The following is a 72089-nucleotide window of genomic DNA, read 5'->3' as shown; positions in this document are numbered from 1 at the left end:
CTCAGTTTGTTCTCAGTATTTAAGAGTCTCTTACATTTTGCCTCCCTCCCTCTCTGTAACTTTTTTTCCCCCTTCCCCTCCTCCAATGGTCTTCTGTTAAGTTTCTCAGGATCCACATTAGTGAAAACATACGGTATCTGTCCCTCTGCCTGACTTATTTCACTTAGCATAATACCCACCTGTTCCATCCACGTTGAAATGGCCAGATTTCATTCTTTCTCATTGCCAGGTAGTATACCATTGTATATATAAACCACATCTTCTTTATCCATTCGTCAGTTGATGGACATTTAGGTTCTTTCTATAATTTGGCTATTGTTGAAAGCACTGCTATAAACATTGGGGTACAAGTGGCCCTATGCATCAGCACTCTTGTATTCCTTGGGTAAATTCCTAGCAGTGCTATTGCTGGGTCATAGGGTAGACCTATTTTTAATTTTTTGAGGAACCTCCACACTGTTCTCCAGAGCAGCTACACCAGTTTGTATTCCCACCAACAGTGCAGGAGGGTTCCCATTTCTCCACATCCTCTCCAGCATCTATAGTAGGAGTAGGGTTTTTAAAGGAGCAATTCAGGGTAGAAGATTACATATGTATTGATGAAAAGGCAGGGAAACTTATAACTGTTCATGAGGAAAGATGAAGCATGTGCATTAAGCAAACATATATGTAACATACATCCCATGTTCATTGGGGGGTGGAGACTTAATACTGAAATGAGGCAAAATTCAGCCCCTGCTGTCAGGAGGTTATCTTAGGAGAAGAAGAAGAGGCTATGGGTCTGCTCCAATAACTGGTATAAACTGGATGGGGTCTTGGGCTCTTGTTATCTCTGGTAAGGAAAGGAATGCAGGGCCTTGCTTGTTCATAGGCTGGAACCATATCAGTTGACCTTGAGTCCAGGCTTATGCAGAGACAGCTAGTGAATTTGTTAGTAAGGTCTGAAAAGACACAGTAGCTGATTAGGGAGAAATAATTCTCTGAAAAACAAGTTTTAAATTTCTGTTAGTTTCAACTTCATTAACCCTGTGGGGCATGGTTTCATGTCAACACACAAATATATGTGTGTGTATAACTTTTTATTTGCATTTTTAACTTTAAATTACCAAAAGAGTCTCATTTACATGTAATCTTTTGGGACGTCCCTTAACCTAATAACATGTTAGGATTCATCTGTACCACCAGTCCACAACTTAAGCAACAATAGATGTTGGCGAGGATGCGGAGAAAGAGGATCTCTTTTGCACTGGTGGTGGGAATCCAAACTGGTGCAGCCATTCTGGAAAACAGTATGGAGGTTCCTCAAAAAATTAAAAATAGAACTACCCTATGACTCAACAATTATACTACTAGGTATTTATCCAAGGGATATAGGTATGCTGTTTCAAAGGGACACATGCACCCCAATGTTTATAGCAGCATTATCAACAATAGCCAAAGTATGGAAAGAGCCCAAATGTCCACTGATGGATGAGTGGATAAAGAAGATGTGGTATATATATATATATATATATATATATATATATATATATATAGTGGAGTATTACTTGGCAATCAAAAAGAATGAAATCTTGCCATTTGCAACTATGTGGATGGAACTGGTATTATGCCAGGTGAAACTAGTCAGTCAGAAAAAGACAAATATCATATGACTTCACTCATATGAGGACTTTAAGGCACAGAACAGATGAATACAGGGAAGGGAAGCAAACGTAACATAAAAACAGGGAGGGAGACCAAACATGAGACTCTTAAACACAGAGAACAAACATAGGGTTACTGGAGGGGATGTGGGAGGGGGGATGGGCTAAATGGGTAAGGGGCATTAAGGAATCTACTTCTGAAATCATTGTTGCACTATATGCTAACTAATTTGGATGTAAATTTTAAAAATAAAATTAAAAAATAAATTAAATAAATAAATAAATAAATAAATACCCTACTCCTCAGCCCAGAATCTCGGAGGTGGTCTTTGGACATCAGCCCACCATCTCTCCAGGAGCCAGCCTACTGAACAAAGCAAACCTTCCTTTTCAACCAATACTTGTCTCTGGAGTATTGGCTTTCCAGGGGTGAGCAGCTGAACTTGGGTTTCAGTAGCATACAGATATTGCTCTAATGGCTATCCCTGCCCACGTTCAATCCACTGATCACAGGGACAGAACCATTTTATTGCGAGTCACAAAGAGCTCAGGCTACAGGTTACATAAGAGCAATGAAATGACTCTGCATATGTGTACTCACTAGGAATATTTACCACATGAAAAGGACATAATGAACACAGGATTTTCTCAGGTGAAAGGAAGGAGAGAGATGGAATGGGAAGACCATGGATGTGCGTTATTATCAGGGCCCTGGCTCTCATTTGTAATGGTGGACTTGCAAGTGCTTATTGCATCAAAAATAGCTAACTGTATAAAAGTGAGCTGTGCATAGTGACAGTATGTGATGGAACAAAGATTATAATTAACCCAATTCTATGTACGTGAGACCCACCCAAAGAAAAATATAAGAATTAGGTAGACACAGGGAAAGGGTGTGTGGAGAGGTGTAGGAAAAGTGGTACAGGTAGATGGAATCAGATGTGTAAGAGCTTTGAGGAAGGGTCCTGGGAACCAGAAGAAGGTGGCACAATTGCCTCTGTAAGAGTGGTACAGAAAAGGGATGCAGAGTTGGACAGGGGCCAGGTGACAGAGGCCTTGGAAGCATTTGGGTTTAGGTCTTAAGAGTGATAGGAAGCCACTGAAGGGTCAGAAGCAAAGGGGTAAAATGAGCAGATCTACACTTGATAATGATCACTATGGCTACAGGGGGAGAACCAGTCCCAGGAGCCAGGGAGTGGCCTCTGGGGACCACAAAGTTGATAGTGAGGTCAAGGCTTGTGGTCTTCCTTATCGCTGACAATCCCTGTAGCCTACTAGATGTTCATGGGATTTTCCTCTGCTCAGGCCTCTCTTGACTTCAAGGGCAAAAGAAATGACTTTCACTAAACCCAAGGGTTGGAAATGATAGGCCCAGGGAGCAGATGGTGCATGGTACTTCACTTCTAGTTTTGTCTTTCTCCATCAACAATGGCAATTGATGGCAAGCTCTCTCAATTATTTAGGAGCACCCTATTGTACTAATATGTGGGTTAATTGTCTTTCAAAGGCCACACCATCTCACAGTCTAGCTTTCTATGGAGTATGAGGAAAACATGTCCTTTTCATTCAAATGACATGGACTTCTTGCCAAACCTACCACTGTTGTACTGAAGGCACTTGGTGCTCCTTCCTGGCCTGTTTTCTCTACTCAGAGCCCACTCCGGGGTTGCTAAGCATGAAAGCCTTTGTTGTGTCAGAGCTACCCTCAGACAGTTCTCTCTGACTGCCAAATTTCTCTCTTGTAGATGGAGAGTAGAGGGAAGCCATTTTTGTTCATCCCATTATAGATGAAAGTTCTTTTCTAGGAGAACTTTAGGCTCAGCAGAGAATGAGGAGTGATAGGGTAAGGAGGAATAAGGATGCTGAGCTGACTTGGATACACAGAATACTGATTATATAAGCAGATGTATCTGAAACAGGGAAAGCAAAAGCTTGCCACATCTCCATGGCAATCAGCATGGAAACCCAATGGCACGCTTTGTCTTTTTGGTGGAATTTTCATTCCATAACAGGTAAAATTGTTTCTCACAAACACATCAGTTAAGATGGGAGTTAATTGATCTGCAGTGAGTATTGGTGGTCAAAACTCATCAATACATGGGTGCTTGGGTGGCTTAGTCAGTTGGGCATCCGACTTCGGCTCAGGTCATGATCTCACAGTTCATGAGTTCAAGCTCCGTGTCAGGCTCTGTGCTTGGGCTCAGAGCCTGGAGCCTGCTTCAGATTCTGTGTCTCCCTCTCTCTCTCTCTTCCCCTTTCCCACTCACGCTCTTTCTCTGTCTCAAAAATAAATAAACATTTAAAAAAGTCATCAATACTGATGTCTGGGGACTTGGTGAAGACTTCAGTGGACCCTTGCCTAAGGGAGACTGCATGTCATGGGAAAGAGGCTATAGTAATGGCTGGCGGATGAGTGTAGGGGGAGTTTCATAACTGAATGCCTGAATGACATTTACAAAGATGCCCTGAAAGATTAAGAAAGTGATAAAAACCAATCTGTAGACTTAGGGAATAGAGAGTTTTCTTCCAAACTCTCTCCATTATCCCCAAATAGAATTATTTGCAGGCCACATACAAATGTTCCGATCTTTAAGGCACGGTGAAATGTGTCTTCTTGGGCACCATGTCCCCAGCCTCTCTCCCCTTACAGGAGAGAATCAATAATGTGAGTCTTCAACTTGCTTCCTACAGAAGTCTATACTAGTATACCCATCTTCACCCTGATACCAGCCATGTGGACGAGGGAGATCACCATGAAGAATTACACCTGGTTAAGGAAGACTGTGCCCTCCCTCTCTCTAGGGCACTGCATCTTCCAATCCAGGTAGGACTCTGACCACAAAAGTGGTTGACCATACAGGTGGTCAGGGCTGATGCCAGGCAATAACTAGTTACCTGATATTAAAATATCTTGTCTGATGACTCCCTGTTCACATTCGATCCGCTGATTGCCGACAGAGAACTATTTTATTACCAGCTACAAAGATCTCAGGTTACAACTTATACAAAGGTAATAAATTGTCCAACTAATTCTTATTGCTTTTGCTAGTTTATTTCCTTATCAAGCTAGGGATAGTCTTGTTCATGATGGTTTTCTCTTGGCCCGCATAAATCCCCAACATTACAGCCCTGGCTCCCAGGGACACTCTGCACCCTTGTGCGGGCCCCAATCCACCTTCAAGCCCAATCCAGATCTCAGCTGTCTCTCTGCAGAACCCCAAGCCCTGACCTAGCTGCTGTCTCTTTCACAAGTATCCATCCAAGACCATCTTTCCCAAGCACTGCATCCCCAGGATCTTACTCCATGTCTAGACATGCCTCTCTTCCCTTCTCGCAAGTCTTCTCCAGATGTCTTACCTCTGGTCAATTAAAGTATTAAAACTATGCTTGCTTGGAGAAGTCCAGTTTGACTCAATTCATCCTCTTATCTGATTTTGCTTCTTCTCCAGATTCCTTTATTTCTTCATTCACACTCCCACACTCTACTGAGTGACTGGGCCTCTGGGCCCCGTGGTCACTCAATACACTGAGTATGCTGAAGAGAAGTGTCACCCACTTTGGGTCCCTAACCAGTCCTCATCTCCATTTTGAAGGAAACTTCCTCTGTTCCCTAACTCAAGTCTGTGCCCAGAGAAACATCCCTGGGTGGATCTCTTGCCTGCTCTTTGGTTCTGTGTAATTCCTTCTTCTCTGGGTGGGACCTGACCTCAAGGCAGACAACCTGAGAAAGCTCTGACCAAAAACGGCTGTGAAGGAACAGCACAATTAATCAAGACCTGTCTCATGAGCAGTTTTGTTGAGTTGTATAGTCCATTCTCATCATTTGTGGTAGTTATGTGCTATAAAGTTACTGTAAATGTTGAATTAGCCAATACTGAACCATTGTTCCAAGGGGAAATACAGGGTTAGGTTTCTATGAGCCTTTGATCATAATTTCATGAACACATAACCTCATTGTATGTATATTTCTGTTTAAAAACACCTTATTTAATATATATTGTTGGTTAACATTGAATCCACAGCCAACAGCACTATAATGCATTCCTGAACGAAGCTTATCTAATACACATATTTTCTCCATAAGACACATCACAGCCTTCTTGCCCTAAGAACTATACAGCACTTTAGAAATATCTTTGAAGGTCATTTTAAACAGTGAAATTACCAACAAAAAACACAGAAATGCCAGAAAAAAAAACATGGCACTATACTGCAAAAAGAACATGTTTGCAGTATGAGAATTCAGATGGGAACATGCACATTAAGCTAGTCTAATTTGTCATTGTTCCGTACATGTCCACAGATGACTTCAAAAGCAACAGAGTATTGAGTTGGGGTGTTACAAATAAATTTTAGTGAACAGAAGATTTTGCAGATAGAGAATCCTTAAATTATGAGGTTTGACTGCTGTTGGTTGGTTGATTGGTTGGTTGGTTAACAGTCAGAACAAATACTGAGAGATCCAAAAAGAGACGCCACTGCATATTCTAAGAGGCTGTGGGAACCACAAGGCAGAAGAAACCTTGTGGGAACATCCTGCTACATGAGGTCTACTAAAAAGTCTCTGTTCCTTGCTATCAAAAAGCTAATCAGACCGCATATATATACCCATATTTTACTCTTGCTTTCCCCTGGCAAGGAGATAATGAGAGTTTTGGTAAGTGATGGTTTGTTTCAAAAAGTCCTATCAGAACTGAATTTGCACTTGAAGTCAATGAGACTGGTTATACCACTTCTAGATCACATGGCTTTGAATTCCCTAACTCAGTTGTTTCATCCTTATGGGACAGATACCTGTCCATAACCTGCCCATGAACCTCCAAGTTCAGAGGGTTATCATGAAGGCCATGTGGATCATGTTATGGACTTAGGTCCTTGTTATCTTCTGATCCAGCTTTTCATACTTCTAGAGGAGGACTACAAGGCTCAGCAGGAGGAAATGCAAAGATGGCCAACAAAGGAAATTCGGCAAGTTGACACAACACTACAGCAACTCTAAAGCTGCCAACCTCACTCTTCCCCAAAGACAGAACAATGCATTCCACGGTGGTTTGGGCAAATCTGTCCTGTTGCTCTTATGGGACAGGTAGGCTGCAGGCAACTCAGTGAGAAAATCAAGTTATTTGGTTTCCTTGCCCAGTGAAACAATATCCTTACTTTCCTGAATGAGCACAAATGGTCAGGACATAGGGATTAGTGGCCTCACTGTCCACAGGAATGGGGAGCGCTCAGACTTTCTCTCTTCCCCTGCAACTGTAATTTTCCTGAAAAAGTCAGAGCAAGTTCTGTATTAAAATAAGCAGTCTGAACCTGGAGGGTCCCCTGAGGATGACAGATAGATACTTAGAGTACTTACTTCCCCAAGCAATAACTCCTGGGGGCTGCAGACCCCTTGTTTACCCTTTCCCCCCACCCCCCACCTCTGGCATGGGAAATCAGTGTTTTTTTACATTACATCCAGAGGTTCAGATCCTCTGTCAAATGGATTATTTCAAACAACTCTCATCTCTGTCTCTTCACTGAATTCCTTCTACCCACTTCAGGGCAGACTGTTGGAGACATAACCGCAAGAGTACAAGAAGATATTTTGGGGGAAGGAGAGAGAAGCAGACCTTTATTAGACACCTATTCTATTAGTTCACCATGGCCACTCAGTGCCCCAAATATTATGACCACCATTTAATAAGTGAACAACAGTACTTGTCCATGGTCAAACTGCTTGGCAGTGATAAGGTTAGAAGGCCAGCCCATTTGTCAAAGCCTGGCTTGTCTCCACAGCTTATTAAACTTTCTCAGGACTAAATACCACTAATGAGAAAGATAAATGAATCATACTCCTGGGTGATCTTGGGCTCAGTGGACACAATCCATGGTATTTAGACTGTATGAAATATTCTTCCTGACCATTCACTGGGCAAACTCCCTCTCATGCTTCCAAGCTCAGTCAATCATCACTTCCAAGAAACCATTGCTAAGCTCCAGGTCTGGGTTCAGTAGCCCTCCCATGTGTCCCAGTGTTGTTCTACCCTATGAGGGCATATTGTGCTGCTTGCTTATTTGTCTGTATGGCCCCAAGAGATCAAGGACCATATCTGTCTCTGCATCTCCAGCTCCCAATACACTGCTCAACATCATATAGCTGCCCAATGAATACTTGCTGAGTAAATGTTGACTCTAGCTAAACTTTCTCGTGTGTGAATTGCCTCTAGAACAGCTCTATTAGTGACAATCCAACCTCTGCAAGCGTAACATCAATAACAGAAAGCAAAGAGACAAACCCTTCCATGTTAATCCCACACCACATCCATTGTACCCCATGTTCTTTGTACTCCAGCTACACTGGCCTTCCTTGAGATCGTTAAACATGCTATGTTCCCAATACCACAGGGCTTTTGCACATACTGTGCCCTTTAAGTGCACCACCCATTTTTTCTCCAGATGTCTGCTTAGTCATAGTTCATGTTCTTACAGCAACATATGCCTATTCCTCATGTCATTTAGTACATGATCTAGGTCTGATTGCCTATCTCTTGAAGGAGACACAGAATCCGAAGCAGTCCCCAGGCTTGAGCTGTCAGCACAGAGCCCCATGAGGGGCTCAAACCCATGAACCGTGAGACCATGACCTGAGCTGAAGTTGGAAACTTAATCGACTGAGCCACCTAGGCACCCCCAAAGGCAGCCAAGTTCTTATAAGTCTTCCCTCCATAGCACAAACCCAGCTTCTGTAGTATTATAAATTCCATCCTTAGGTTTCAAGGAATCTGACCATATCCTGTCATAGACACAAGTTAACCAGCCTCAGTTCTTTGTGTGCTATAAGTTCATATATTTGTCTTTTTATTTATTTATTTTTTTAATTTCCCTTTCTGATCTTCTAGTTTTCCTGAATTCTAGTTTTATGGAAAAATATTTTAGGATAAGTGTGTTCAGTAAAGAAGGTGAGGAAAAAAAATCCCTCCTGACTTCAAGTATATAAATTAGATTTCTTTTTCCCCAAAGGAATGTGTTTTGTTTTCTTCCTGCTATCTGACATGGTTCAAAAAATGAAATAAGCTTGATTAATGTTTACATACATTCCAAAAAAAAAGTCAAGAAATCCAAGATTTGATAAGCATTTTGAACCTAAGAAAAACCCCAGTTGCTGATTCTTTGTGAGTGACAACGTCCTGGTTTGAAGCAATTATCACTGGGAAGTGAGTTCTGCTTGTCTCCAACACGATTACAGCAGGATGAACCACACTGATAGCTTTTTGTTATGTGTTATGTGTGTGTGTTTTATTTTATTTTTGGTTTTTGAGTGTTTTCTTTTTCCCTTGACATCAGATCACATGTACAGAAATAATTCCAAAATCTCCACTTTACCATTATCTGTTGTGAGCTATGAGATGCATTACACACATCTAGAACCCAGCTTTTGAAATGATTTCCCCAAATTTGTGGATTTTAAAAAATCAAAGTGAAGAGTTGTCAGATATTTTTCCATCTTTAGTTTACATCTGTAAGAAAACCAACACAAAGAGGGGAAGAAGGATGAGGGGGAGAAAAGCAGTGGAGAAAAATGATTGTGCCCTCTCTCCAGCTCTCATTCCAATCTTGAAACACTAGGAGAGGGCAGCTGGGTGGCTCAGTGGGTTAAGCATCTGACTCTTGATTTTGGCTCAGGTCATGATCTCACGATTCATGATGTGAGCCTGGCATCTAGGTCCTCACTGACAGCGCAGAGCCTGCTTGGGATTCTCACTCTCTCCCTCTCTCTCACTCTCTCTCTGTCCCTCCCTTGTGTTCTCTCTCATTCTCTCTCAAAATAAATAAACTTGAAAGAAAGAAAGAAAGAAAGACTAGTCGAAAAAGAAACCGAAAATTACAGATTTGCTTTATGAAATTGAGACTAAAAGAAAAAGATGACTGCTCCAAAATAACGAACCTGACAGTGGAAGAAGTCATCGCCAAGGACAGAGCCCGAGGCCCCAGCCAAATGCTCAAGGGCTCTCTGCAGAGTCGCACTGGCCTGTCAGGTGCTTCAGCTGATTGCCTGCTCTTGAGGGGCCCTCATGTCTCCATTTTACCTACCAAGAGATAGAGAGCACTGGTCAAAGATTGTGCTGAAACCCAGAGATACCAAACCAGGCCACTTCATGCCCCACACGTTATCCATAACACCAGCCTTCAGAACAGGAAGAAGGCAAACCTGTGCCAACTTCTCAATAAATCTACCAGCTTCTGGTCATCCTGCTTCTTTTTCCGGCTGCTTATACATACCATTCATTTAAGGCAAAGGTGGGTTCCCAGTGCACTGCTCTGCCACAGGTGGAATGGAACATGCGTCACCCTTCTCAAATTTGTGACTGATTGCCCCATCTACAGCAGTCATGCATGCAGGCAGAGCCAGGCACGTGCTGGCCAACGTGGCCAGTCCTTTATTAGATCAGAGCCTGTGACCTCACTTCAGGAATTTAATGAAGGAGCAGGCATCCAAATGCAAAAATTCTTCATTTGGAAGGAAACGCATTCTTCCTGCAACATTTTTTAAGCCCAAAGAAAGTGCCAGAATGTTTTTAGATTGAAGGTTAAATGTGATTCATAAAATGTATTCCACTGACCAACAGGAACTTGAAGCTAGAGTAACACATGCCAAGGGCTACGGGCCCCGACTCAACAGCCCCCTCCCTCTAAGGTCCCACAGCGTTCTAGAGAAGAGTCCAAGAATACCACAAAGAGGCCCCAGGGCCAAAGTCGGCTCCGAGTGCTCATTCATAACGAGTCCTTAGGGAAGTACATTGTCCAGGACTCTCCACCCGGCTTACTGCGCCACCTCACAGCCCATACCTAGGGGTGGGGACTTCCACGGGGGACTGGAAGCCTGATTCTGTTACCATCCCACTGATTAAATCCAGGTGTTCTGTTTATTTCAGAGTGCAAAAAAACACACCAAGAGCTTAAAACTTACGTTACAGACAGGAAACAGCACTCCAGAGACACCTATGTCTGAAACTTAAAGACCACTCTGGGCCTTCTCTCAAACAGGGGCTGTTTCTTCCCCGGCTGGGGCCCTTGCCTGTGCCTCTGGAGAGAGAGGGCACTTCTGTCTCCTCACCCTGGGCGGTTCAAGGCTCCGCTGGCTATAAATTACCTATTTTAAATGTACTTAGTCGTCCTTTCTCCTTACTTTTAAAAGCAGATGGTTTAAACTTGATCCCAGCCACTCTGTCTCAAAAGAGACAGTCCTTATAAACTGGCCATTAAAATCTCCCTCAAAATGTATTTTTAATGCACAGCAAGAACAAGAGTCCTTATTCTTCTATTTGGGCAGCCAAAGCGAGGATCTGGGGAGGGAAAGGAGGGTTTTGAGAACAATAACAGCCTCATTAAATCTAATTACTTTCCAGTGCTTACTGAGACCCAGAGATGGAGAGGGAGTTTGTGGATGGGATTTCTGAGTCCTTTGCATTAAAGTGACCCCCCCTCCCTCCATCTCTCACGGGCAGGCATCACATGCCTGCCTCCTCACTTTCTGTCTCTCACATCAACAGCTTTGAGGAGATTTTTAAAAAACCAACCAACAAGACAAGAAAATTCATTTTCTTCCTTGTCACGTTAGAAGTCACTGCCTCTTCTGTATTTTCATGGGGGATATGGATCAGCAAGAAAATATAAAATCCCATCATGTCCTTTGAAAGCCCCAAGGCCCGATGTCCACCTGCTGGCTTGCAGACTGGGATCCCTTCAGCTGTGTGCTCTGGAGAGCTCTGGTATTAGCAACCATTGGCCCCACTGTGAAACCAACAGGCAGTGTGTCCCTAAACCAAGCCCCTCCCTGGGGCCTTCAGTCTCCTTGGCTGCCCAACCTGGGGAGAGCCCAGGAGGACCCCTCAAGTTAATTCCAGCTCCAGAGCCAAAGTTGTCATGTGCTCTCCATTTCACGGAGGCTGCATGCCTCTGGAGCCTCTGCTGCAAGCCCTCTCTGCTATCCCACCGAAGCACGCAAACAACGGAGAAAAGACTAGAAGGCAGTTGGCCGAAATGTAACAGTGGTGTGTCCACTTCAGAGCCTTTGGTTGTGAGCTGGAACAATCTACTTTAACAGTTTGAGCAAGAGGGGTTGATGGACTGACTGGGAAAACATGCTGACCAACCAGGAAGGGCAAGTGCAAGGAAAGATTTGGAGGATTTCTGGAGATGAAACTGTGAATAGTCCCATTTTGTTGCTGACATCAGAATGAGTCATCTCCAGCTGACTTTTATTCCTGAACTCTTTACTAACCATCCCAGTTCCTGGCAGAGTCCTGGCAGGAGTAGGAGTATATATCTACGGCTATGGACATGGTCCAGGGACTGACAGCCTAACCAGGACCACGATGGGAGGTGGGGGGAGGTGTCCTCCCCAAGAAGGGAATGCAGCACAGGCAGAAGCAACAGATGCCCGTGATCAGTGATCACCTCTGGGAGGTCATGATTTCCCTGCTTTTGATGCTTTTCTGGGGTATGTAATTGTTTAGACATTAAGCTCCTACTGTTTTGCAATTTATATATATATATATATATATATATATATATATATATATATATATATATATATCTAAGAGACTGCTCCAGCCTAGAGAGGTTCCATCCAGCACTGAAACACTGAAAGCAAAGCCCTGGTAGTAGAAAAAGCCTTACAGGTAATCGGTGCTCCATCAGTTCCATTCAATAAAAATGGAATAAGGATATGCTACAGAAAGTGAAGATAAAAGCCACCAACTTCACATGGAGAGCAGTCCTGTCCACCTGCAGTGACCCACGTTGCTTGACAATATACTGCCCCCCTCCCGCCACACACACATATATACCAACTCTATTGCTTTGCACCCTGTCTTCAGAGAGCGGCCAATAGATCCACTTGGAGAAGAATTTTTCTGTCTTTAATTTGTGCCTACAAATAAAGCAGAGGCTAAGTCTCTTCTTCAGTCCACACCACCGCCTGCCCCTTAGAACAAATTACAGCCTCATATTTGAAGGGCTGGAATGTTGAACAAGACAACTACTGGAATATGGAAAAGCATACCTCCCTAGTTTTTGACTCCCACTAGCCCATTAAAGTTTATTTAGCAGAGGAGCCTTTCCCTCCGCCTCTCGATGGCAACTCAGCAAGTTAATGGCTTGCCTCTCTTCACTGTTAGCTTAAAAGAGTCGCTTTGGAGAGAAACAGCTTGTACTCGTCCATGAGCGCAGGTTCAGGCCACCCTTTGGACAACCTGCTGTGTGGAAAACCAGCACAAGACAGCCTGAAATTCCAGAGAGTGGTGTTAGAATTCCTTTCCTGGGGAATTGCCAAAACAGAGTCAAAAGCCTGGCTAGTTTTTAAAGAACTTGAACTTGATTTTGTCCTCCAGTCAAAGATTTGCTCAAGACAGGGATTATATACAGAAAGCAGAAAGACATGAAGAAGGGGCAGGTGGTGCCTGGGTGGCTCAGTCAGTTCAGCATCTGGCTCTTGATTTTGGTTCAGGTCATGATTTCATGGTTCTTAAGATCAAGCCCCAAGTCAGGCTCCATGCTGACAGTGTGGAGCCTGCTTAGGATTCTCTCTCTCCCTCTGTCTCTACCTCTCCCCCCTAAAAATAAATTAATAAACTTTAAAAATAAAAAAAAGGAAAGACGTGATGAAGGACACCAAAAATAGGGAGGAAGAGAGAAAGGAGATGGGGCTTCAGATAAGGAAAGAAAATCCTCCAGCTACCTAGGGACTGCCACTCTCTGTTCCCACACCACCATGTACCTGTGCCCCATTTGTGGCTGCTGATGCTCTATCATCACTGACTCCTGGGAACCAGAGCTGTGTGGAATTTATTCAGCTTTAAAAAGAGCTGCCCTTCGGGTGCTCTGACCTGGAGCCCCATCGGCCAAGCCCCCCTCCCTGCCATCTATGAAGACCTTGTTTGGGCTCAAAGGCTGCTTAGTAACCCCAGCCATGGAAAGGGACACTGGGAGCAGTTGCATCTGCTGAGAACATCCCTCAAAGTCATCACATTGAAGGTGACAAGATGGTCTTCTTCTCATCTAGGCAGAAGAAAACACGTTTGAGAAAGCAAAACTGTAAGGCACAGGGAAGAGGTATTCCAACATGGCTGTCTTTGTTAGGGTGCTGCTCCCCACCCCTCCCCCCACTGGTGCAGGTTCCAACCCTTCTCCCCCCAGGCGGCCCTGCCCAGGGGGGCTCAGGTCTGCTCTCAGTACCACCCTTGCCTCCCCCCCAGCTCCCTCCCTCTACAGGAAACAGCCACTGGGCAGAAAGACACACCTTCATTCACCTACATCATCTTGATGTCATTTTCTTGGGCTTGGTTGTGAATCCTCATCTGAAGTATAGACTCACTGAGGTTAAGGGTTCTTTCCTGTTTTTTGATTACCCTCCACACACACCCCCCCATCCCTCCAACCCTACCCAACTAAGCCCATGGTGGGTCCCCTCCAAATTTGCCCCACGCTGTAGCCTGTGGGCCTCAGCCCTGCAGCCGACAGCTTTGGTCAGCGCTGTGGTGGCTTAGAGGTCAAACCCCACCCGGAGCTGGGGCCACACTGATCCTCAGGGTCTGTCCCTCCACACGTCTGGAGCTCATTCCCTGTCTTGGCCATCAGATGGCACCACGGTTCCACGGGTCACCCAGGACTGTGGCAGCCGAAAGGGGAAGTTTCCCACACTGACGCTGCCCCTCTGCCCACGGGCCGCGCCGCCCTGCGTGGACAGGATTCTAGCTTCCAGCTGCTCTCTGCAGGGAGTCTCAGCACTCTGAGAATGTCTGGGGTGGCACCCCTGTTCTAGGTTGTGTCCTTCTGCCATCTGGGGCTGGAGCTGTCCTCCACACACATCAGCACAGGCTGCATTAATTGCCTGGCACATGAGGACACAGTCCCTCTTTGCCCTGAGGGTGATGGAGCAGGTATGCAGGGGCTTAGCAGAGCCCTCCAGTGGCTCTCAGCTAGGGAGGTTCGGGGAAGCATGAGAAGCCCAGCTTTATCATTGAAATACTGCCTTTAAAGAATGTTCCAGATTCCCCCAAATCCATAGGCTCCCTTTATCTCCATCTGTCCCCCCACCTCCCCCCACCTTTCTGATTTAGGCAGAGGAGTCAAAGACTTACTAAGTATTCCCTGATGAAGGTCATGGTAAACAAAGGGGAGACAGCACCCAGAGGACACTCTGCCCCAGAAGCCACATTCTCCCAAATCTTTAACATTTTTCTCTAAACTCACTTTGATCACTAAGCCTTTCTATCAAATTCTCAGCAAATAGATGAGAAAAAAAAGTATTTAGCCAAAACATTTATTTTTTACCAGTTGACCTTTCCTCCTGAAGGCCTACAGATTGGATGATACTGAATGATCTCGATTTCAAATCACTGCAACTGTGGCAACAACAGCCATCAGAGACCTTTCTTCTGTTGCCTGTGACCTTGGCCGTGGGTCTCTGTGTGCATCCCTTGTTACATCCTCTTGGGGTTGTACACAACCCATAGAGCCTCTGATGGTGAGAAAGAGGAAGAATGAAGGAACACAACTTTAAACAATTTACTAACAACTTAAAAGCCACTAACAATTTGACTTAAAAACCACACAATCAATGTAGTACATGTGAATTACATGACAGCAAACACACAAAAATACACAGAGCGTACAGGGGTTCATCTATAAAGTCAGCTTCATTTTGAATTCACTTAATCCCCAGGACAGATTCTAAACTTCAGAGTTTTCTTTTCTTTCTCTGTCTCTTACACACACACACACACACACACACACACACACACCTGTATTCGAATCAGATGTCAGTTGATTGTTTATGCCAGAAACTCTTCCTCGACCTACCAAAATTGAGTGTGACATACTCCAGAGAATCTTAAACTTATTCTGAATTATAAATATTTGGGCCTCCACCCTGCACTGTTAGCTTCTTGAGAAAGGCAGCTAGGCTTCATTCTTCTTTGGTGCTAGTTTTATGCTCTACAATATTTGTAAAACTGATGAATCCACATGCACAGGCAGGGGTTGCGCAGGCACACACACAGGTGAGTATACACACACACACACACACACACACACACACACACACTCACACATACACACCTCGGCTCTTACAAATGCACCCTTTAACCTAACTAAACTCTGCAAGAATCTTCAGGAGAGCTGTCAGGGTCAGACGTTCTCTCCCAACACCCAAGGGATGCTTTTCCAAAAGCCAGGTTGTAGAGAAAGGAGCTTGTGTAGACAAAAGTGGTCCAAACTGCCCAGTCTCATACTTGATAATTGCAGACTGCAGGCTGGAGGCTGGGAGAGGGATACAGACATCACCACATAACATCAAGTTGGTAGCAAACAGACTCAAATTAAGGCATATGTGAATCCTCTCTTCCTCTAGTGTCGACAACATTTTACTTGTGAAAATCTCTCAGGCGGACAAGTAGCCCAGCTTGTCAGGCGCCTCAGCCACACCCACTTCATCTCCCCATTGATTGTCTGTTCAGCCCCAGCTCGAGAACAGCTTTAGTCCACCTCTCCCTCCAAGCCAGTCCAAAGCCAAAGCGCAGAAACCCTTCTCCCTTTCGCTCTCTCTCTCTCTTTCCCAATCTCTCTATCTGTCTCCCTCAAATTTGGATCCATAACCTGTTCTTTGGGATTTTCCCCTCTCACAAAGGTTCTACATTTTCTAGGACTGAAAATAAATGCATAAAAATGCTTAAAATCAAAAGATTTATGATCATGCTCTCCCCCAATATTTTCTGTTGGCCAGAATGAGTAAGGGATTCTTGCTCTTTGCTCCTCTTGGCTTAAAAAGCAGATAGAGAGGCCAGCACTGCTCTTGGGGGATGTCCAGATCCTTCATAGAATCACAAGGCTCCACAGAAGTCAGGTCTTCCCTGTGGTCTCCACTCGATGGTCCCAAGTTCACTGTCTGAAATATTCCCCGCACCCACCTCACCCCAGGCTCCCTTTTGCCATTCCTTCGTTTTCTGTTTCTTCAGAGCACTTACCTCTGCCTGAATTATATCATACATTTGTTCATTTGCCTGTTCGTGGTCTGCCTTTTTTGCTAGAATTTAAGCTTCTGCAGGACAACAGCCCACCGCACTTAGTGCTGTAGCTGCAGAGTGTGGTCAAATGCCCACCACAGTAAGAGTCTGATAAATGTTTACTGACTCAGTGAATGAATAAATGGTGATATTTTCTGTGCCTCACCCTCTCCAGCTCAGTCTCCTGAGCTCTTTTCCTTGACCTCTGTGCCTGGGTGGCCTGGGTTTTAGTTCCCTTGCTCGACTTTCTGTTCTTGGGTTCGTGCACACCTAACTCTCCTCCACCAACTTACCCCCAGCACCACCCACTTACCCAAGCGATTTCAGGCTCCCACCACATGTTTCATACCTACCTGTACTTTTTCTTCACAGCGTCTATCACAGGGTTGCAATGTTACATTGATCTGAGAGATTATTCACTCTGTGAGTGTTCCCTCTGCCGAGTAATTGCCTTTTTCTTACCATTATATTCCTTGTTCTTAGCACAACGTCTGCCACATAGCAAGTGCTTAATAAATATTTACATTTGATCATTTTTACTACTAAATGAACCAGTTTCCTTCAAATCTTTGAGTTTTGGGGTAAAGGGTACAATTTATAAAAAGGGAAGTCATGTCCCAGATTACCAAGAAGTTTTTTTAAGTCTTTTTGGGCAGACTTCCCTAAATTTTCCTGTTTTCACAAGCCAAACCAGTAGGATTGGACCCATTATTTTTAGCTATATACTAACCATAATTTTTTAAAGTGGCTACTCATAAGGATGGAGAGATGAATTCAGGGATGGGTGATAACGGTGGCACAAAGGGTTTGCCTGAGAAAGAGGTAAAGGTTACTAGTTAATTCTGAGTTTTTGTCTTTCCTATCAGCTACTTCCCTACCCTCCTCCATCTTATTAGGAAAAGCCAAAAAAAAAAAAAAAAAAAAAAAAAACCAAAAAAAAAAACAATCTGTTATCACAAAACACCTTGGCAATTAAGATTGTGACTATATCTACTTTTATTTACTGCCATAAGATTAGCAAGACAACTTTTGATCCAATTTCATAGCATCTTGGAACAATTAAACAATTGGTGCAATCTGACCCTCTCATTTTAAAGAAACAGGAACTAAGGTCCACAAGCTTTCCAAGTTCACAGAGTGCAGCCTTGTCTCCTAGAACCATACACCACTCTCTCAGTTGTAAATTTTTTTATTTTAACATTAGCTAAAACTTCCAACAATCTCGTTTGCTGTCCAGAATATGATAAGTAATGCAACGCTCAAGACTGCTGGCAAGGACAACATGTTGTGTGTTAACCACATAGCATGTCTTCGTTTGAGTTTTCCCCCAAACCAGCCTCTGAGACAAGGATTTAAGTGCAAGTAGTTGATTCCAGAAGGGATGGAATGGAAGGGACATCAGGAAACTGGGAGGGCATGGGGAGGTGAGACAGTGATAGGAAGAAAGCCCATGAAGGTGGGGCAGTTTCTCATCTCACTAGAACACCCTAGATTGGACCCACTGGAAGCCAGGTAGCTGGGTTAATTACTCCCAGCTCCCACCCCTCCTCAAACATACTTGCTCAGGGGGCTGATGACTGAGCAGCATGTCCAACCTGCCAGCCAGGCTGCTAGCTGTGTTTCTTCAGACACAGCACCACGAGCAGAACATGGATAGGGGGAAGGTCCGGGCTGCAGGCAGCCTCTTTATCACTAAGGTCGATGGAGGGGCATTCACAGACTCTCTCCCTAGCACTGTGTAGGCCATGAAATGCAAAGCTGTGTAAGGCATAATGCCTGATCTCAGGTCCCTGCAACAGGGAAGGACCTTTGTAATCATCTCACCAGAGGTTGGCAAGTATTTCCTGTAAAAGGCCAGATAGTAAATGTTTTGGTTTTGTGGGCAGTACGGTCTCTAGCGGGACTTCTCGGTTTTGCTGCTGTCATTGGAAAGCAGCTGTAGACAATATATCAAAAAATTGAGTGTGGCTGTGTTCCAAGGAAACTCTATTTACAAAAACAGGGTGGTGGTGGGGGGGGGGGGTTGGATTTGGCCCCAGGCCATAATTTGCTAACCCCTAATCTAAACAAATCTTTTTATTTTAGCATCAAGGAAACTGAGACCCACAAACTTGACAGCTGCTCAGGGTCACAGTTAGGGACTTGCTTTTGAGCAAGCTCAGGTTGTGAGTGAAGAAGCTTTCAGTCTAAAACAACCCAGGACTCTTTCAGTCCTCAAATTGCTTGTGTTTCAACCAACAGAGCCAATCAGAACTTAGTGTCATCGCTGGGGAGGAGTTGAGCTAAATGCACAAAACAAGACCTTTGACAATATGGGGCAGTACAGAGAAGCCAATCACGCTGTGTAAGACAGGTCTCCAAAAATCTCTGAGGTCTCCCCTAAAATGCAGTGCACATGGTTTCATGCACACACGATTTTGGATATCTTCTGCTTTTGCCTTTAGATCCAGTTTCCACTCATCTCCACCCTGCTCTAAGCCCCTGGAGAATGAACTATATGAACCACAACAGCAAGCTCCCATCCTCTGACTTCCTGTTGGGTTCACCAATGGCAGACACAGGGGGAAAAAGTAAGATCAGGAAATTTACTCTCTTATCTCCCTCCCTGTGGGGTCACCACCGACTGGCTGCCTCCCTCTACCAGCTTCCCACAAGCTGGTTCTGATACTGTTTCCTGCCCTTGTTCCTTCAAGCTTCAGGATGGTTAAGGCATCCCCTGATGCCAGTTCTGGGGTTCTACGTTATCTCTCATCCCTTCCCTACTTTATTCCCACACCTTTGTAAGAGACCCTGTATTAAATATCCCTCAAATTACCCTATTTCAACGTGCCACCTGTTTACCATTGGGCTCCTGACTGCCAAGATATAACATGTGTCAAATGAATGTCAAAGGCAGTATGTGCTATGGAACTTTGGAGGGAAAGGAGAATCCTCTCCTGGTTGGTTGAACAGAGAATGCTGAATGGGGCCTTGAAGATGAGCTGAAAGACATGCATGGGGAGGCCATGTCTGGAGGCAGAGGACTATGGTGGTATGTGTGTGGCAGTGGTCAGCTTCAAATCCTTCCCTCGGCCTCAGCAAAAGCAGGAAGCCCAGGAAATTAGTCCAGATCCCTTGAAAAGGCAAAAAGAACCTGCACTCCAAATGGGGAAAGAGTCTACCCCACAACCTGCCAGCTTTTGCCGCAGAGCTGCATGAGGAAATTAATCAGAGTTGCCTCATAGAGTGGGAGAGAGCAGGCATGCTCCCAGTGGGCCCCCAGTCCTCACCACAGACTTCTAGTCAATCCCAACATCTGTGGAGCAGTCAGGGAAAGGTTGCAATTCTTCCCAGCAGGGTGTGGGGTCAGATTCAGGGCCTGGTGTCACTGACAAGTCCTGCCCTGCCTTTGGGGCCAGACCCAAGGTCCTAGGCAAAGAGCCAGAAGCTAGAGAAACCTGCAAGAAACAGTGGTTGCCAGGCCCCAGAAAAAAGGTCCTTCTCTCTTGATGGACTATACTGGGAAGAAAGCTAACATCTTGGACACAAGAGAGCAAGGCATCAAAATCATGACCCCCATCCCTTCTCCCAGTACAAGCACAGAAACACTGAAAAGGAAAATACACACAGACACATAGACACTTTCAAAAGCCAGGACTCGTCATTCCCAAATGGATTACATGGCCAATTTAGCAGCCTCATCATGGATTACTTAGGCCCTGTTAGAGTCAGAGCTCTATAAATTGGATGCAAAATTCATGCAGATTTCCTATAGTTTATCAAACTGCTAACTCCCTGAAACCAAAACACAGAGTAAGAATGTGCCAAAGAGCTAAGGAGGGAGGAGATGAAAACTTTCTGAAGTTAACAGTGGATTGAGAACACAAGATTTAGCGCACTGCTCACTCAGCCCAGGGGTATTTTGGGGATGATCTGGTTCTTCTACTTGACCTTGGCCTCCAAGGCAGGAGATGTTGCCCCTGGCTGTTTTTTATGGATTCATTATGCTCAAATGTCTTTTTTTTTCTCTGCAGAGATTGGTGTTTTGAATCCATGCTGACTCTTGAGCTCTCTAAATTTACTACCTATGAAAGAGCAGTACTTCCTTAATTTGTAATTCCTCCAAAAGTGTGCCTAAATTGGGTATTCTGGAAACTCTCTCTTCTGTCTAATCCCACTCATCAGCTAATTAGACTTGGGTCATTTTGCTTTAGAATCTCATCCGTCCAATTGACATATGTTTGCAGAGCATCTACTGTGTGCCCAGAAGTAGATTCTCTGACTCCCTGCCACTCATTCCTTGGATTGTTTTGATTGTTCTTCCCTGTTTTTCCTCTTGACTTAACCATCTAAGTAGCTTTATTGGCCTGCAAAGGTGACATGAAAGTACCACCCTCCTTTCTTCACGTACGAACCATGGTGCAGAGGTATTTTACTCTCAAGGGACTGCTTCAGAGCCGCAGTCTCACAGGGTGAAGGGGAGCATTGTGGTTCACAGACGTGGCCTGTGGTCCCCTAGCCTGGCAGTCTTGGGCACACAGATAAACCACATCAGAGTGGTTTATTAGGAGCCTTCAGCTCCTAATCTGTAGAATGGGGAGGATATCACTTCACTCAAAACCTTGTTGGTAGGTTAAAGAAAAACTCTCACATGTGACATGGAGCAGTTCTCCACATACAGCAAGATCACTTGTCTGCAGAAACACAGCCATTTTTCCTGAAGAAGACACCAAACTGCAGGAGACAGGCTGGGGTTAGGAAGAAAAGAGTCAGGGATTCTTTGCCCTTCTAACACAATGCGGGTCATGAGGAGAAGACAAAATTAACCTACTGCCAAGTGCAGATTGCCCCACCTAGTTGGAATAACATTATCCTCTCCCCCTGGCCAGTCTTCCTTCAGAGAAACATCATGCTGATGTGCACAGAACAGACATATTTCCAGAGCCACTGGAAGGATTAGACCCTTGCACTCGAATATCAGGCTAACATGCCACATTTAGCTGGTGTTATTTTATGGAATTATGGAAGATGTGTCAGTTTTTTCAGTGTTTACCCTCCCTCTGGCCTAAGAAGTAATTTCCTTCTAGACATGGATGCGAATGTGGAGGCTGAGGGGTAAATGTGGTGTCCTACTGAGAATAAAATTCTTGCTAAGCTCAAGAGGCTCAAAACCTCTTGAGATTTTGAGATCCTTGAGAAGGATCCCTGGTTGGAAGCTGTGCAGAGGAGCCTGGCTGTTTAAAGTCACACTCTAGATCTGGGAGGGTGTTAGGGAGGGACCCCACAGGGGTAGACTCACAAGGGGGGCAGAGCACCCCAAGATGCTGGGGAGAGCATTTGGTCCCTCTTGTGCCCCCATCAGTGGAATCTGCAGTGACCAACTTGGACCCCACACTTGTTCTCCACAAGTTTGCTGGCAAATGGCTTATGCTCTGTGCTCCCCTTGGGGCCATGCTTCTTTTTTAAGGAATCAAAAATTTGAAACCTTCCAGAATCCCTGTGTGGCAGGTGGTGGCAGTTTGGTCAAGGATTCTACTGTGATCCAGTCTGGAACCCGTGCTACTTGTCTGAAATTTAGTACATCCTGACTAAAGCCTTAAACCTTCCTTCTGACAGAACTTGAACTAGAGACTGGCACTTGTCAAAGGCTTTTCTGCTCAAAAATAATTTTTGTACAAGGACAGAGCTGTTGTTCTGAGAAGCTCTGAGCAGGCCTGGAATCTTCTCTCTCACAGGCAGGTTCTATGTAACCAGCCACTCCCCATCCTCAACCCCATCCATCTCTCTGCATCTCTGGGGGACACACTGGCCCCCTCAGACACTCCAACAGAAACCAGGAAACAGTGGACAGGACCTTTGGGGCAGTGCTATGAATACCCTCTCTCAGAAAGGATCAGGACAGGCACCGAAGCTGTCTTATCCCATATTTAGTGCTGTTTTCACTTGCTCTTGGAAGCTATTTGGATGTCCCTCTGCATTCCTGGAGATCTTCAGAAGTTTTCCAAAGATCCACCTCCTTTTTCTTTATTTCACAAGGTATTCAGAGCCCCCAGCCTCCTCCCCCACCCCCATGAGCCCCTGTCCTCAGCACTTTCCCTTGCCATCCTCCTCCCCAGACACACTACCCATGCCCTTTGGGGCACACTCGGCCCTTTCCCAGATCTGCTGGTGGTGTCCTGGCCCTTTGGAGAGATCCTCACAGCAATTCTCCCTCTGGATTCAGGACCACCTCAGCATCAGGACCATTCTGACAGGTGTGGTGCAAACACTGCTCAGCATTAGGTAAGAAATATTAGAGGTTGAGGGAGTATGTATCCAATCAGTAAGGTTCACTGAACATGAATTCCTTGCACAGTACATCGTGAGGTTCTGTGAAAGAACAGAAAATATGATCTTCAATTCCTGCTTTCAAGAAGCTCAGTCTGATCGTGCTGATTCTCTTTCACTCTGCAGACACTGGGAGCTGTTTCAGGTAGAAGGGCTCTGTGATTTAGGGATTCGGTCTTCATTACCCTTTTATCAAATAAGGACAGAGAGATTTCCACAGGTGACAGCTTATTCAGGGTCCCAACCAGGGGAACATGGTAGGCTGTGATGCAAAGTCAGTGTGTCTGACCCAAAGCCCAGTGCCCTTCCCACCCAATCGGACTGGAACATCATTACCAGGATGGGATGTTTAGACCTGAGCTCACATTTGTTGGGACTTGCAAGTTGAGCGGTAATGTAATAAAAGTAGCTGTTCCTGGAAGAGCTTCTGGAATCCATGTATGAGATGGACTGGGAAGAGGAAGAGTAAAGATTGAGTCGCCATCTAAGGAACTGTTAAAAGAATCAATATGATTAGGTGACTTAGTGCTATAAATCCTCTTCCAGGACTGCGATAGTGTGATTTATAACAATAATTATATATTTGGTCTTCCTTCTGATACAGGCACAGAGCTCCTAACACCCAAATTTCCTAAGTGCTGAAGGCCATAAAGTGTCTTTTGTTATGTTAATGCAGTGACTTTTGGACTGTCCCCAGGTTCCCTTAGGTTGGAGCTGATTGCTGGGGAACCAACCATGTGATTGGAGGGTTGCCTCTTTCAGTCCCACCCCTTGACCTCCTGGGAGGGGAGACAGGCTGGAAGTTGAACCTAGCATCAATGGCCAATGATTTAATCAATCATGCCCCTGTAAAGAAGTCTCCATAAAAACCCAAAGATCTGGGTTTGGAGAGCATATGAGTTTGTGAACTTGTGGAGATCTGGGGAGTGTAGCACACCCAGAGAGGGCGTGGAAGTTCTCTGCCCTTTCCCCATACCTTGCCCTATGTATCTCTTCCATCTGATTTTCCTATTAAAATGACTGGTAGTCTAGTAACTAGAATATTTCTTCTCTGAGTTCTGTGAGCCACTCTAGCAAATTAATCAAACCGGTGGAGGTCATTAGAACCTCTGGTCAATAGCCAGTTGGTCAGAGCACAGGTGACAACTTGGACTTGGGATTGGCATCTGAAGTGGAGTTGAAGGGGGGAAATTTTGTAGGACTGAACGTTGAACCTGTGGGATCTGACACTATGTCCAGGTAGATAGTGTCAGAATTGAGTTGAATTGTGGAATTCAACTTTTGTAGAAGCAAAAAGAATTGCTTGGTGGTGTGGGGAAACTCCCTTTTTTCTCACGCTGGAATCGCTATGAAAACTTCTTAAGGGCAAAGCTAAAATCACCCTTTTGTCAGAGGATGGAATTGACTTTTCCAAGTGAGCCCACTGAACATCTACTCTCACAGCCCCTAGGGTGAAACTCGATCTCAAGCAGCTCCTTTTGATGCTCTTCTGCCTGCAGACCCAGGTCTGCTGTCCTTATTTTAACAAGGCCACTGAGTTGGAATTTCACATTTACTTCTCCTTGCTATCACCCTGTATTCAGAATGAGAATCCTGAGAGGGGTTTCACAGTCAGCCCACACTGTCCACCACTCCGTGCTCTACTCTTTTGATAGTGGAATTGTGATCTACTCTGTCAGTAGCCCATGATGCCCCTTGATGGCTCCTGCCTTCCTTTCCACACCACAAGCTGAGCATACTGCTTCACTTCTAGGAACTCATCGCTCACCCAGTGTTTGTTGAGTGCCTGCTCTGTGCCAGGCACTGTTTGGAGCCCTGAGATACATTGATGGCACCAAACACCCTCTACTTCTGGGTTTACCATCTGTGAGAGAGTGACAGGCAGTACTCACTTCAAGTGAGTAAAAATGAAACTACCAGGGGCACCTGGATAGGTCAGTCGGTTAAGCATTTGGCTCTTGATTTCGTCTCAGGTCATGATTTCTCAGTTTGTGAGACTGAGCCCCATGTTGGACTCTGCACTGACAGTGCAGAGCCTGCCTGAAATTCTCTCTCTCTCTCTCTCTCTCTCTTTCTACTTCTCTCTCTTTCTCTCTCAAAATAAATAAATAAACTAAAAAAAAAAAAAAAAAAAAGAAGAAACTTCCACATAATTCATCACAGGACACTGTGAAGAAAGAACTTTGGCAAGAGGTGGGGAGTACTAGTGAAGGCCTTTTAAACTGGGGGCTGAGGCCTGAATGACAGGGAAGTTTAAGCCTTATGAGAAGCTGGAGGAGGAAACTGCCAGCCAGAGTGGACAGCTCCTGACAGCTCCTGCAAAAGCCCAAAGGCAATAATGACCTTCTGTGTTTGAGTAACATGGAGGCAGACATGATGAGGCAGACTCAATAGCATGAGCAGGCCTAATACTCAGCCAGTAGGTTCTACTGCCCAGGTGCTTGTTTTTTGATTAACATCTGTTCTGATTGGCCAATTGTCCATTCTAATTGGATAGGTGTATGAGAACCAGAAAGTGAAAATTTTCAGTATCATCATGTGACGTGACCTGAGGTCAGAGAGGTAAGGGGAGCCTGGGTGACAGTCAGCTTAAGCATCTGACTCTTGATACTGGCTCAGGTCCTATCTCATGGTCCTGAGATTGAGGCCCAAGTCTGGCCTGCACTGAACGTGGAGCCTGCTTGAGATTCTTTCTCTTCCTCCCTCTCTGCCCCTTCCATGCATTCTCTCTCTCTCTCTCTCTCTCTCTCTCTCTCTCTCTTTCTCTCAAATTAAAAAAAAAAAGGGAGGGGTGAACAGGGTCTTGTGGGCCATAGCAAGGAATTTGGATTTTATTCTAGATTTAGTGGGGACTTCTAAGCAGATGAGTGAAGTAGACTACTCATATTTTTAAAAATAGTGTGAGCTGCTATTTGAAAATTGATTGGGGGACAATATCTCCTGTAGTTCTGATAGATGAAAATATTTTGAGTCATGGCAGTGGGTATGGGGAGACGGGGGCATTTAGGGTATGTCTTAGAGATAGACTTGGTTGTTCTTAATGATGTATGGGAGGTGGGGGGCAAAAGAATGAGAAATTAAGGACCCCTATGTTTTTGGCCTCAGGAACTACATGAACAGTAATTTCATTTGCTAAAATTGGGCAGAATATGGCAAGGGTAGGTCAATGAATGTTTTTAAATAAATAAAAATTATCATTGATTGGCCTCACAAGAAACTCTGTGGTTTGTGGAGCACAGCAAGCAGCCCATACTGTTATACTTTAAGCAGGTTAAAGTTGTATAATCCTAAACAGCAGGGTTTCATCAGTCTCTTGGCTCCCGTGCCCACCCCACTGCAGATTTTCACCAGCAGGGTCTAACCTCAAGGATTTTCCATGGTGCACAGAAGACTTGTCCAGATTTGTACTAATGGGGACAGTGTGTCCTAATGGTGGTAGTCAGGAGTGGGAACTGTTCTCTGCTCCCAGCCTGTAGCAATTACAAACGGCAGGGCCACCAGGGACCTAGGGTCTGCAGCTGGTTACAAAAGAACATCTCGGATGAGGTCTCAAAGTTCGGTTCTTTTCCCTTTCACTGTTTTTTTTTTCCAAAAGGACTAGATGAATTTAGTTCCAGGTCAACCTGTCCTTTTACTCTTTCAGCTTATCAACCTTCTGTTTCTCCCATCCCTTTTATCTCTGCTACAACAAGAAGATCCTGCTTTGAGCTGTGCATTCCAATTTGCAAAGTTCCTTTCTACGCATCATTTCATTTGATCTTCTCAAGCAAAGATATTATTTCCATTTTACAGATAAAAACCTGAAGCTCAGGGGCTATCACTTGCCAAAGCCATAAAAATAGAACCCATAATTTTCCCTCAGATATCCCTTCCTCCAATTTACTCCATACCAATAATTGGATCTACCAATTACTCAATGATCTGTTCCAGAAGCCTGGATGATGCTTTTGACACTGCCTCTTCCCCAGCCTTTATCTCACCAATTGCCAAATCCTGTTATCTTTATCTCCTAAATATTCTTCTCCATCTCCACCATTGGGACTACCATCTAGGTCACATATCTTTTCCTGGAACTGATAAAAGAGTCTCCTATCTGCTCTCCCAACACCACTCTTTTTTTTAATATTTATTTTATTTTTGAGAGAGAGAGAGACAGAGAGGTGGGGAGGGGCAACAAGAGAGGGAGACACAGAATCCAAAGCAGACTCCGGGCTCTGAGCTATCAGCACAGAGCCTGACGTGGGGCTCAAACTCACAGACTGCGAGATCATGACCTAAGCTGAAGTCAGATGTTTAACCAACTGAGCCACCCAGGCACCCCTTCCAACACCACTCTTTCCCTACTTCTGTCCATCTTTCATACTATGTTGAAAATTGTTGCATAAGTACAAATCTGATCGTGTCATTCCCTAATTTAAAACTACTTACGGGGCGCCTGGGTGGCTCAGTCGGTTAAGTGTCCGACTTCAGCTCAGGTCACGATCTCGCGGTCCATGGGTTTGAGCCCCGCATCAGGCTCTGGGCTGATGGCTCGGAGCCTGGAGCCTGCTTCTGATTCTGTGTCTCCCTCTCTCTCTGCTCCTCCCCCATTCATGCTCTGTCTCTCTCTGTCTCAAAAATAAATAAAGGTTAAAAAAAATTAAAAAAAAAAACTACTTACAAAATCCCAATTATTAGTAGTAGAAAAGAAAAGAAAAGAAAAGAAAAGAAGAAAATGCTTGACATTGCTCCCAAGCACTTCATGGTTGAGCACTGCCAACCATTTCATCATCAACTGCATCTTCATCCCCTAACTCTTAGCTTCCATCTCTTTCTCCACATTCCAGCCACATTGACCTTCCTTCAGTTCTTCAAGTGTTCTAACCATTTCCAACCTCAAGACCTTATGCTTGCTGTTTCCTTGCCTGGAATGTTCTTCCATTCAGTCCAACATCACTTTATTTAATTTCTACTCAGGCTTTGGGTGTCAGCTTAAATGTTCTTTCCTCAGAAAAACCTTCCTCAATCCTCCAGATGAGGTCAGGTTGTTCTCTTAAATATTTTCATATTTCCTCATATTTCTCCTTCATGACACATATCACACTTAGAATTCACTTATTATTTATGTAATTGTAAAAGTTACCCATTGCCACAAAAATAGTGCCTGGCAAAATTCAGTGACTTCAAACAGCAATCATATTTTCATGGATTTGCAAATCAGTTAGTTGTGGCAGAATTGTGTGTGTGTGTGTGTGTGTGTGTGTGTGTGTTGGGACAAAGAGCAATACTAAGGAGCTTAGTTCATATATGTTTTAAAATCCAGAGTTTTAGTTCTAGTTCCAGTTCTAGTTCTAGTTCTCTGAGTCTCTTGACTTGAAATCCTAATTTATGTTGTATGTTTTTGCTCAAAAAGTATTAACTTTGCCACATTCACCTCTGCTACACCACATGCCATTCACTCCTACCCTTCCAATAGAGTGGCATTGCAATAGAGACTGTGATGGTTAATTTTACATCAACTTGACTTGGCCATCTGATGCCCACATACTTAGTCAAACATTATTCTTAGTGGGAGGGTGTTTTTCAGTGAGATTAGCATTTAAATTGGCAGATAGAGTAAAACAGATTGCCTTCTCTGATGTGGAGGCCTCATCCAATCCGCTGAAGACCTGAATAGAACAAAGTTGCTGTTCCTCTCCGGAATAAGAGAGAATTCCTTCTGCCTGAGAGCCTTCAAACTGGGAAATCAGCTTTTTTCTTGCCATCAGAAACTGAAACATCAATTTTTCCTGGGTCTTGAGCCAGGTCTCGGACTGGAACTACACCATCAGCTCTCCTGGTTGTCAGGCATCTGGACTCAGACTGGAATCACATTGTCAACTCTTCTGGGCGTCCAGCTTATAGATTCACCCTATAGATCTTAGGACATGTAGGCCAATTTACTAAAATAAGTCCCTCTCTCTCTCTGTCTATAGACACACATACACACACACACACACACACACACACACATCCTATTGGTTCTGTTTTTCTGGAGATTCCTGACTAATATAATGACCATCTCAGTTTGTGGTGATTCAGAGTTTGGAATATGTGAAGTGTGTAGGATGGATGATGGGTTTTGTTAGGCACATCCTTGGTGAGGGACAGGGACCCAATACAGATGGGCTGGCCATCATTGCTGCAAGTCTGGCCCTGTCTAGTCTGTTTGTGTTAATATCAGGCTTCACAAAAAGCAGGATGCCTGACACAGGGCTGGGCTAAGCACACTGGAAGTGGGTGAAGTTTATCTGGTGGCCTATCCTTCTGGATCTCCTCTCACCAATTTTTCTCTGCATGTGTATTGCCTGAAACACTTAAGAAGAGAGAGAGAGTTCTGGAAGACAGGAAATCCTTGAAAATCTCAGGAATAATCACTTAAAGTAGATTCTGGTATTGTGTCATGTTCGTGGACAAAGGGCATGCTTTGGGAAGCAGGGTCTTCCTCCAGGCCACACAGAAGGCAGGTCTTGTGCTCCAGGTTTGTCATTGTGGATATGGATGACCTTGAGCCACACACGGTTCCCTCAACTTAGCTGTTCGTTTGAATGACCTGGTCCTATATAAAAATATACCAATGGCTTGAAAAAGAAGAAAGAACCTTCCTGAAGCTGCAGCTGTCAGGAAGGGTCATGTTTTCTGTACCCTGGTGGGAGATTGATCTGGAACTCTTGCAAAACTCCCAACAATTTAGTCTTAAATTGCTCTGAAGTGGGAGCACCTGGGTGGCTCAGTCCATTAGGTGTCCAACTTTTGATTTCAGTTGGTGAGATTCAGTCCCCCATCAGGCTCTGTGCTGACAACATGGAGCCTGCTTGGGATTCTCTCTCTCCCTCTCTCTCTGCCCCTCCCCATGCTCTCTCAAAACAAATATAAATAAATAAATAAATAAATAAATAAATAAATAAATATTTTTAAAACATTGATCTAAAGTGAAATTCTATATTCCCTATCTTTGGCCTTACTTTCTTCTAGTCAATATTTATTCTACCATTTCCAGGATGAAGATTATTCTCTTTAGTGGAAAAGACATGGTAACTAAAACTAGCTCTGTGCTCTCATAAGTAGAGTAGAAAAAGGAAGATTATACTAACAATAGTAGAGTCGGGTTCTGGTCCCACTTAACCACTAACTTCTCAGCTCTTTGACCTTCTTAAGGCACATAAACTCACTGCACACCGTGCATAAACTGTGCACCAGCAAGGGAAGGGCAGAGCCAGGGAGAGAGAGAGAATCCCAAGCAGGCTCTGCACTGAATCGGGATTCAGAGCCCGATGCTAGGCTGAAACTCACCAACCATTTGATCATGACCTGAGCCAAAGTCAAGAGTCAGATGCTTAACCAACTGATTCACCCAGACACCCCAGCAGCTGAGGCTTTTATCTGGCAATGCCCAACATCCTCTTCCTTTCATTTCTCCCACAGTTCCCACAAGATAGTGTTCAGCCCTGGTAGAGAGAATTAAAGCCAGTGCAACCATTCCCACATGATCTATCCCATCTTTTGAAAGTTGAAAGAGATTGAGGCAAAACTCACACAGGTTGGATTTTCAGCAGTCTCCCCCATTGCTTCTTCGGTGTAGAGGGAAATTTCAACACTTTAATACTTCATGTGAACACAACCATGGCAAGATCCACATCCACATCCAGCTTTTTGTTAGGATTTCTCTGTGCTAATCGATGAACTCTGTGCACAATTTAGCGTTGTCCAGCCTCATTCAGCAAGCACAGTCAGCCCGGTGCTAATAACGCCCTTGACGGCACTTCTGTAGCATGCTTCCATTGCCTCTTAAGCCGTTACCCCTCTTCTTCATTCTGGAGCCCCGGTTGCTTATGATTACTGTCATTGTCCAGAGAAGCACAAGAACTTTGCCTGGAGGGAAGAAAGAAAGAACAAAGTGTGCAGTGCTAAAGGAAAGGGGGGAGGGAGCGAAGGAGAAAACTGAAAGAGAGCAGAGGTTTGGCTGGAGCTAATGCTCTGGGGACGGTGGCTAACAAACTCCCTGAGCCCGCGAGCAATGGCAACAAAGGAAGAAAGTGCAGCCAGCTGGCTAAGTGGCCCTAGAAATCAAGAAAACTCTGGACCCATTGGTACTCAAGAGTGACCTTTAGGGTAAAGAAAAGAGAAAGGACCTTCCATCAGCCAGGCCTAATGAAAGAGTAACAGCCTCTGTTTAACAGATGGAGGGAAGAGAGTGAAGAACTCTGGACATCAATCTCCAGGGTGTGGATGAAGAAAACAGTCAATCCTAGAGGAGCAGAACAGGTCAGGAACCACACGGAAGTCCATGTGGACAGCTCAGAAATGTTGCCTTTGGGTGGAGAGGGGATTAAACAGACCCAGTAGCTCTGAAGCTCTGTAGAGGTAGAAGTGATAAATCTTTGCTCTGCACAGTTTGGTCGAGTCCATTCATGTTTTCCAGATAAGTGAGTAAGGGAGAGATTGGTGGTGCTAAGACAGTACAGAATGTCCAAGGGTGTCTTCCATTTTTTTGTCTTAGAGGCTCAAAATAAATATTAATGACATTTGAAGTGAGCCTGAAGTTACCCTGGTTTGAGCTTTGTTTAGGCCAAGGACAAATATTTGAACGAGCTTACACCAGAACATTGAACTGGAAATACTTCTGTCTATTTCAGATTTAAAACCACCCTCAGAATTAGGTTCATGTTTAGCAGGAGAAGGAGGTGGTCAGGGGTAGTAACTCTTTTCTTTGGATATGATGCAGCCTTCACCTCTGCAGAAAAAATAATTGCTTCCCTTACAACGCCTCCCATTTAAAATCTAAGATCTGATGAGAATAGAGGCCATCTATAGCTTCCTCTACTACTCAAGAAAAAGAGAGGCAGAAACCCCTATCCCCTAGTCAAGGTGTGAGGTTAGACAGAAGTCTTGGAAAACGGCCCAGATGGACTGTGGCATGATGAGAGAGACTTGCAGATAATGCGGGACATTTATAGGCATTCTTTCCAGAGGGGCTGCCTTCCCAGGCTCTGCCCCCTCTGACTTTGAGAGTGAGGTAAGTCCCATTCTCCACTCTAATCAAGTACTATAATCTTCCCATTAGTCTAGCACTTCTCAAAACTCTGGAGAAGCCTGTGACATGATATCTGTGTCTTGGGTGACCAGAAGTACCACCATTTTTCCCAGAAGCTGGATGGACCTAAGGAATAAAAGCAAATCCCTCTGTGAGCTCTCTCATAGCCACACAAATATTTCACATGTGAAATCAGATTAAAAATTTAAAAACATGGCTGCTTTGAAAAAAAAAATACTTTTCAAAAGGACAGTCCTTCTGTGTTATGCTGGGGAAGGTGCAATGAAGGTAAGAGGCTGTCCTACATATATGAGTCTTGGTTGGAAGAGGTTAGGGGCTGATTGAAGGGAAAGCAAGCTTCTCTTGGGGCTTGTAAACAATACGAATTTACTCCACAAATCTTGGGTACAGCAACTACTCATTTCTTTATTTCTCTAAATGAACTTACATCTGACTCAGCCTCCTAAATCAGCTTAGCTTCAAATCCTTTTGGGTCATTAAAAAAACAAAAACCAGGATTTATATGATCCAAGAAACAGGAAGTACTTCCTGCCTTCAGTACTTGCTGGTCATCAGGTTGATGCTCAGAGTCCAAGCCAGTGCGGTCCCTTCCAAGACTGCTCCAGTCCCCCTCCCCCAAGCCAAGAAAGAAGCCCCAGGAACCCTTCATAGTTCTGAAGTACATGAACTTCTTGTTCACCCCAGACATCTCCACATTCATTCTGTCCAAGGTCCTGCCACCGCCTGCCACTGTGTACAGGCAGAGCACGGGTCTTCACTCCCAAGGATCCCAAACACCTCTCCTTCTTCCACTCTAGGCATCTTTTCTTGGTTTAGGCAACCCCTCCCTTCAACCTGAGAGATCCCACTCTGGGATAAGCCAACTCCTCCCCTGCACAAGCCCATGCTTGTTTCTCCCTTGGGGCAAGAGAAGTCTAGCTCTCCAGAGCACAGAGTCCTGACTGTCCTCAAAGGAGGTGGGAAATACCACTCATTCTTTCAGAAGCCTCCCCTAGGCTGGGAAACAACAAGGAATGAATTCCTCAGTCAGGCTGTACAGCCATGCACTGTATAAGGAAACTGCCTACTCCTGCCCCAGCAGTGATTTCCTGGCCTCCTTGTGCCTATAATTTGGGGAGAGAAGGAAGCCTGGGGTCTCAGCTCTATTCTCCTCATGTTCATTACAAAGTCACTGACCCAAAGAAGCAGGGAAGGCTGGATGCAGTCAGGGCCCTTCTCCCAAGCCCTGGGAGAATGCCTTTGCTGGGAGGAGGTGCCTTTTCCTAATTCACACAAAAGCACTGTGTAGGCAGACAGGGAGCAGCCCTGGACCCATAAGTCTGTATGGCCCTCAGGTGTCAGGGGCTGACTGCCCTGGACAATGTAGACGAACTCCCCAGGGCTCTGTGAGATTTAGACTTAGCACAGGAGTTTCACCAGGAAAGAAGAAATGGGAAGAGACCTGCCCAGCCCAGTAGTCTGACAGGATGGGAGAGAGCCAACATGCTTGAAGGATGTCACCCACCCCAGCCATCTCTGTGGTGGGTCAGGCCAGGCCAAAAGAGAACACTTCTCCCTTGGATTGTCTCTTCCTGGAAAGCTTTTCTCCAGCTGGGCCAGCGTGCTCAGCATGCTTGGAAAACCCTGAAATAGGAACTGAGAAACCTGGGTTGTTATCTCCTTCAACCAACTTTGGAAAACAATTTTTCTTCTCCAATCCTCAGTTTCCCCATCTCTAGAGTACCAAGTCCCACACAGAGTAGTTGGACAATCACATGAAACAAGATGGATAAAATCGATATGAAAAATACAAAGAAGTACACAAACACAAAATAACAGAGTGGCGCTGTTATGTTTAAGGGTCCTGTCCTCTTCTTTCACTCTGATCTTTGCTCCTGTAATAGGTCCGACACAAAGAGAGAGTGAAGGCATCCATAAGGAAGCTATAGGAACTATTTGTTGATGTGAAACCAAAAGTCCCCCATTTCAGCTTGACAGGAGAATATAAATGAGTTCCTCCACTCTCTCAAAACTCCGAACCCCAGTTTCCAGGAGCTTCAGACAATTTGTCTATTTGGGCTGAGTCTTGTGGTGATCCTTTCCCCATCTGTCTGGAGCCATCCAGGGACAGCAGCCCATGGGGGCTGACCCTCCAGAAGCCTTCATCCTTCCCAGTCACATCTGGGCCATGTGCCCAGCTTGGGGGAGAAAAGGATCTGGGAGGAGGGGTGTTAACACAGGGACCTGGAGGCAAGAAGGAAGGACAGCCAACCATTGGTGCCCCCTCCAGAGAAGACTTGGACTCTAAAAATAGTTTCATGATGTCAACCCCAGAACAAAGGCTTCTTTGGCTTCAGGAGTAAAAAATTTCACTTTGGAATTCGACTGAAGGCTTTGTTACAAATACTTCATATGACAGAACCTATTAATATCTCTACCTAATTGCTCCCAGTTTTGTAATCTCTGTGGCAGAAATTCCAGCCAGGTCAATTAGGGGGAGTGGATTTGCTCTATCGGGGGCCCCCCAGGTTCCTGTAAATCAAGTCCTGTTGGCATTTTACCCAGCTCAGCAGCCTGTTGCTGTAACATGGTCTAAAGTCTCCTTTACCAGCCCAACCTATTGGCTTCTGATGTTGGGGAAGACAACAGGGAATTAGGGAGGGAGACAGAAAGAAATGCACTTCATGTTAAAAATGAGGCAGAATCTCAGACAGCAAGCATGTTTTAGTGAATTTGCTTCTGGCTGGATGCAAGGAGTTGCTAAAAGCTCTGGTCCTATGCTTTATAAAATGTATTAATCAAAATCTGCCCACTGGCTTTTCTTAGTGAAGCTCCAGGCCTCAGGTGGGATTGTCAGCTTCTCTCTTCTCCCACAGGAAAACCCAAGACCATCATGAGCAGAAATGATGGAAATTGAGAATTCAGAAAATGGTGGCAGGAGCATTTGACCCATAGCTCTGGCCCAACAGTACACTTCCAGAGAGAAAATTCTTTTGAATTTATATCTGTAAGGGCCTCCACAAATATAAAAGCTTTATTAAAATGAATATGAATCATTTCCTCTGTGCACCACAGGTTAGGGCTAGGTGACTGAGGATCATCTAACACCTGTTGTCCCAGTAGTCATCTGAAACAGCTAATATCAGTGAATGTAAATGATATTAAAGTTTAAGAATATTTCCAGAGTTGAGGGGAAAACAGACTACCCCCACCCATACATAGATTCAATGGCAAGTTACACACGAGCAGAGCAGAATGCATGCTCAACCTGGTCAAGCACTGTTCTTTAAATGGAGATGGAAATTCTCTTTCAAGATCTTATTCTTCTGTTGGTTTTTGTGTATTTTCTTGCTGACTTAGTTTCTTCTCTAATTAATTATTTTTAATGCATTAACTGACTCATTCATCAAGAAGTTTTTGAGGGACTCTTCGATTCCAGCTTCTATACTAAGTGCTAAGAATTCAATGAAGAGCAAAACTGGCAAGAATTCCTATCCCTCTGGTACTTACAGTCCAACTGGGTGGGGGCTGGAGAGAGAGCAGAGATCTTCAGAGGATGTGATGAGGTGCTGCATTGTATGTGATGGCTTTTTGCTTTGGGGTTTGACTTTTGTTGTTGCTGTTGATATTGCTGCTGCTGTTGTTGTTATTGCTGTTGCTGCTGCTGTTGTTGTTTGGAAGATGAGCATCTGAAAATGGTGGTTTGGGATATAGTTCTTTAAACTATAAGTTTTACTTGTTTCAATGACATCTCAGACTGTAACTAAAAGCTCCTCTTGGCTGAAACCACTCTAATGATCTAGTCCAAATTGTTTGGAAACGTCAGGAAGATGAGTGCATAAGCTGCTGTCACCAATGTTAAGTCAGAGCTCACAAATAACCGGCCAATGACCTCTGATGCTGCACGCCCATGTGCTATGGTGCTGTCTTCTTTGCCAGACTCTGCAATGGTCCCTGTGGATCATTAGTCTGGTGATTGCCCCAAATAGATGTCTCTTCTTTTGAGTAATGACATTGTCCTGGGGACTGAGCTGTATGTACTCTGGCACCTCACACCAAGAACTTAGGTCTAGAATGAAAGCCAATTAGAGGTGGGGTGGGGGTGGGGTTCTGCATGAGCCCCTTCTAAATGCATTAGTTGCTCAAGTGCAATGAAGCTCCTTATAATCAGGTATGGAGACTGAAGCCTAATTGAACACTATCTATGGTGTTTTCTACCCAACCTGGGGAGCAGCTGCTTCAGAAACAGTCCTGTCCTATGTGGACTTGCTTCTTGGGGCTACAGCTAAGAAACCATAATTTAATTGGCCTTCCCAATTTAACCTGCCATTAACATCAGTCTTCCTTCTCTTCACCCATCAGAAGCCTTTCCTTGGGGCCTCCCAATTGTCCATCCTCTTTGAGTCTCAGAGCCCAACTTCCAGGTAAGATGCTAGGTCTGGAAAAAGTGGCAGTCTGAGGGAGGGAGCCATGTTGGAACAGTGATTGTTGGGAAATCACTCAGGAATGTGGGGCAGCAGGGGACTGGGCCATCTCCTAAGTTTCTAGCCCAAGGCAACATTTACCCTTCCATCGTCTAGAAACTTGGAGGTGCTTTTCTATTTACCTTCTGGAGAAAATAAGTTCCAAGCCTAGAATTGGCAGGGTTCCTAAAAGCTGTTAATATTCTTCCTTCACCATTTCATAAATTTTCCTCTAATGCATCCCCTTACTAAAGCCAAACAGACGAATTTTATATTCCTCTCTCTCCTTCTCCTTCCTCTTTTTCTTCCTTTCTTCTCTTCTCTTTCTTCTCCTTTCTTCTCACCTCACTCTCCCCCTAGTAGGGGGAATGTGAAGGGCACATGGGCCTCAGACTTTCTGTTTACGCAAAGGAATTATTCTCAAGGCAACAATTTTCCCAACAACAATGTAATTATGAAATATTACCCAAACACATTGGGTATTATTGAATGTGCCATTTCTGGATCCTGGCCAAGAGCTTTGGCAGAAACAGGACTCAAAGGAGGAAAAGAGGGAGAAAAATTATGAACATGTCTCCCCTTCAGTCCTGCTGTTGAATTAAACCACATGTAAGTTTTTCTAGAAGAGTACGCAGAAAGGAACAGCTCCAAAGCACATGTTTCAGAGGAGAGGTCTTGTCTCGGGGATTTTGAAAATTAGTGGCTGAAACAATATAACATGAAGTTCAGGAGCATGTGGAAGTTATTAAGTGCTATTGCCATGTACGGTAAGGGTTGTTAATCAGCACCTTACTACTGGCTACTTAGAGATAGGATTTGAGTAAACACGGAATTGTGCTCAATAACTATACCAGAGATTGTGAGGACCCTGGTCGACAGGGGTAACATTCATCTTCAGAAAAGAGTTGGGGTTAATGGCGTGACAAATCCCTCAGTAAAATAAACCCTAGAGGGAGAGCAGAGCTGAAACCTCATCGACAAGGTTGTAATTGTATATGCCTGGGGCTCAGAGGAGTCTCTGGCATTTCTTCCTGCCTCTAGTATCATGACATCACAAAGAAGCACCCAAAAACTAAGGTGTGTTCAGCCTTCTTGTATTTCAGTCATTCATTCATTTGTTCACTTATAAATGTATTCATAAATGTATTTATAAATTTTTTAACCTTTATTTATTTTTGAGAAAGAGACAGAGAGACAGAGACAGAGTGTGACCAAGGGAGGGGCAGAGAGAGAGGGAGACACAGAATTGGAAGCAGGCTCCAGGCTCTGAGCTGTCAGCCCCGAGCCCCATGTGGGGCTCGAACCCACAAACTGTGAGATCATGGCCTGAACTAAAGTCGGACGCTTCACTGACTGAGCCACCCAGGTGCCTCATTCATAAATTTATTTAAATGATAGCTAGTAACTACTATGAACACATACTATAGATTTTATAAAGATCTGGTCCCTACTCTGAAAAGAATTATTACTTAGTGAAAACAGAAAACTTATAACTACAACAAGCTAAATTAACAACACAAAACAAAACAAAAATGAATAAATATATATGTGTGTGTGTGTGTGTGTGTGTGTGTGTGTGTATAATGCATGTAAAGTACATAATAATTCCAACGAGAAATTTCCAGGGACTTTAGAGGAGGAAGGCAAGAGCACTGTCATCCAGGTAAAATGAAAGGCATGGAATATTATTTGGGCTACAGATGGGCGGAAGAGAGAAGAGTCATTCCAGGGCAGATAAACCAGTTTCATAGTGGTGGTGAAACCCTTCCTTTTTTGCTCCATTCATACGTAAAAGCCATGTAAGAGCTCTGCCATCAAGGACAGGACTGGCCGGATGACCTTGACATTGATGAGAGCTGCCAGAAAGAATGGCCAGAGAAAGTGTTAATCAGTCAGTTCAGTGTCCAACTTTGGCTTAGGTCATCATCTCATGGCTCGTGAGTTAGAGACCCGCATCAGGCTCTGTGCTGTCAGCTCACAGCTCAGAACCTGGAGCCTGCTTCAAATTCTGTGTCTCCCTCTCTTTCTGCCCCTCCCCAGCTCACTCTCTCTCTCTCTCTCAAAAATAAATAAAAGTGTTAGGGGTGCCTGGGTGGCTCAGTCGGTTAAGTGTCTGACTTCGGCTCAGGTCATGATCTCACTGTGAGTTCAAGCCCCGCGTCAGTGTCTGTGCTGACAGCTCAGAGCCTGGAGCCTGTTTCAGATTCTGTGTCTCCCTCTTTCTCTGACCCTCCCCCATTCATGCTCTGTCTCTCTCTGCCTCAAAAATAAATAGAAGTTAAAAAAAGTTTTTTAAATAAATAAAAGTGCTAAAAAAATTAAAAAAAAAAAAAAAAAAAAGAATGGCCAGAGATGGTTAAGTTAAAATAAGGCCATTATCGATACCCTAATCTACTTTGGGTGGCGTCTTTATAAGAAGACATCAGAACACACAGAGACACACCAGAGGAGCACACACACAGAGATGACCATGTAAACAAGCAGCAAGAAGGAGGCCTTCTGTAGGCAAGGAGAAAGACCTCAGGAGAAACAAAATCTGCTGACACTTTGATCTTGGACTTCTGGTCTTCAGAACTGTGAGAAAATAAATTTCTGCTACATAAGCCACCTAGTCTACAGTATTCTTATGGCAACCCTAGCAGACCAAAACATATGACTTATCATTTCATCTGTTAATGTAAATAATATGAATAGATTTTAAAATGTTAATCCATGAATGTATTCCTAGGATAGACTAAAGTTATTTAGAATATATTTTTAATAGATTTTACTTAGGATTTTTACACCTATATTCCCAAGTGAGATTGGTCACAATTTCCTTACTTATATGTTTATTATTTTGTTTTGTTATTAAATATAAAGGGATATTTACAAAATGAATTGAAGATCATTCTGCTTTTCTATATAATGGGAAAAATTGAATAGCATTTAGTAGAATTCACCTAATCCTGTGGGGAGAAAGAAAGATGGGAAAGAATAGATTTTTTTTAAACACTGATTCAACTTTTATAAAGATTATAGGTGTATTCAGTTTCTATATTTCTTTTTGAGACAGTTTTATTAAATATATTTTCTGGGGATTTTTAAGTTTTGTCTAGGATCATTATACAAGAATCAATTGCATTCACAAATAGCAGAAATGTAATGTTGGAAGACTTTTAAAATATACCATAATAACATCACAAAATATTAAGTGCCTAGAAATAAATCTAACAAAATATATGTAAGATTTTAAATGACAGATGATAGATAGACAGATAGATAGATGACAGAGAGAGAGAAAGAAGGGGGGGCAAGCTAGAAGCACTTTCAGGATGGTGGCAATAAGAACCTCTGAAATCTAGTCCATTGGAGAAAAAAATCATAATTAACCTATTCAGAACTCTGGAAATCCACTAAACTTTGCACTAAATCAGAGGATCCTTTAATTCAAGAAAAACAATTGAATCTCAAGAACAATTTCCTGTTCGATGTCATTTTAAATTGCTCTAATCCTATCCATGTCTTCCAGCCCTCCTGTAGCTTTAAAGGCAATAGTCTCACAAGTATGCTGACTGTGAAAACCAGGAGCCTAGAAGTCACCAGAACTAATTTGGAGCTCCTCAAAAGCCCCATCCTCAGAGAATTGTCATCATTTGATATGTCTGGCAGTTTACTGAAAAGTTCTTTTTTCAGAAATTGTCTTTATTTGCATCAGAGCTCTCTGTGTGCAAATAGCCTTATCCAGGACATTTGTCAAAAACAGTCAGTGACAATTGTTCAAAATTGCAGCTGTGTAAGGCAGTGTTACCAGTCGTGAGTAATAATAAGCAAATGAAAAATTTTAAATAAATATTGAAGAATTAGATGTCTACAGAGGGCTTTGAAAAGATCCAACAAATTCCTAGAGTTTAGAAAGCCACATGCATATATAGGACTGTACATAAGCCCAGGAAAGGCTGGAGAACACCCTAATCTCTCACCTCTGGTTGACTTTGAAGTTCTGTGAAAGCAGGAAGAAAAAGCTAAGGCAAAGTTGTAAACTGCCCATGGGAGCATTGAAATTTGTCCCAAATACACACATAGAGTCCCACAACAAAGGTTGGAGACTAATTGATTTATGGCATTTAAGGAAATCTCTGTCCAATCATTAAATTCTCACTAAACTAACCCAGCCAAGAATTCAGTGACCACATATGATAGAGGGTAAAAGGTTTACAGAATTAGTCCAGGCAAGTCACTAAACAAACAGAAACAACAAATACTAACAATAACCAAACAATAACCAAGTGTTGGAAGGGGAGTGAACTTGAATTCCAAAGTTACTACATTACTTTATTTAAAATACCCAGTTTTCAACAACAAAATACAAGATATGTAAATAAACAGAAAAGTATAGGCCATAAACAGGAGAGGCAGTCAATAGAAATTGTCCTTGATGGGCCCCAAACATGAGACTTAATAGACAAAGACTTTAAATCAGCTATTATAAATATGTTTAAAAAACTTCAAAAACCACATTTAAAGTAAAAGGAAAGTATGAGAATACTCTCATCAAATAGAAATTACCAATAAACAATTAGAAAATGTTTAAAAAACCAAATAGAAATTCCGGAGTTGAAAAGTAAAACAACTGAATAACAAAAATGGAAAAATTCATTAGAGGGACTCAGAGCGGATCTGAACTGGCAGATGAAAGAATCAGTAAACCTGAAGATAGATTAAGATTATCCAGTCTAAGGAAAAGAAGAAGAAGAAGAGGGAGAGGGGGAGGGAGAAAGAGAAGAAGGAGAAGGAGAAGGGGAAGGGGAAGGGGAAGAAGGAGAAGGAGAATGAGGAGGAGGAGGAAGAGGAGGAGGAAAAGGAGAAGAAGAAAAGATGATGATGATGGAGGAGAAGAAAAATGAACAGAATCTTACAAGCCTGTGGGACCCTCTCAAGTGTACCAACCTACATATTATGGGAATGCCATGAAAGAGACAAAGATAGAAAAAAATAATTGAAGAAATAATAGTTTAAAATTTGCCAAATTCAATGAAAAGTATAAAACTGTGTACCCAAGAAGTTTGACAAACTCCAAATGGGATAAATTGTAAGACATCTATACATAGACACATCATAGTCAAATGATTGAAAGATGAACACAAAGAGAAAAGCTTGAAAACAGCAAGAAAAAAGCTATTTGTCATATATAAGGAATTACAAATAAGATTAATAGCTGACTTCTCGTCAGAAGCCATGTAGATTAGAGGCAGTAGGATAAAATATTCAAAGTGCTGAAAGAAGAATGCCAACCAAGAAATCCATATCCAGTAAAAGTATTCTTGAGAAGTTAAGATATTCTCAGATAAACAAAAACTGAGAGATTTTGCCACTAGCAGACCTGCCCTACAAGTATACTTATAGGACACCTTCAGGCTGAAATGAAAGGATATTAGACAATAACTCAAATCCACTTAAAGAAATAAAGAGCATTGGTAAAGGTAACTACATAGGTAAATAAACGTATTTTTTGCAATACTTTTCTTCTCATGGCAAATCTAAATGAAACTAGAAAAAAAAAAAAGCAAACTATATCCAAAGCAAGCAGACGGAAGGAAATAATAAAGATAAGAGCAGAAATAAATACAGAATAGAAAAATAATAGAGAAAAATCAATAAAACCAAAGTTGGTTCTTTGAGAAGACCAACAAAATTGACTAATCTTTAACTAGACAAACCAAGATCTTAAAAAAATAGAAAAAGACTCTAATTAATAAAATGAGGGGGGGAAAGAGGGGACACAACTACCAAATGAACAAATAAAAAGAATGATAAAGGTATATTATGAACAATTGTATACCATCAAATTACATAATCTATATGAAATAGACATAGTCCTAGGAAGACATAAACTACCAAAACTGACTCAAAAGGAATAGAAAATCTGAATCTGAACAAAATGATAGCAAGAAAGGAGATTGAACTACTAATCAAAAACTCCCCACAAAGAAAATCCTAGACCCAGGGGGCTCCATTAGTGAATCCATCAAATATTTAAATAGACCAATTTTTTTATGTTTATTGACCTTGTATTGGGTACAGTTTCTTAGATACGACACCAATAGCACAGTGACAAAAGAAAAAATAGATAAATTAGGCTTTACAAAAGTGAGTATATTTGTGCTTCAAAGAAAACTTGAACTAGTAAACCAGCATTCATAGCAGCATTATTCATAACAATAAAAATAGTAACAATGTAAGTGTCCATCAACTGATGGATTGATAAACAAAATGTGGTATATTCATACAATGGAATATTATTCGTCCATAAAAAAGAATGAAGGACTAATACATCATGGATGAACCTTAAAAACATTATTCTAGGGGCGCCTGGGTGGCGCAGTCGGTTAAGCGTCCGACTTCAGCCAGGTCACGATCTCGCGGTCCGTGAGTTCGAGCCCCGCGTCAGGCTCTGGGCTGATGGCTCAGAGCCTGGAGCCTGTTTCTGATTCTGTGTCTCCCTCTCTCTCTGCCCCTCCCCCGTTCATGCTCTGTCTCTCTCTGTCCCAAAAATAAATAAACGTTGAAAAAAAAAATTTTTTTTAAATAAAAACATTATTCTAAAGTAAAAGATGCCAGACACGAAAGGCCACATAGTGAAAAACTCCATTGATATAAAATGTCCAGAATAAGCCAATCTATACAGACAGCAAATAAATCGGAAGTTGCCGGGGACTGGAAACAGGGTAGGGAGAGGGAGAGTTGGGGAGTGACCACTTATGTGTATGGGATTTCTTTTGGGGGTGATGTGAATGTTCTAGAATTAGTAGTGATGGCCGCACAGCTCTGGGAACATAAACTACTGAATTGCACACGTTAAAAGGATGAGTTACATGGTATGTGAATTATATGTCTAATGTTTTAAAAAACCAGAAAAACATTAAAGACATGGGTATATGAAGAGAAACATAATGACCATGGCTTATAAAATCAGTATGTTAAACATAATAATTTCGCTCAAATTATTTTATAGAGTCAATAAAATACCAGCCTAAATCTTAATGTTTTTTAAAAAATTTTTAATGTCTATTTCTTTTTTATAAAGAGAGATAGAGAAAGAGAGCGACAGTGTGCAAGCAGGGGAGGAGCAGAGAGAAGGAGACACAGAATCTGAGGCAGGCTCAGGCTCTGAGCTGTCAGCACAAAGCCCGATGTGGGGCTTGAACCTGTGAACTGTGAGATCATGACCTGAGCTCAGTCGGTCGCCCAACCCACTGAGCCACCCAGGCACTCCTCAATGTTGTTTTTTTTTAATGGACTTAAAAATCTAATTCTAAATATTATATGGAAGAACTTGCAGTCAAGAATAGTCAAGGGTATTTTAAAGAATGAAGTGAAGACGGAGGATTGCTCTACAGCTGTGAAAACTTATTTTCAACTATATAGCCCTCAGAAGCTAGGAAAGGATAAATAAAATGGGTCAAATTCCTGAAGAGAGAATCTGAGAAAAGGAAAGCCAAATAATCAATCAATATATGAAAAATTCCCAACCACACCAGTAATCCAGAAAATAAAAATTCAAACCACAGTAAAATACCATTATATACTTACAAAATTGCAAAGATTAATATCTGACCATATGGTATGAATTGGCAGTAATATGGAATGATGGGAATTCATACCCTGCTTTCAGGAGCTTAATTTGCACAGCCACTTTACAGCTTGATTTACCACTCTACAGTCAAGTTGAAGATGTGCATACTCTGCAACCCAGCTATTACATTTCTATGAATATAGCAGAAGAATTGCAAAATATTTTTAACAACACTATTTGTAATAGGGAAAACTGGATATAATCTACATTTGCATCGATAGGGAGATTCCTGTCTTGTTTGCTTAGACTAGTGTCAGACACATGGTATTGCTCAATAAATATTTGTTGAATCAATAAATCAATGCAAAAGTTAGGCAAGCTTGCAGAAAGACATTCCCAAAGACACTCTATTTATCAGAAATCTAAGTTGGGAAAAGAACTTTTGGTAGAACTTTCAGCATTGTCTCTCAGGCTAGTCTAGTCTGGGATTCACCTCCTCAAGGTCCAGGAGTTTGTGGTTTATCTCAACAAATCAAAGTAAAAGGAAAGTGAAGGGAAAGGAAAAGAGTGAAAGGAAAGAGTCTTTCACTCCTCATTTTTATGCTTCATTTTACTTCTACCAAAAAGAGCCTTTGCAGCCTCCTGGAAAAAGAATGTTGTCCCAAAATAGTAGCCCTTATCACCTATGGGGAAAAATATTTTTCACCAAAACATATCCTCACCAAATTAACATGTTTTCTAAAATTTAACATAATTATATATATTCTTTTTTATGGAAGTATACTTAACATGCAGTGTTATATTAGTTTCAAGTGTACAACGTAATGACTCAACAATTGTATTCATTACTCAGTGCTCACCATGATAAGTGCAGTCACTATCTGTCACCCACAATGCTATTACAATCTTACTGACTATATTCCTCATGCTGTACTTTTAATCTCCCTAACTTATTTATTGTATAACTGGAAGTTTGTACCTCTTAATCCCCTTTACTGATTTCACCCTCCCGCTATCCACTTCCCCTCTGGCAACCACTAATTTTCTCTGTATTTAAGAGTCTGGTTTTTTGTTTGCTTGCCTCTGTTTCTGTGGCTGTTTGTTTTGTTTCTTAGGCTCTGCATATGAGTGAAATCATATGGTATTTGTCTTTCTCTGGCTTCTTAATTATGCCATCAGGTGTCAGTACTACTGATGCCATATTTGTCAACAAGTCTGAATGAATCATGTGAGATGCTGATAGTTGGAGCCTTGGGGCTCTGCAGATTCCAAGTCCAATCAGAAAACTTCAGTGGGAATATCAATGCTAGAAGACCTCCCTGACCCATTCCTTCAGGATGATTAACTGTAATTAGCTGCATAAAATCTCTGATCCCAGTGTCTCAAACTGGGTGTAGAGAGAAGCTATCTGATGAAATTCAAACCATTTATAAATGATCACCATGAGCTATCTTCCTACAAAGGATTCTTTCTGTGGGAAATCACATTGATAGTCAGAAAGCTTGGCTCTGTTATAAGCAGGTTATCCAGGAATTCTTCATATGAAGGAATTGGCTAGAAGCTCTGTTTGGTGGTCTAGATCTAATCTTGAGATTGCGAATAAGGAGAGGAATGGAGTATGTGCCAGGCTAGTCAAGGGAAGTGAGCAAGAAGTCTGGGACAATCATCCATATTTCTTGCTCAGGGATCATATCTGGGATAGAATATTTGGGTTTTTTCCTGCCTCTCTCCAGATAGCTCCTGATTGTGGCTGACTATAGCTTCTGTTGCATCAATCATAAATCTAAGCCAGTTAATTGCAAATCGCTGGTGACCAGACATTATGGTTTCTGACTCGATGTATCTCTGAATTGTCTCCATTGTTTCTCAAAGTCTTTACTCAAATAGTCTTACTACAACTACAAAGGTATTACAGATATTCAATGAATTGTTGAAGGGGACTAGCCAAGAAAACTTGTCTGGTTTCTCATTTCAGATTTAACAACCAGCGTCATTCTTCTTGAACTACTAAAAAGGAAACATCTCGAATCTTGCCTATTATTTTCAGTCAGATGTAGATGAGACCTTACTTATAACACAATTATGAATGCATACAGAATGCTTCTTAATGATGCTCTTTTTTGCACCTACTTTATTAGCACTTTTTCCCACTAACATTGGCACTGTAGGAACCATGGAATTTGAATCAGACAGACCAATGCAGCACTACCAGAATAAAAGCTATCTACAGAGTATCTGAGCTCCACTATTTTTAAGTACTTTAATTTTTTTCAAAGTTTTATTTTCAAGCAATCTCCACACCCAACGTGGGGCTTGAATTCACAGTCCCATGATCAGTTGTCCCATGCTCCACCAACTGAGCCAGCCAGGTGCCCCAGTTACTTCAGATAATTTATCTCTAATCCACACATCAATACAACATAGGTTCTCCATCCCCATTTCCCCAGGAAAGGAAATGAGCTCAGAAAAATTAATTTACCCATGGTCATGCAACTACTAAGTAGAATTACAATCCAAATCTAAGTCTGTCTTTCTCTAAAACTCATTGCATTAAGCATAGCATTTTTCAAAATGGCAGTTATAGTATCTCTTTTTTAAAAATATATTGTGCTCTTTTTTTAAGTTTGTTTATTTAGAGAAAGAGAGAGAGAGAGAAAGAGAGAGAGGGAGGGAGGGGCAGAAAGAGAGGGAGAGAGAGAGAATCCCAGGCAGGCTCCCCACCATCAACACAGAGCCTGATGCAGGACTTGAAGTCATGAACCATAAGATCATTACCTGAGCTGAAGTCAGACGCTTAACCAACTGAACCACCCAGGTGCCTCTCATAGTCTCCTTTTGAAGAAACTACTCAACCCACTCCACCCGTGTGGGGAGTAAACCTTAGAGGCTTTCTTGTATGTGTTGCCCTGCTGTGAACAGGTTTTTGGTGTCTTTGGACAAGCTGATTGGAGCAAAGGTGAGCTCTTGCCCCCTAGGTTGACCAGACTGGCCAGTCTATAGGTTGAACAAGGGTCTATGAGCAAAGATCATTGCCCAGGAAGGATAATGATGATTCTTTTGACCCAATAAAATTCTCTTTCTCTTGGACTTCAATAGGAGATACATAGAAAGAGAGTCAATAGCTAGGTTTGGAGGAGGAGGAAGGGCACTTAAAAACACACAGAAAGAAGACAGGCCATGGGGGCCAAGAGAATGCAGAGTAAGCCAAAGATCTGAGACAACAGAATAAAACACATGTGGAGAATAGAGGATCAGATAATCAGAGTTGGTAGTCACCTGCATGCTAAAAGCAGTGACTAAGACACATGAGTCACTATAATAATTGTAAGGGACCAATAAATGTCAAGGTGGAAGGAGGGGATGGGTGAAAATAACTTAGCAACTACAGCTGCATTTTTCCAGTTCCCAAACTAAGCTCCTGTGTCTTTGAGACCAGTAATGCAGCTCTGTGTAGGGATATTGTGACATTCCTACCTCCCTTATTGCATACATATCCTTGCTCTAAGTCTCCATTCCTTGAAGTCACCGAGAGATCAAAGGAGGTAAATACATGTGCGTGCCCTCTTTGCCTTACATCTTGCTCTTCTCCATGTTGAGCAACTGGAAAGTTGTCTCCTGCTCTTGCTGTATCCTGGCCAGGGGAGCAGTACCTCTCCTAAGCTGGCTGAGTCCTGAGCCCTCATTGGCACCTCTCCTCTCTCAGAGGAGACCTCTGGTCGTAACCTTTGAAAGGCAGACCCATAGAATGTTCACATAATACATAGACGGCCTTAACACAGTGCTGAAAGATTTAACTAATGGAAAAGGGATAAGGTGGCTCCACTTTATGCTTTTTGTTTCTTTCTGGGATTGTGGGCACCTGTTCCCCTGGGGTTACTGAAGTTGTGTGCTTCAGGAGTACATGTTCAGCGCATTTTTCCTGAATGTATTGCTATACTTGAAGGTCTAGTTGCTCACTAAGTGTTCCTTGCTACTCTGATGTAGCCAAAATTAAGGAGAGGATTTCCTAATCAGGAATAAGGTTGAGAGAAGGGTCCAAAACTCCACTTGAGACCCAGTGGAAAAAAAGAGAGTTTATTAAAGAATATGCACATGCTCCTCCTAACAGCTTTGGGATCTGCCTCAGAAAGAGATGAAGAATCCTCATTTGCCCTGACTTGAGTCAGAAAAGTCTGCCAGCAGCATGCTCTGGCACAAAGGACCAGGCACGTGGTTCAAACTTTCTTTGAACATCAAAGAGCCCATGGTCTTCTGGGTGACCTTGGAAAAAGGAAAGGGAAACAGGGAAGCTTAGACCCCGTGTTGATAGTATAAAGATCAAAAGGGACCCAATGGGACATAATGCTTCCCTTTATCTCCTGACTCCAAGAGTGTTCAAACTGCCCGCCATGCCCTGAAGCTGGGGAATTAGGAAGGAATTGAAGTGTCTTTCTTCATTTAGGGAGACAGAATAATGCAGAAATTATACCTCATCCTAAGAAAAGCCTCCTGAGGGATTTTCACTTTCCCTGGCCAGGGCACAGCTTTTTCTTCTGAGAAGTTTCACTCCATAATCACATCTGCTTGCCCCCTTCTCCAGTACCCCTGTCTCCCTTCTCCAGTACCCCTGTTGCTTTGATTCTGTTGGGACTTAGTCCCCAGCACAGTGCATGGCCTACAGATGGCACTAATGAGTATTTACAGAACAAAAGAGTAATACAGGAATGAATGAGTGTCAAATGTCTTGTTAGAGGGGCAATTTAGTAACAATCATTCTGCTTTCAGCATTTCACCCTTTTGCCCAACGTCAGTGAATATATGCCATATACCAACTGTGTGCTTGTGCTTATGGGGAGGCAAGAAAAGCTTTAGACACAGAACCTGTACTCAGGAGCCCTCAGTTTACCTAAAGAGACAACATATGGACCCAATCACAGAAACGTGTCTGGATTCTCAAACTATCACTGAGGGAGCACTAGTTAAAACTGTGTTTCCCAAGGCCCACTTCTCAGGGTTCCTGATTCAGATAGGACCCCAAAATTTAAAATTTGAGCCAGCTCTTCATATAACTCAGAGGTTGCTATAAAGGAGTCCACTCTTAGAAAAGTACTTACCTATAGGGAAAAACAGATTAATTAAGCAGGCATTGAAGACCTTGCCTGGTCTTTTCAGTGAAATATCCCATTAATCTTGAAAACTTCTGCAGCCTCCCTTCTGCCCCCACTCCATATCTCACTGGTGACTCAGAGCTCTAGGACTCATGCATGGCCCACTTAAGTCTCACGGGAGGTATTTCTGGTAAACTGCCAGAGAAGGCTCAGTGAAGCTCATTGCACAGGAGCTAAGTATGATCCTGGGAGAATAAAACCCATCTCTTTCCTCACACCCCAGCTTTAGTTCTTGCTGGATGTCCTAAGGGAAGAAGGAACCAGGTACAATGGTCTGGGTTGTCAGAAATGAGGTGTGCTGTGAGGATGGGCTCTGGAAGGTGGACCTCTACCCCACTGTCCTCTTCTGAGTCTCATGGAGAGTAGGGAGTCTGTCAATACCAACTCGAAGAACCTTTCCACAAAAGCTGTATAATCATTAGGGAACAAGCAGCATGCCCTCAGAATGCTCAACACCAAAAGAGACATCCTACTCCCACCCTGCCCAGGTCATAGCACAACAGCCTGTGGTGGCAGAAGCACCATGAGGCGGGGTGTGGAGAAACCGTGCAGGGGAAGTACACTCATTCTTGAGCACTTTCGAGACAGCCCTGAGAACCCCTCAAAACACATGGGGGCAGGTGCTATGAGATTGGAGAGTCTTCAGTGGAGCTAATGCCATTAAATTTGCCATTATGTCATCCCCAAATGAACAAATTCCCAAATATCTCTCAAATCTACCTACACTTCTTTATCTTTTCATGACTACTCAAATGATGTCACATTTGCTCTTCCTTTCATTTCTTCACTCTCTATTCTACTCATGGTACTGCAGCCATAATTATTTTTTTAAATTGTAAATCTGATACTTTACTTCCCTTCTTAAAACCATTCAGTAGTTCCCCCATTACCTACAGGATAAAGCCCAGACTCCTACAGATCCTTCAGAGCTTGACTCAAGAATGAGGTCCACCAAGAAACTGATTCTGACTTCCTTAGGTAGAATGGACAACTTCCACATTGGTCTCTGCTATATTTTGTACCTTATTTAATTAAAGTATCACATTTTATGGAGTTTATTTATTTACCTGATTCTCTTAGATTGGAATCTCCTTGAAGACAGAGATTGTATCTCTTATTCATCTCTTCTACTAGTGCCTAGCATAGTGCTGGGTGAACACTATGAATTTAATCAATGCTTGATTCATTCATTTGTTAATACCCTCATATGAACCCTATTGAGAACTACTTTTTCCTTGTACCTTAATATGTTCTCATCCCCACCATTGAATCTTTGCTTCTGTTCTTCCTATTGCCTGAAATAGCCTCTTATTCTTTCTTATTCCTTTTAAAATTTCTTTAAACATTTTCTGTAACCAAGAATTGCAATACATCAAATCCTTAACAGAATAATTCTGCAATTTGTTGTTTCTGTTGACTCTTGCTCACAGTGGCTTATTTCCTTATGTGGTTTGTAGTTTGGGTTTATGAACTCATGTTTGGTAAGATGCTCTAAGACACTACCAATCAAGAACCACTTTCAGTTAATTTTGCAGTTTGAAGTTTCTTGCATAATGCAGGTAGTATAAATTTAAACCCGATACTATATGAGTAGACCTACTTATAGTAACAAATTCATAGTGGAGATACTTTTCTTTTTTCCCCCAGAGCCCAACCTGATGAAACAAGTTTCCCTGTCTGTTTTTCTTTGCCAGGGACCACATTCTCTTAATCCATATTTCCCTGGGGCTCCTATTGATGTGTGAGTGTTGTCTCAGTTCTATCTTCTCACCTTGTATGGGCTTGAGATCATAAGATTCACAAAAGGAATTAAACTCCAAAATTCTAGATTAGAGATAGGCAAAGTATGGCCCATGGCCTAGTTCCAGCTTACTGCAAGTGAAATCCTCCTACACCCCTTTGTTTATGTATTGTCTATAGCCGCATTCATTCTACAAAGGCAGAGTTGAGTAGTTGCAACAGAGACCACGTGGTTTTATAAAGCCAAGAATATTTACTGTCTGGCCCTTTACAGAAAATGTTTGCTAATCCCTGATCTAGACAACCAAGACTGCCAAAGGCATCAGTAACTTTCTGTTTTTAGCCTCTAGGAATTACTGTCACCTTTTCGCAAACTCAGTGATACACTTCAAAAGAATTTTGCATCCAGCAAGGTTAGCTATATTGTATGGGAGATTTTCTAGGACATCTAGTTGACCACGTTGCCATAAGCCAATGTTAGCCTCTTCTTTCTTATTAGCCTTTCAAAATCCTAATCACTTTTTGAGGTCCAAAACAGAAACTTTCTCCTTCAAGGAAGGCTTCCCCAGAGATTTCAATTCTTGATATTAAATGTATCTCTAAGCTTCTAATTTGCTTGTCATCTATAACATATGGCTCAGTAATTTATTGTAGGAGGGTCTCTGTGTGTGTGTGTTTAATTACCCTCCAGTTGCACTGAACAGAAAATTGTTTTCATTTGTGAGGTCACCAGCATCTTAAGAACAATGCTTACCATTTAGATCAAGACCTACTATTTTGGGTATAGAAAACTGAAACAATCTTGAGATGCTACAGAGCTCTAAATCTGGTAGATTAGAAAAGAAACTTGGCAGTAGAGCATATAGCAGGGGGTAGTAACAACTGTTCAGGTCTTGGGTTTACAAAACTGAGTTCAGGGGCACCTGGGTGGTTCAGTCGGTTGAGCATCCAGTTTTGGCTCAGGTCACAATCTCACAGTTCGTGAGTTAGAGCTCCATGTCGGGTTCTGTGCAGACAGCTCAGGACCTGGAGCCTGCTTCAGATTCTGTGTCTCCCTCTCTCTCTGCCCCTCCCCTGCTCACTCTCTGTCTCTCAAAAATAAATAAAACATTTAAAAAACGTTTTTTAAACTGTGTTCAAATCTCGGCTCTGTCACTAGCTATATGATCTCAGGAGATTGTTTCACCTTTCTAAGTTCTGGTTGCTTCACCAATGAAACAGAGTATCATTCCTGCCTTGGATAATTGAGAGACTTAGAGATAAAGTACATAGTATCTATCACAAATAGGTGATCAGTAGGCCATTATCACATTGTTATAGACAAAACTTGTTTATTGATGATCTTGAGACCACATTTGAAGATGGCTTTGACTATTCCAATACTCTATGTGTCCAGGAAGGAATGTGACCTTCATTTGTATCCAAATTTGAGAAACTTAGCCAAGGAGCATAGGAAATACAAAAAGTGAGGAATTGGAAAGGAGGCATTCCTAGACCTTACCAAAAAAGGCAGATTTTCAACATTTTTAGTCTGACCACAGAAATTCTGCAGGGCTAGAATATAAATAGACTAAAGATTCTAACCAGTCTAATCAACAAAAATTATTTACTGAGATATAACTACAATAACTATCAACAAATGATACTACTGTAGATAATATATCTTGGTTTTGTGTTTGGCATTGGCCTCCTGAAGTTCTTTTAGTATCTTGTTCCACCATGCCTAGCAGGCCTGAGTTCTGCCAGCTAGTTTTATTCTTCAGAGAAAAACAAATTTTTTTGTTGCTTTTTCCCTTTCTCTTAGCGTTTGTAACAGAGGAATGGAGCCCCAGGCAGGAACTGAAGAGGGAGATAGAATGGTATGAAGTTGCACTACCTACCTTGGCTGGCTTAGACCTATACCTACCTTATGAACTGGTTTGGGGCTTCTAGAAGCCTACTCTAGGAGCTCTGGGTAATGGTTTGAACTGGGGATGGCAGTGGAAGAGATCAGAGATTTATTTATGGACCCAGCCACAGAAGAGGCAAAGGCAGTTTGCTGGTGAGGAAATTGGTCCTTCCAGGCATTGGGCCTTGATTCCCTTGTCAGTACTGACCAGTTGCTGCTGACCTGACCTCTCCAAGGCCTTGCCTTGTGGCTGACACAGCCCCTACCTCACCACACTGCTCCTGCCCTTTCAGGGACTCCTGAGTCCCTTTATGCAGTGTCCTCTTTTACAGGGTAAAAGGGATTCTCACCCTTGTCCTCTGTCCACGCCTCTCTTCCCAGTTGCAACCATTTTACTGGTCCACCACTTCTGGCTTATGCAATCATGGATTTTAAAACCTACTTGTTTGTATTTCTCACAGTGCCAAACACAGGTGTTCTGTAAGCTTTTCTGACTCTTGCAAATCAGCATTTATCACGTTGCTCTGCATCTGAATAGGGAAGTCTCCCCACTTGTGAACATTTAACTTGTATAGGACTCTTTTTCAGGAATGTAATTGTGTACATTTTGATTAAATAAAGTAGCTAAACTAGGCCAATGGTATGTTTTACTGTTATTTAAAATGATCTATAACAAACAACAAATTGATGAAAGATTTGCAATTCAGATTTCTCTAATATACAAAAAGCATTGCAAAATTAAGAGACCAAACACCACCACCAATAACAAAACAGGCAAAGGGCATGAATAGACAATTCATCGGAAAGAAAATAAAAATGGATCTTAAACACAGGAAAGTGTGTTCAACCTCATTCACAATAAGACAAAAGCAACTTAAAACTGTATCCTTTACTGTTTTTCTGCCTTTCAGATAGGCACAAGATACAAAATTTTGGTGCCATACCTGTTGCCAACTTTGTGAGCAAGGGTGTAAGGAAATAGGCAAGCTCATGAGCTGCTATTTGGAATATAACTTGGTACAACTTCTCTAAAGTGTAATTAGGCAATATGTATCAAAATTACAACTGGATACACCTGTGACATAGCAACTTCATTTGCAAGTAATTGTCAAACACATGTATTTGTGAGTATAAACTCACATATACGTGAAATGTCATATACCCAAGATTATTCATTCTAGCACTGCTTATAATAGCAAAGTACTGGGGGAAACCTGGATGTTCATCAATAGGGAACATTGTTCAAATGAATTGTGGTACATCTATATACTGGACTACTATGTAGCTATTAAACAAGACATTGGGATGGGTAGTTTTTAGGGAAGCTTTTAAGCTGCTAGTGATATCATGTTAAAGTGGAAAAAAAAGCAAAGTTCAGGATGATATATGACATACAATGTTGTCATCTGCACCAACAAAAGTGGGAGAGGAAAATACATACTTATACTTCTGTATGTATGAAATGTCTCTAAGGACACATGGGAAAGGTAACACTGATTGCCTCTAGAGAGCAACAATGATGTCTGGGGAAGAGGGATTGGATGCAGACTGCATACTATTTCATACCATTTGAATTTTGATCATCAAAATAAATACAACATTTTAATCAAGTGCCTCCATTATTGGTGACCAGTGATGCTTCTAGTGTGCCCGAAGCACAAATCCCCTTGTAAGTAAGATGGCACCCAAAGTTTTGCCAGCTCCATAGTGACTTCCCAAGCAGTAGTGGGAACTCAAGCCCAAATATACTCTTGGCATTTCTAGGAGCTCTACACTGCCACTTCTCAGGTGGCCTTAAACCAGTCTGCTTTGTCCTTCTGCTCCCACTCACCCTCTCATCTGCCCATGGTTCCCCCAAGAAGGCCTCTTATAGTAGATCACCTCACCCCTGCCCATTGCTTCTGCCAAGGCAACTCCCAATATTTCCATTCCCTGGAATGCTGGCTCCTGGAAAGGCAGAAAAGCCAGGAACCCTGCTAGGGGCTGAAGCATCTTGGCCTGACTGTAGAGTCCTGTGGTCCCTCAAATATTTCTATCAGCAGTGAGTACTAACCTCCAGTCCCCTGTCTATTAAGATCAAACTGATGGCACAAGGCTGCGAGGAAACAGATTCCATAACATCCATCCACCCTCCACTGTTTTTGAGGGGACAGATGGTGGAGGGGGTTCCTTGCTTCTTCATAAATTCTTTCCCTTCAGAAGCAAAACAAGGGGCGCCTGGGTGGCGCAGTCGGTTAAGCGTCCGACTTCAGCCAGGTCACGATCTCGCGGTCCGTGAGTTCGAGCCCCGCGTCAGGCTCTGGGCTGATGGCTCGGAGCCTGGAGCCTGTTTCCGATTCTGTGTCTCCCTCTCTCTCTGACCCTCCCCCATTCATGCTCTGTCTCTCTCTGTCCCAAAAAATAAATAACCGTTGAAAAAAAAAATTTAAAAAAAAAAAAAAAAAAGAAGCAAAACAAATACAGGTATTGGTAGGTAAAAGGGAACAGATATTATTTGTAATACTTGCAGTCAACCAAGAAGTTTTGCTAATTACTACCCTTACAAACACAATTTTGGGCAACTCCTTTTTTGCAAGGATTAGCACATTAAATTCTTCCTTGGCGTTTTCCACTGCACTGATTCTGACCCTTGCTAGCCCAAATCTATGTGAGCTATGGACCTGTACCTTGGTTCCAACCTACACTTTGAGTCTGGATTAGCCTTCCTAAAACCCTTGGATCAGACCACATCTGCAGAATTGAGTGTTCTGAGACAGTCATACTTTTCAAAGAACCCTTGAAGTTACAGCCTGTTCAAAGGAGACCTCCTAGGAAATGTATAACACATTCAATAAGGTGTTGTGTACAAGCTACGTGGAAGTCACTGGGTTAAGTAATATGTGGAACAGAGGCATCCTGGTCCTCAAGGAGCCTGCAGTAGAGAGTATAAAGCTTATATTCTCAGTAGAGAATATAAAACTTTCACACAAAATGGCTGCCATATAAGGCTCAGCAAGCCATGTGACTTAATCTATGTGCAGACAACATACTATAGAAGTTCACAGGAAGGGGAGTTTTCATACAACTGGATGAAGCAGTAAAATATAAATTGGGTCATGAGGAAAGGGTTAGCATTTGGACCCATGAAGAAGGAAGAGAAGAGTCTGAATCAATGCAGAGAGTACCTGGAACATGTGGTAGTCTGGCTCCACTGGAGCACAGAGCCAGTTGAAGAGCATGGTGGGGAATGAGCCTGGGGTAACACTCAGGTGGCTGCAGTAAGTATAATTACTACCATTTGCATGGCCTTTCATAATTGCTACAGCTCTTTCCTGTGAATTGTCATTTGACTTTTACAATGACCCTATGACTTAGATATTTTCATGTAAAGAAACTCGGGCTCAATAAGACTTTGACGTAACTCACACAAGGTTACTCAGTGGCAAAAACTGCTTTTAAGCTAGGAATCTACAGAGCACTTTGCATGAGAAGGCACTAAAAATACCATAAATATGTGCTAGTTGGCCCCTTGTTGCCTGAGGCTAATTTAAAAAGATTGTTCTCTTCCATAGTGTTTTAACATTCCCCTTGAGTAAATTATTTTCCAATATTAGTTTGCATTATGAGTCATTTCTTTCCGTTTTTTTTTTAAATGTGAAATGAGTCATTTGTTAAGGTTAAATTTCTTCAGGTAAGCTCCAGGGTAAACTTAAATGTTGACCCTCTGAAAATAATCCAAATTCTGAATTACTGGTGGGTGAATTACTGTTCCTATAAATCAGGTCCCTGGGCCAGTGTTTCCAGTCTTAGAATTTTCACAGTTGCTTTCTAACTGGCTTTGTGAAGTTCTCAGACTAGTTGGTATGATGAACAGGGAGACCCTTTATCTTCTTCTCCTTTTTTGGTATTTTGGTATAGCTGTTTTGGTTTGGTTCTAATGAGAATTAAAATAATGAAAGTGACTCTGATACATCTTGAAGAGAGAATGAATGGATTTCTCCATTACTTCTATTCTGAAATTTCTTCCCATCTGCTCCCTGTAACTCAGCTGACTCAATAGTGATGGCTTCCTGTGAGATCCCTGTTATTAAGTAATAGTTTGCTTTTATTGTTTTTTTGCTCTGATTTCTGTACTCCTATTTGCAGCCAGATCTCTAGTTTTGGGTTTTTTTGGGTTTTTTTTTTATTTTGTTTTCATTTGCCTCACTTTGTTTGGGGGGCCCAGATGGTTGCTGAGTAAATCACTGCTGTGGAGAGTGTGCTCAGTTCTCAAGGAGGAAACCTAACTTCGCACTGGCACTGCCCTCCCCCATGTCATGGGTGCTCTGCAGTTGCTGGCTACATGAAAGCAGTGATCTTTGCACATGCGAACCGAGAACTTTCTAGAGCTCCAGTAATCTAGGGCTTTCTTCATTTTGTTACATAGAGAGAGGCCCTTTGGGGTATAAATGCTTACCAATTCATCCCCATTCTCCTCACAGGCCCTAGTTGAAAAACATACAGTTGGTTTTTGCTATTCGCAGTAGTTATGTTTTATAAAGCCTCTGCCAACACAGAATGAATGAGTGTGGAACCATTGCTCCTAGAGAAAATTCAGGGTTAGTCACATTCTCATCAACCTATTAATACATAACCTCATTTGATGCCTGTTTCAATTTAAAGACACCTTTAAAAAAATATTTATTGTTGATTCATTAGTGTAACTCAAGGCCAACAGCAAGATAATTCACTCCTGAATGAAGCTTATCGATCATGTATCTTCTCTGGAGGCACATCACAGCCTTCTTGTGCTTAAGAACACTGGACAGCACTTTGGCCTCACCCTTGTAGGCCATTTTAAACATGAAAAGCACTAACAAAAAGCACAAAAATGCAAAAAAATGTGGCACTAAATCGATCACCAAAAGGACACTTGTTTGAAACGGTATGAAACAAGGTGACAGTGGATCATCAGCTGGGAGCACACTCATTAGAAGACCGAAATGTTCATTGGCATGTCCATGAATGACTGCAAAAGTACCATGAGTGCTGATTTTGGGATTACAGATAAATTTTAGGAGGTAGATGAATTCACAAACACAGAATCCACAAATAATGGGGATTAACTGAATATTGAAAAAGTGTGTGCATTGGAGGAGTGTGCTTATGGAAAGAACAAAGGATCCTGCCTAAGGAGGGGCAATGTTGGGGCTTCTGTAGAGCCAGATCAAGGCCACTGCTGTCTATATGGTGGCTTTGTGTGAATTAGATAGTGGTGCCCTATCTGGGCAACCTCAACCCTATGGCACACAGCTTGAGGAACAGACAGAGCAGTGAAGAAAAGAAACTCCTTCCTCCAGAGTATTTATTTTTGCACCAACACACAGGGCTTGGCTGATGGAGCAGACAAGATTCCTGTCTCTTCTCACCCCTTGAGCAATGCGAACTGTAGAGCCAAATGTGGTGGCCTTATAGAAGAATGTGGTGTGGATGGGTCAACCTTGTCTGGAAGCAAAAATTAATCCTTCAAACAGACCCTGTCGAGGATCCTTCAAGGGGACCTCTATGTCACTATGTCTACTCTCTGACTCAATCAAAGGCTCCAGGCCTTAGACTTCTTTAAAAGCCCCTGTATTTGTTTCTTAGATCTGTTGTGAGAAATTACCACAAACTGGGTGGCTTAAAACAACAGAAATTGGTTCTCACACAGTTCTGGGGGCTAGAAGTCTAAAGTCAAGAGCCAACACAGACGTGTTCCCTCCATATGTTCCAGGGAGGAATCCTTTCTTATCTCTTCCAGTTCAGCATTCCATGGCATTCCCTGACTTGTAGCTCCAGTTGCTGCCTCCATCCTCATGGCCTTCCTCCCTGTGTCTGTGACCTCTCTTCTTATAAGGGCACCAGTCATTGGATCTAGGGCCCACTCTCATCCTGTATGCACTCAACTGATCATATCTGCAAAACTTTATATGCAAATAAAGTCACATTCTAAGGTTTCAGGGGACATAAATTTTAGGGAACAACATTCAATCTGCTACTGACTCCATAATTGAAGTCTAGGGAACATAAAAATGAAGACTTTGACAATTATCTGTTGTCCTTTGTCCAGACCTCTAGAATACCTTCCAGGTCTCCACTGCTACACTCCCTCCAGTTACAGAGTCTCTTTGATCTTATGTCCTCTTTGGGCTTAAGGGCTTTGAATCAATGGTAGTAAATGAAAAGAAAGAGAAAGAAAAACAAGTAGCAGCCACAAAAAAACACTAAAAATATTTCACCTTGAAAGCTGATGTAAATATGCACAACCTCCTCAACAATATCTTAAAGTGTCCTGTGACCCAAGGGCAAATTCCAGGGGTCACCAATGGTCTGGGCTTTAGAATCACAACCAGAATAAAACAGAAGGTTAGACATTAATGACCCTTTGGCCACAATATTTCCTATGGACTCAGGAGAACTGGTACTGCAAGGCATGCCTTCAAAATACACCGTGTACTCTGACAAATTCTGTAAGTGCCCTTCAGTCCACTCTGAACATCAGAATCTTGACTATGATGATGAAAAAGCCAAGTCAGGTCAGTAGATATTTACCTACAGTCTATCTGCCAATACCTAAAGCCTAAGTCCTTGTAATGTTAACAAAATAATCTCTTGAGAATGACCAACTCCACTGCCTTGTATAACAATTAACAAATACAGTTTACACCACAGTTTTTTGACTGCTCAGCATCCTTTCTCCCTCCCCCACCCATCCATGTGTCACCTGCACGTGGGGTTAACTCCACATCTGCCTCCAGGTAGATGTGTGAACTGACACATGGCCAGTTAGAGCACGGAATTCTTCTGGTCACAGCAATTAAATGAGAGATGCCTGTCAGAAACAATCAGTGGCAATGAAATGCAATGAGACAGTTTATGGCACTCTGGGGAAAGGACATGAGTTGATCCTGCTGGGTTCGTGGAGCTACTGGCAGCCATATTGTCACTGGAGAATTACTTGGCAGTGAAGCCAAGATGAAGAATAGCAGAGATGAGAGAAAACTTTAGACTGAGACATACTGGCATCATTAGAGCCCTGCATCTAACCACACCCAAAGCTGGGAGAGAATATTATACTCTTAGTTCCATGAAGCAGTAAACTCCCTTTTTTGCCAATTTCAGTTGGGTTTTGTGTCACTTGCAGTATCTCAACTGATATGACATGATACAACTAACCATGAAGGTCACATGTATAACTTATCTAGTAGATTCTGACAGCAGGTCTCATTTCCTCCTCACTAGGACAAAAGAAATCATTCTGAACAAGTATGGTGGAGGTCCCCATGATCACCCAGTTGGGTCCTTTTCTCTGGGTCTCACATTGCTCTAATCCTATCATGTCTGGTCTTCTGAGTGGTGTTGATTCTTGATCATCAATTCAGTTTTTGCTCATATGTCAGGGTCTCTAGATTCAACTCCCACCACAACACAGACGGACAGAGAAAATGTAGTGTTTCTAGTTTGCCAATAGCTAATCTGATATTTCCCCTCTTGAGTCTCCACCTACTGATTAACAAGAAAAATATTAACTACATCCAGTTTAAACTTACTCTAATCCAGTCATGTTAAAAGCTTTTTTAGGGGGGCGCCTGGGTGGCGCAGTCGGTTAAGCGTCCGACTTCAGCCAGGTCACGATCTCGTGGTCTGTGAGTTCGAGCCCCGCGTCAGGCTCTGGGCTGATGGCTCAGAGCCTGGAGCCTGTTTCCAATTCTGTGTCTCCCTCTCTCTCTGCCCCTCCCCCGTTCATGCTCTGTCTCTCTCTGTCCCAAAAATAAATAAACGTTGGAAAAAAAAAAAAAAGCTTTTTTAGGAAACAGACAGACTCTTTTGGCTAAAAATTCTGTTACTAAGATAAAATTTCCCTCCTCCTGCTTCTCCTTATAAAATGTTCTCTGGGTGCATGAAAAGAGGGGCACTTGCTCATCCTATGTCAGCAAGAATGGAGCAGAGACCTCGGGTTTGGTGTTCTCAACCTCCTCCAGTGTCTGGATGCTATCCTTTGTCTACCAGAAGGTTGCAGTGTAGATCTCTCTCAGGCTGGTCTTGCTTATCTTTAGCAGAATTAAGTATCTACCTCAGATTGCCTTGGCCCCACTACTGGATACAGATGCTGACACTTTGCCTACCCACCATCTGGTTCAGTACCCTAGAAGTCCAACACCAGCCTTACAGTGGGCCACCTCTGCCTGTCATGGTGTATGCCATGGAAGACCCCTTGGCTGCCAGCCCAGTGTCCACACCACACATGACCAAAGGCAGCCTGAGGAGGTCAGCCCACAGGGGCTTCCAAGGCTACCCTATGTATGCCACAGGTTGACCTTAGCATGGCTGTGCATAGGTTGATGTGTTGCAGACTCTGTTCAGTATGGCCTCCATCCTGCTGGACTCCCCTGCCCCTCACCAGCCCAGGACTGGAGAGGACGGTTCCACAAACATAGGTCCAGGTGCTTCCCAGTTCTCACTTTTTTTTCTCTTCTGTCCACATTCTTCAGGCAGAACACACACCCTGCCTGTGCTTCCGAAAATACATAGTCTGGTTTGTATTTTGCTTTTCCTACTTCACACCCACTTTCCCTCTGACTGCAGCTAAGCCTGGCTCTCTTCTATGCTGTGGAGAAATTTCCAAGCTGAGTTGTGCATGCTCAGTTGCTGAAATGTTAAAGGGGGCAGGGTGGGGTGGGTAAAGAGATACGGAAATTTGTTTCTCAGGACAACAGTCTGGCTTGCACAGCCATTTTATTGTTGAAGGATCAGATTCTGGACGTCAATGGCTGAATGTTAAGTTGTTCTTCCTCTTCACATTTCTTGAATAACTCTTCTCATTTCCTCTGTGGCTTCCCACCCCCAAACAGAAGAATGTCTGGGCAGATGAGAGCCGCCCTGTCCAAGAGAGATTCAGGCAGTGGTGGGAATGCTCTACATCTGTGCTCTTCAGGACGGTAGCCACTGGCCAGATGTGGCTGTGGAGCACTTCAAATGCGGCTAGTGGGCCTGAGGAATGGACTTGTCATTTGTCTAATTTCAGGTAGTTTAAACTCAAATCGCCACACATGGCTAGTGACTAGCACAGAACTAAAGGTCTCACACTAGGCAAAATAAAATGATAAAATCTGGTGCCCCCCCCCCACCCCGTGACCCTAGAAAATGGTTATGTAATCTTACAATCTTCATTCCAGTACAAGTGTTCTGTGTGCTGACTTACTTCACACCCAGAACTTTTTGCCTTTGCCCAAAGACATGGTAACTGATGTCTGGTTTTGCAGCCTTGCATGTCTCCCCATCTTCCTTTTTTTCTTTTTTTAATTTTTTTTCAATGTTTATTTATTTTTGGGACAGAGAGAAACAGAGCATGAACGGGGAAGGGGCAGAGAGAGAGGGAGACACAGAATCGGAAACAGGCTCCAGGCTCTGAGCCATCAGCCCAGAGCCTGACGCGGGGCTCGAACTCACGGACCGCGAGATCGTGACCTGGCTGAAGTTGGACGCTTAACCGACTGCGCCACCCAGGCGCCCCGATGTCTCCCCATCTTCTAAAACGTCCTGCAAGAGGTGTACCCTGTTCCAGAGAAACACATCCTTACCCAAGACCCTTGACTTTCTCAGAGAGAAATCTTCCTTATTTTTTTTTTTTCCAGATTTTTCCCTTAGTGTCAGCTAAGATGTGGCCAACCTCTCAGGCATCTTTAGGAGGAGAGTCAGTGAACAGCAGGAAACAGCTCCATAAAAGCCTCTTCTCCCTGGCTCCAGGAGGTCGTAGGCATGAGTAACCTCCCAGTTCAGCTTATTTTCTTTGGGAAGTGTCTGTCATGTTAGCATCTTCCAGGAGCCCGCCTGCCTGCACCTGGCTGATTGTTGGAGACTCCTGTGTACAATAATGCACACTGCATCACAAGATATTCCAGGGTAACTGGGAAGGCCTGGGAAGGTAGGAGGACCTCCTGCCTTATACCCCAACTCTGAGCTATCAAACAATGAGGTCATCATGCTGTGCCCTTGGACTCGCCCAGGGGAAAGGGAAAGGAAGAGGAAGAGGAAGAGAAAAGCACCCCCCAGTGCAGTCTGGAGTGTGGCTCACAGAAGTGGTCACTGCCAATAGCGCTCCGGTTTGAGGAGGAATAACTGGCAATGACAATGAGAAAAACTGACATCTGTACAGCTTTCCAGCACTTTCTCATACAGTATCTCACTTCAGTCCTTTAAAGCAAACAGCTTTATTAACATCTTTGATTGTAGAAAGAGGAAGCCGAGCCTCTGCAGAGGCCAGTGTCCTGTTTGAAGTCACATGTCAGGAACTGATGGGGCAGGGTGACTATCTCCAGGGCTGGGGACAGGAACAGCCACAAAGGTAAGGCTGCCAGGCATAATATGTTGGAGAGATGAGGAAAGTAGTCACCGGGAAAAACTCTGGAGAGGACATAAGACATGTTTGAAGTCTAAGATGGTGATGAATTTCACAATACTTAAAGTGATCAATAACTCTGGCTTGCACTTGCCTGCCACCAGCCATTGGGTAGAAGCATGAAACCCCTCTGTCAGGCAACACTTTTCAGTTTGTCAAGTTATTGCTTAATGAGGTTAAAAAAACAAAAACAAAAACAAAAAACCCACACACCTCACTGGACCTTCACAGCAACTCTGTGATAGAGAGAGCTAAGTCAAGGATACCGTTATATTCCCAACATGGGTGAGAAAGCCATAGCTCAGAGCCATTCACAAGCTTGCTTCCTATCACCCAGCTGGGAGTTGGGCATGGCACTGGCTCTATGTCCTGCCAGCTAGTTACCTCCATCACTTTGCTTCATGCTTCTCTCCTTTCCAGCCATTGTGGCAGGGAGAGGTAGGTTCCCGTCTGATCAGTCCTCAAATAGATGCTGCCCCTTGTGAGTCCGTGGGAAGAGACCCTGTGTGCCCACCTACCAGGAGCCTGCACCCACCTCCTCCCAGGGGCCACAGCCAGCCTGCGCTGTGAGCCCGTGTTGTGTCAGCAAGAAGCCTGTCCTGTGCCAGGCCTGCCCACCCATCTGCCGGGACATGTCTCCATTAGTCATCACATTCTCTTCCCTTGGGACTGCTCTGCAAAGCTTCCACAAACACAGATTGCCAGGACAGGCAACTGTGCAGCCAACCATGGGACCAGGAGCCTCCCCTGGAAGCTGTTTGCAGGAAGGAGCCCTGTGCACGAGAGATAAGTCATCCCCTGAAGAGCCTCACCTTCCAAGACACACCCTCCCTGCTCCCCTGAGTGCCCCAAGGCCTGGGGGAACTGGAAGGTGGGCAGCTTGGCCCCTTCCCCAATCCTAGCAAGGCTGCTTCCTGAGGGAAGAGCAAGCCTGAGCAGCTCTGGGCCTGCCAGCTGGCTGCATCCCTCTGGAAAGTGGCTGTAGCCTGGGATATGCTTTCTCAGGTTGAGACATTCTGGGAAGAGGCTCAGAGTTCCTGGGAACATCCTAAGAACAGCCTGTGTTGGCTTTCCCGATGCATAGATGCTTCAGACCTCTTTGAAGTCACTCTATGGGGGAGAGGGTGGAGCTTCCTGCAGCCACACCACCCAGGTCCTGCTTGCTCCCAGGCTGCTTTCAAGAGGCCTGTAGGGAGGGGAAGGGATGGGTGGGGTATGGAGGCAGGAATTTCTGCATCTGCCATGCCCTACCTGCGTGAGCACAGGCAAGCCAGTCCAGTCTCTTCTCTGTCCCTCATCTCTTCCACCCAGGGAGAACTAAGAGTTACTTGACAGCTTTCATTCATTCATCCTTTCATCGAGCACCACTGTATGCTAGGCACTCTGCTAGGAGCTGGGAGCATGCTGAGGAGAAATGCACACAGGCACTGCTCTCGGAGAGCCTACAATCTAGTTCTTAAAGGCAAGAACCCGGTTAGCTGTGCCTGGCCCCCACCCACAGTCTGCTCTCCATAAATGTGTGTTGACTCTGCCTAATTAACCCATGCCCTTTTGCTCACAGCTGCTGGGAGAAGCTGATGAGATGGTGCAGGATAGGCACTTTGTAAACTATAAAGAGATTATACAAATGTCAGGGATGATTTGATTGTGGCCGTGACCAGCACAAGGGTCTGCCAAGAAGCAGAGGTGGGCCCAGTGTGGGCAGGGAGAAACCCAAACCTGAAAGGAGACAGTGCTCGCTGAGAACAAGTCCCGAAGGTGGCGAGACCATGTATAGGCACACACCCGCTGAGGAGTCCCGAGGCCTGTGGCAACATTTATGAGGCTTGACAGGCAATTCCCCAGGCTCTGCAGGGGAGTTGGGGTCTCCCAGAAAGTAACCATACTAACCAGGTGCCTGGAGGATAGTTTGTTCAGCCAGTAATCATCTTTCCAACTTTAAAAAGCAAAATTCTTTACAACTCTTATAAGGAAAAGCAACTATTTTTCCTCCAGGTCTCAGTCTCCCTCTTGCCTAAACTTTGGAATCCCTTACCTTATCAGACACAGGATTACCTGGGACCTGGCAGTCATTTCTCTGTACTCAAAGTCCCTGTCAGCTCTCCTGCCACTGGCCTGAGGCCACAGAGTTAAAACTTCTTCAACATTTCTGAACTCCACTTTTGTAAAAGCTCTGAAGTTTTGCTAACCTCCCCTGAAAACCTCCCCATATACGGGATTTGCATTTTTCCAAGCTGCTTTCCTCCATTTCAGTGAATCAACTGTCTGAGAACCTATGTACGTACCCACCTTGTCTACTTCAGACAAAAATTAGTGACAAATTTTGGATGGATGGATGGGTGGACAGACTGAGTTTTGGCCATAGCCACCTCCTTGTTCTACAGAGCCATTCATTTCCAATAATGATATCATCACCCTGAAAATGCTAAGGATAACTAAAAGGTCAACAAAAGTGAATGAGTGCTTCAGGCTGCCTAAGAAAGTATTTTGTAACACACACACACACACACACACACACACACACACACACGATTAGACCTACATGACAGTTCTCTTCCCAGTAAAGCTATTTGAAGAACAGCTAGGATTTGGGTTTGCACTTATGGATCAGAACCCAATACTTCTGGGGTCAGTTTTCCATTCTTCCAGGGATCCCGGCACTTTGAGGCTTTCCCCTCTCCACGCAAGGGGTCTTGAGGTCAGAGCTCTCAGCTCACCCAGATGTGTGTGGTCCCTAGCATCTGGACTACACTCGGCAGAGGTTTCACCAGCATCTGTTGAATTTGGCTAAGTCGATTGGGATTGATAGAGCAGGATGGAGACCTTTCCTAGCTGCACAAGGGCACAATCTCCAGCTGCAGCACCGATTCATTTAATAATAGTCAGGGAGGTTGCTCATGTCCACAGCACTGAGCCAGGACTGTACAGTCAAGAGGTTTCTTGTCCTCAAAGACTTGCATGGTCATGGCATCAGGTCTCACTTACTCCCACCTGCTCCCTCCCTATCATAAGCCATCCTCACTCGAAAGAATTGAAAAGCAGAGATTTTTTTGTTCAAACCGCCCTACAGAAGCCTCAATTGCCCCTCACCTCCATCAGATCAGCATTGCTGTCCTTGGGGCCCCCCAGAAAGCACTCATGGGGCCATGGTTCTCAAGGCTGGTTGAACTTCAGAATTCCTATAGAGCTGTGTTCACCATGGAACATTCTGATTTAATAGGTCAGGGCTGGGGGCAGGCATCTGCCCCAGAATTTCTGTTTTCAACTTTACCTTCCATTAGAATCAATTGTGTGTTCATGTCTATGTGTGTTTGTGCATGGGGAGGATGGTGGATTTAAGATATTTTTACCAGGGCTCAAAAGGTGGAATCCCCACCTCCTTCCTGGCACTGATTGAGATGTAAACATTCAGAAAGCGGAAAGCAGTTTGGTGGGAGGGAAAGAACCCTGGGTTGAAAGTGAAGAGATCAGGTTTCAAAGTCCAACTCCTCCTTCACTAGCTGCGTGACCCTCAATGTGTTACTCCACCTCCTAAGCCCCAGTTTCTTAGGGTCCAGGTCCAGGGGGTATATAGGAAGAGATCTAAGATCTGTCTTTGATATAACAAACAGTAAAAGAAAAGAGAATTGCTAACCATCCCATGATCTGCTTTAAGGCCACCAAAGGAGAAATTCAGATACCATTCTACAAGGAATAGAAAAGGTTAGAGGCCTCCTAACCCAAGAAGACAAGAAGTGGCTCTCACTTCTAGAATCTTCCACAGTCCTAGAGTCTCAGTCACTCCAGACCTCAACAACAGTGTTGTAAGGCTCTGACACTTTGAAGCACCTTCTTTTGCTCTAAAATGATACATCTTGGCTTCACCAGGTTCCCTGTGGCATGCTGAAATCAGAAGACATAATGGATTGTGCTGCTGGTCTGCCTCTCCATTGTTTTGAATAGGAAACCCTCATCAGTTCTCAAGTGAGCCTCACAAGTCAGAATTGGGAACTACTGAAATGGAACCACTTTCTGTTTTTGCTTTGCAGAGCCTGCATCTAGCCAATGACAGTCACCATTCAAGCTCAGTGGCAGCTCCTCCAGGCTGATAAGGAGATGCGTTGATGGTTTTCTGGGAAGCTACAGACTGATAGGGTTTTCCTATCAGCTTAGGAGACAGCCCCATCAATCCATTGCTCAGCCTCCACAGCTATAATTGGGAGCAGATGGTTTTGCTCACTGACAGACTGAATGGAAGCAAGACAGGCCCATTGCTCTTGTCCTTCATCAATTTGCTCTCAGACTGAGAATAGGAGTTTGACAGGGAGGCTCTAAGCCTGGGATAGTCAACTCCCAGAGAAGCCTCAGCCTCACCAGGATGAGATGAAAGATCTCCACAAGCTCAAACTGGGGAGCAAGGGTCTTGAGGGAAAAGCTAACTGGTGTGGAGGCCCTGGTCCTAATACTGGCTGAGGTCTTTAGACTGAAGTAACCAAACTGCCTACAGCCATCTCATGCAACATCATCTCAAATACATGTTTGCTCTGGTGAACACGCCAATGGCAACTTATGGGTGTGCCATTGGACACTGACACCCTGGAGAGGGACAGCAGTAGGGCAGCAGCCCCTCATTAGCTGAGATCTACTCCTGGGGTTCACTGAGGTTCTTCCTACCTGGGTTCCCCACCTCCACAGTGGTCAGGAAAGGCCTTTGCAGACCACATGAAATGGCAGAGTTTCTCAGTCATTTAGAAGTAGCCAGCCATTAACAATGAGGAGCAACAAGAGGGAATTTGGCCTGTTTCACCCACTGTGCAGTGGTCATTGTTAGAGATTTAGCTGTGCTTCCAGGAAAGACAGCCACCACTGTCCCTGTGGGTAGCTCTACTATGGCCTACAGAGAATGGAACTCGGGTTGGGGAAGGGCAGAGGTGTGGGCCAAGACAATTGGCTAATTGTCCCCATTAGGGTCTCTTGAGAGGACTTCCTGAGCTCTCCCTAAGTGGGAGAAGCCTGGGTGAAAAAGGAGGGGGGATCCGTCTGCAGCACTCTTCTTGTTTCGTAAGCCTGTCCCACTCAGAAGCCTTCTATGCTCCCCAACAGAGTGTATTATGGATTAAAACCTCTCAAATCTAGCCCCACTTGACAATCCCAATGTCTCTGCCACCACTCGGCATGGACACAATGTCAACTAACATGTTTCCTCACTCCCACTCTGGCTCACTTCTCAATCCAGGCCCAAGTTCACATGCTTCCCACCCTCTGGCCCTCACCTCAGTCACTGCACATGTGAACACTGCTCCTTTGGCCCCCATGCCCATCCAAACTAACCCATTCTCCAAGCCACATATGAAGACCTATCTCTTCCAAGAAGGGTTTCCTAACCACTGCAGCTGACAATGGTCTAACTCTGCTCTGAAATACTCTAGTTCTTGCTGTTTAATATCCTTACTGGAGGAACTTGAAGTCCTGATGTAGCTGGTGATTCAGTTTTATGACTTCCCCTAGACTGTAAGCTTGGAAGTGGAGAAATCCCTTGCATTTTTCAAAAAATATTTTTTTGTGAATGATTGGATGCCATACTTAAGTGCCAACAATCCTAGGCTACCATATACCTCTTAGCAGCTTTCCCATTTAGAATTGCTGTACTGAGTAGAATGTCCCTGGGGCTGGCATGGTGAGGACAGTCTTGCTTGAGATCCCTTGTTTTGGCCATACAGGTATCACCTTCAGCCTCAGAACTGAACTTGCCTCAGTTCTTCAACACAGAACTGCCCAGCTTGCTTCTGGATCTACACCTAATGTGTGTCACTACACAACTCTAGAGAGTGCCGTTCACCTAGGCTACAATGTGGCTTAGCCCTGTAGAGTTGCTCAGTGCATAACCTGTGCAACTGCATTTGGCAGTACTGTCCAACTTCCTGTTGCCAAGGTGGCCAGAAGTCCATCTTTTTATGGTTGTATATTTATGGCCACTAGGAAGAAAAAAGAGATCACACAGAACATCAGCTGAGCTTAGAGTTTGAGCATTCAGCCTGAGGCCTGAGAAAGAGCCAGCTTCTTCTCCTCGGCACTCTGTAGTTCATGTGCCAAGAATTGCGCTAAACCACCACCTGGAGTCTGGTCATGTCCTTCACTCCCTGCTCAAGATGAAGAAACTCTGGGCCAGGCTTTGGGCCAAACCAAGCACCTGGGGCCATCTGGGATGAACCAACATGCTGCTGACTGAGATTCTGACAATTGTCACCAACTATTTGAAACTTTTCCCAAAAATCTTAGGAACTCCTGAATTCCAAGTGAGTTTCCGACTCCACAGTCCCTCTTCATTTCTCTGCCCCAGAGAGCACCCTGACCTCATGGGCTGCCCACACAGTTGTGGGGAGCCCATCGCTGAGAGACTGAGCCTTTAGTCATTCTATTAAGAGTTTCCAGACGGTGCGTAACCAAGGGCAATTTTGCAGCAAGCAGGAAATTATCAGTAGAAGTGGAAGTGACAGGGTGTTTAGCAAACATTAAACCAAGGAAGCTTAAAAGGTCTTTGAGCATCGTTAAATAAACATTTAGGATGACTGAGAGGGCAGAATATGAAATGGAAAGGAAAGTATAAACACTTTCTGTGGGTGGAGGAGGCTTTCTCTTCCATCTTGATCAGAAGGCTAGGAGAGGGCTAGGAGTGGCCTGGATGATGCATTTAAAATTCCAAGCAAAATTATCCTTTGCAAGATGAAGTACCAATCAGCAAACATGCAGAGGAAAGAAACTGGTTCTCTAAGCTTGTCTTGATAGTCAGATTTGACTCAGATATTCATGCCCTAAGATGCTAGGCAGCAGATAGTCCCCAGAGTCCACCTGGGTCAGGACCTCACTCTCCAAGACACTGTGACTGGAATAAGCAGCAGGAAAGCCAGCATCGGGATCAAACAGTCCCCAACTGAGAGCAAAACACCTTATTTAAGCATCAAACCAACCCCCATAACACAGGTATTCTTACAGAAGGGGAAACAGACTGAGATTCAGGTCACATAGTAAATGGCAGAGCTAGAGTTGGGAACCCCAATCCTGAGTATTCCAGAGCCCAGAAAGTACCATGACAGACTCATGCCAAGCTCCTCCCAGGGGTACCTCAAGGAAGAATGAAGACAGGGAGAGAAAGGGGGAATTGGGAGATGAAGCCCAAAGGGACAGGAGCGACCACTAGAGTGACAAGAACACTAATGATAAAGATCAGGAACCTCACCAGCTTCAGGAAACAAGCATCTCCTGGTGCCCTTTTGCTTCTGTGTAGTTTCTCAGTGGCTAAGTTGCACGGGTTCATTTCTCACATGGCTTCAATCAATCCAGGGAAAGGGCAGTGGGGAGCAAGGCTGAGTCAGAGGAAAGGTGGCCAGCCTACCAGTTGCAGGGGTGAGTGTTAGCAATATCACTATTAACCAAAAATTTGGAAGCCTTTCTTAATTTTCTGCCATGGGGCTTAAGCTGGATAATAATCCTGGTGCTTCAATTTATTCCTGATTTTGTACAAACATAGAAGACATAAGCATAAGGTTAGTGAGTGTGTCTGCTTAGGACAACACCTACACACACACACACACACACACACACACACACACTAACTTCTCCCCAAATAAATGGGATGGCTGAACACTAGAAACTACCATGAACCAACCTCCTCACAAGGGACCCGCTCCACACTCACCTCCCCACAAGAGACCTGCTTCCCCACTTCCAACTGCACCTTCCAGCCCTAGTAACTGGAGTACTTAAGAATGTAACATAGCAAAACAAAGCAAGTAAATAAGAATAATTCCGTGAGGGCAAGTAAAACACAAAACAAAATGCACCTACCAGAGCCTTCCCCAGAGCCTCAACAAAATCTTGGCCATTGTCTATGTTAAGGACTCATTCCATATCCCCAGATCCTTTACCACCTCCATCCCCAAAGTTGGCCCAGAGCCCCTCATTAAGCAACTGGGAAGAAGTAGCTACCCGTCTCGAAATTACCCCTCCATGTGACTTGCAAAGTCAGTAGGCATGCTGGTCTTCACTACCTCTCAACCATGTCTCCCCGCTACCCGGTTTCTTCAGCATCCCCAGACCCTGGACCACTGGGTGGAGAATCTGTTCCTTCCTTTCTCCTCTGCCTTCCTAAACTTCCATCCTCCCCTTGGTGGGGCATGGCCCCACCTTCGTCTTCATGAAGACTCCCTTGTCCACTACAAGCCACAGGGACACCCCTTCCCTGAAACCCTCTAGCCTCTCCAGGCCTGAAGCTTGGCTGCCTCACTTGTACTGAGGAAATGAGTCCTGACTCCTTGCTGAGATCCTCAATCCTTGGAATCAGAGACCGCAGCTGCCATTTCTCTGACACTTGGCACAAGTGTGTATTAGTCGGCCAGGCAAGGAGCGTCTGTCCTTTCTGTGAGAAAGTCAGGCCAGCAGCAATCACAGCAGCTGGGGTGGCAACCTGACTCTTACTGGAGGAGCCCCACCAAGACCTAAATGGATATACCCCAGGGACCCCGGGAGTTACAGCAAAAACTTGGCGCCTGTCCAGAGCAGCTACAGCGTCAACTTTTACCTCAGAGATCAAACTTTGACCTGATTTCTGTTGTGTTGAACTAAGTCCCAGAGGCACCAAGAAAGGAGAAAGAATTTTTTAAAAAATTGCCTTCACTGTTACAAACTGAATCAGTTATGAACTTCCACAAACAAGGTTCAACGCTCTCCAGATTAAAGCTTTTTTTTTATTATTTTTTTAAAATGTTTATTTATTTTTGAGAGAGAGAGAGAATGGGGGAGGGTCAGAGAGAGAAGGAGACAGAGCATCTGAAGCGGGCTCTAGGCTGAGAGCAGAGAGACCAGTATTGGGCTCC

At 43.7% G+C, this 72089-nt stretch overlaps 1 long non-coding RNA gene across 1 annotated transcript; it reads right to left on the bottom strand.

Moving 5' to 3' along the window:
* Nucleotides 1–16630: 16630 nt before the first annotated feature.
* Nucleotides 16631–70870, bottom strand: LOC147581599 (uncharacterized). Its single transcript, XR_015250072.1, has 3 exons — nucleotides 70454–70870; nucleotides 30551–30886; nucleotides 16631–23488 (listed from the first exon to the last, which is right to left on the bottom strand). It is a non-coding gene; the product is annotated as an uncharacterized LOC147581599 (long non-coding RNA).
* Nucleotides 70871–72089: the final 1219 nt, after the last annotated feature.

Source organism: Puma concolor, chromosome B1, assembly GCF_028749965.1.
Source record: "Puma concolor isolate L17-30 chromosome B1, mPumCon1.1.hap2, whole genome shotgun sequence".
Classification (NCBI taxonomy): Eukaryota; Metazoa; Chordata; class Mammalia; order Carnivora; family Felidae; genus Puma; species Puma concolor.
Note: the sequence above shows the minus strand (reverse complement) of the source record. Positions and strands in the feature narration are given on the sequence as shown.